Genomic DNA, 72,089 nt, shown 5'->3' with positions numbered 1-72,089 from the left:
TTCTTGTAGGTTGTCCAATTTATTGGCATATGGTGTTTCATAATTTCTCTTATGATTGTTTGTATTTTTGTGGTCTTCATCGTTATTTCTTCTCTCTCATTCGTGATTTTATTTCCTTGTGTCCTTTTTTTTTTTAATCTGGCTAAAAAATTTTCTAATTTTATTGATGTTTTCAGCTCCTGGTTTAATTGATCTATCCTATTGTTTTGGGGTTTTGTTGTTTTTTTGTTTCTATTTTATTTATTTCTGCTCTAATCTTTATTATTTCTTTTCTTTTGCTGGTTTTAGGTTTTGTTTCTTATTTTTTCTAGCTTTAGGTGCAATGTTAGATTGTTTGTTTAAGATTTTTCTTGCTTCTTGAGGTAGGCCTGTATTGCAATAAACTATCCTCTTAGAAACAATTTTGCTGTATCCCACAAGTTTTGGGCCACTGTGTTTTCATTTCATATTTTTCCATATACTTTTTGTTTCTTATTTTATTTCCTGTTTGACCTATTCATTGTTATAGCATGTTATTTAACCTCCATGTATTTGTGCTCTTCCAGCATTTTTCTCGTGGTTGAATTCTAATTTCATAGAGTTTTGGTCAAAAAATATGTACGGTATGGTGCCCCTGGATGGTTCAGTGGGTTAAGCGTCCGACTTCAGCTCAGGTCATGATCTTGCAGACTGTGGGTTCCAGCCCCACATCAGGCTCTGTGCTGTCAGCTCAGAGCTTGGGGCCTGCTTTGGAATCAGCATCTTCCTCTCTCTCTGCCCCCCCCCCACTTATGCTCTGTCTCAAAAATGAATAAAGGTTAAGAAAATTAAGAAAAGATAATATGTATGGTATGACTTTGATATTCTTCAATTTGTTGATGCCTGATTTGTGACGTAATATGTGATCTATTCTGGAGAATGTTCCATGTGCGCTTGAAAAGAATGTGTATTCTGTTGTTTTAGGATTGAATGTTATGAATATATCTGTTTAGTCCATGTATTCTAGTGTGTCATTCAAAGCCATTGTTTCCTTGATGATTTTCTGTTTAGACAATCTATCCATTAACGCAAGTAGAGTGTACCATACTATTACTGTATTATTACTAATCATTTATGTTTGTCATTAACTGTTATGTGTTTAGGTGCTTCTATTTTGGATGCATACATGTTTACAATTGTTCTATATTAAGTGTCCCCTTTATAATTATATAGTACCCTTATTTGCATCTTGTGACACCCTTTATTTCAAGTCTATTTTGTCTGACATAAGTATTGCTACTCCAGCCTTCTTTTGATATCCATTTAAATAATAGATGATTCTCCACCCCCTCACTTGCAATTTATAGGCATCTTTAGGCCTAAAATGGTGTCTTGTAGGCAGCATAGAAATAGGTCTTATTTTCTTACTCATTTTGCCACCCTATATCTTTTGATTAGAGCGTTTAGTCCATTTCAAAGTAATTATTGATAGATATGTATTTAGTGTCATTTATTACTTCTTTTGTGGTTGTTTCTGAAGACTTTTTCTGATCCTTTCCTGTCTTTCTTTCATGTTTTGCTAATTTTCTTTAGTGACTATATTTGGACTTCTATCTCTTTATTCTTTACATATTTATTAGTGGTTTTTGATACATGGCTCTATTAAGTTTGTATATATCCTCTTCTGCATATATCAGTCTGTATTAAGTTGATGGTCTTTCTTTCTTCTTTCTTTCTTTCTTTCTTTCTTTCTTTCTTTCTTTCTTTCTTTCTTTCTTTCTCTTTATGGTTAAGTTTGAACCATTCTTTTTTCCTCTCCTCCCCACATTTAAGGTTTATGTTATATTTTATATTCTTTTTGTTGAAATTCTGACAGATTTTGTTACATAAATATGCATTTTTACTACTTTTGTGTTTCCTACCTTTATACTGTCACTTTTGGTCTCTCCTTTCCACTCAAAGAGTTCCCTTTAATATTCTTGCAGAACTGGTTAGTGGTTACAAACTCCTTTAGTTTTATTTTCTGGGAAACTCTCTAACTCTTCTTCTATTCTGAATGATAGTCTTACTGGATAGTTTATTTTTGGCTGCAGATTTTTCCCATTCAGCACTTTGACTATATCATGCCACTTCCTTCTGGCTTGCCAAATTTCTGTTGAAAAATCTCTTGCTAACCTTATGGATTTTCCCTGGAGGTTAAGGACTTCTTTTGTTTTGCTGCTTTTAAGATTGTTTTTATCACTATATTTTTCTAATTAAATAACAATATGTCTTTTTAGCAGTCTGTTTTTATTGATTCTGTTGGGGGTGCCTCCTGGATCTGGATATCTGTTTCCTTCCCCCTATTAGGAAAGTTTTCAGCAGTTATTATTTCTTTGATTTTTTTTCTGCTCCTCTTTCTTTCTCTTCCTCTTCTGGTACTCCTATAATATGAGTTTTATTACATTTGATTGAGTGACTGTGTTCCCTAAATCTATTCTCATTTGACATAAATCTTTTTCTTTCTTTCTTTTCTTTTTTTTTTTTTTTTTTTTACAGCTTGATTGATTTCCTTCATTTCTCTGCCTTCCAGGTCATTATTTCATTCTTCTGCATCTTCTATTCTACTGTTAATTCCATCAAGTGTGTTTCCCATTTCATTTATTGGATCTTTTATCTTTTATTCCTTAATGATCTCACTCATGTCCCCCACTCTTTTCTAAGTCCAGCAAGTATCTTTATGATCATTGCTTTAAATTATTTATCAGGAATGCTACTTATATATGTTTTCCTTAGATCTCTGGCTGTGGCCTTGTTCTGCTCTTCCTTTAGAATCATTTTCTCTATTTCCTCATCTTGTCTGCCTCTCTGTGTCTATTTCTGTTAAGAAAGTTAACACTCTTCTGCTCTTGAAAGTAGTGACTTTATGAAGAAGAGGTCCTGGAGTGCCCTGCAGTGCAGAACCTGGCATTTCAGGAGAATATCCTATGTGTGTTGCTTATGCCCTGCTGTTGTGTCTGAGTCACTTTTCCTTTTGGTGCAGTCATCTACATTGACACTCTGCTGTAATGGGCTGTTTTTGCTTTCTGTGGTGTTAGTGGGAACCAGGAAGGCCATCTCTAGGGGTGAGGGGTCTTCACGCAGTCTGGCCAGGAGCTTGAGGCTGGGTGCAGCATGCAATAGAGGCTGGAGACATGCAGCTGGGCATGGCGTGCAGGTTTGTTCCAGGGTGGCTATAGCTGTGCACTTGGCAGCTGGGTGCAGCGTGCAACTGTAGCCAGGGTGTACAACATGACAAGGTGCATGATGGTGCACTGGGTGCAACATGCAATAGCACCTGGAGGCACATGGCTCAGAACCTTTCATTGGCAGCTGGGGGCATGCTGCTGGGTGAAACACATGAGGGTAGGTGGGGGTCACAGCTAAGAGTGGCAAGGCAGACATCCATGGTGCTTGGTGACAGCTGTGTACCCAGTGGCTAAGTAGGGTGGCTGCTGGGCCTCAAGACAATTTGCCCTGAGCCCAAAGCCAAGGACAGCAGGCTTAGAGTTGGTGAGTCCTCACAAGAACTCATGGGAATGGTGCACTGCTAGGGGGTTAGTTAGCAAGTGTCTCTGCAGCCCCACCTCCAGCGTATCTTTGTGCTTATGGTGGTGGGGCCAGAGGAAAATGACACCTGCCAGCTACCTTGTTTTGGAGGACCTCCCCCAACATGCTCAGAAGAAAATATGAACAGATCTGTCTCTTGTTTGCCCCCGGTCTTATGCAAACTGCTGTTTTTATGTTGCCTCTCAATTCCAGCTGCTGTCTCTTTAAAGGCAGGGTCTGGCTATCACTGGCCCTCCTAGCTCACTCAGTACTGAGTCACTTACCTCCAAAGCTCCAGGTTCCAAACCCCACTGGTTTTACAAACTCACAGAATTCAGGGTACTTGGATGGCTCAGTCAGTTAAGCATCCAACTCTTGAATTCGTCTCAAGTCATGATCTCACAGGGTTTGTGGGCTCTCAGCTGACAGTGTGGAGTCTGCTTGGGATTCTCTCTCTCTCTCTCTCTCTCTCTCTCTCTCTCTCTCTCCCTCCCTCCCTCCTCATTCTCTCTCTCAAAATAAATAAATAAGATTTTAAACACACACGTACACACAAACTCAAGGAATTTTGCCTCCCTGGGTTTTCAAGCCAATAGGGGTGGGGATTAGTCTTTCCCCTCCTGAGTTCCCTGGAGCCAGGGTCTGTTTCTCTACCCTCTCGGTGTCCACATCTCCCTCCCTCCTGCAGGCAGCTTCCCTCTGCCTTTCTGACCTTCTTCACTTTTCAGATGCAGCTTCTGGTCTATATTTGGTTGTGGAGTTTGTTCTGCCAGTCTTCAAATTCCTCACCAGTTTATTGATCAATGTGGATGGATGATTTCTAGTTGTAAATGTGGGACAGGTGAGCTTAACATCCTCCTACTCTGCCATCTCCCCAAGCTCCTCCCAAGATAAATCTGTATCTTCTAAATGGTATGTTTAGTTTAGAGTTTTATTATGATGCTCTGTCTTAATGTAAATATACTTTATAATACCTTATTAAGTCAATAATAAATATTAGTATAAAATAGATTTTTATATACTTTGGGGTAAAATGCCCATGAAATTGCTTATGCAAAGGCAATGGTTAATTCTCAGATTCTTGAAATATAGAACATCAAACTATGATATCTAATAAAGTAATGTTTATACTAAATTTCTAAAGCAGTATTTAAATGTCTGGCAGTATGGAGATTACAAAATCAAGTCTAGATTAGAGAAATACTCCAAAGTGATATATATCATATCTCTGCCTGGAATTTTTGCAGGGATGTGACTAAAAACAATGTTAGAGGTTTGAGATCACTTATTCCTATTTTCCCTGTAACAGTTAAGAGATATTGAACCTAATATTTACATACCTCCTCCCTAAAGCAGAACGATTAAACTAACTCTCAAAGGAAATTTAATGTTATAAGGAAAAGAGTAATTTTCTTTTTCCTTTTGTTATTTTGTCAGAAAATCATGACTAGCTTCTGGGCATGACAAAAGTTATGTGAGTATCATTATATAATACCTGTGATCGGTGCAGAATGGAAGAGGTTTAAGAGCCATAACTGAGTATATAACTGAAAAGTTTCTCTACAATGTTAAATGCACTGCTCAATCCCCTAAAGTAAAGTAAATGGCCTGCAGCGAGGTCTGAAGAAAGCTCTCCGATGCTATGATATAGCTGCATGAAAGCTGGCACAGAGGTATTCAGTTCTGACCTGCCTAGCTTCAAAATATTAAGCCTACAGTTGCTTGCAGCTTTTATTTCTGAGGTATTTTTTACCTTATTGTGCTGAACAGGTTGTACTTCTCAGCTGATTGACATTCTGGAAAATATTGATCCGACAGTTCAGTGAACTTACATTCTATTAAGCAAGTGTTCATCACATAACATTAGGGCTCACCTCAGTCCAAATTTCAAAGACCCTGCATTTTTTTAATGCAAAAGCTATATTTATCTTAAAAATGAAATCCTTCTCATAATTCAAATTCAGAATTCCAACATAGTCTGATAATTTTTGCTTTTTAGAATTAATTTGGAGTAATATCTGAGACACCACAAATAGCAAGAAACAAAAATCCCAAAGAAGCCAGTCTGGGATAAACATGTTTTTGTAATTACTGAGCAATGCCAAAATTTCCTGAAAAAGAGCTTCTTCCAATGGGTATTTTCTTCTATGGGAGTGAGATATTATTGTATAAGGCAGTTTCCCATGCACCTTCCCCCATTCCAATTCTACAGTTCTAGACGAAGCTATTTTCTCTCAAGGCCCAGAACGATACTGCTGCCTAGCTTGGACTTTCCATAACTCTCCAGAAGAGGATCTGCTGTTCCATTAATCATGTCCTTGCATTTTCTTTGTTTTCTCTTCTCCTGCATTCCAATGAAAAGATTTATTGGATAATTAAAGGATTCTGAATCCTTTTCTTTTTTTAATGTTTATTTATTTGGGGGAGGAGAGAGAGAGAGCGAGCATCGCAAGCAGGGGAGGGGCAGAGAGAGAGGGAGACACAGAATCTGAGAATCTGAAGCAGGCTCTAGGCTCTGAGCTGCCAGCACAGAGCCCAACACAGGGCTTGAGCTCACGGACAGGGAGATCGTGACCAAAGCCAAAGTTGGATGCTCAACTGACTGAGCCACCCAGTTGCTCTTGAATCCTTGCCTTTCTAAAAAATATATATTTATTCTACCATTTATTAATTGATAGATTATCTGGTTTAGAATTATGGCTGAAAATCATATTTGAGTTGTAGTTCTGAGTTACTTAGCACTTCATGAGGGCAAAGGAGCTTCTTGTTGATGTCCTCCTCTATGAGTTCTTCTTGTGTTTTTGTTTTGTTTTTTTCACTTTTTTTTAAACATTTATTTTGAGAGACAGAGAGAGACAGAGCAAAGCAAGGAAGGGGCAGAGAGAGGAGACAACAGAATCCAAACCAGTCTCCCAGATTTTGAGCAAGCTGTCAGCACAGAGCCCATGCAGGGATCAAACCTAAGAACCATAGATCATGACCTAAGCCGAAGTGGACACTCAACCAAATGAGCCATCCAAGCGACCCTCCTCTGTGAGTTCTTAAAACTGCCATGTCCTTTGTATACAATTAGGATATTTAAAAACCACTTTTGGTTTTCCAGAGCTTCTCTAGAAATGTTTTTGTGCCTCTCTCCATTATGGGCTTCCCATCATTTTTTTTTTCTTTTCATTTTATGGAGTCTTGTTATGAGAAAAAGGAGATTGTTACATGTTTTCATTCATCATCTTTAGTCTGAGTTATATACTGTGCTTTCGAAAGTGTTTAGAGAACCATTCTTTCTTAGATAAAGTCGTTTATTATTGGTAAAATAAATGTGATTAATAATCATTGCCCGTATTTACTTACATTATAGGACCAATAATGAAGTGAAATTCCAAAATTCCAAGATTTTATGTTTGCATATTCCACATTTATAATAAAAGTAGACCACCATTAAGTAAACTGACATCAGAACACTGACACAAAATGGGATGGTACTTCTTCCTACATCTGTCTACATCTACCAGTTTTGGCAAACTGGACCTCAAAAGAGGGACTAGACCTCAAAAAGAAGAAGAAGGAGAAGAAGGAGAAGAAGGAAGGAGAAGAGAAGAGGAAGGAGAAGAAGGAGAAGAAGAAGAAGAAGAAGAAAAGAAAGAAGAGAAGAAGAAAAAGAGAAGAGGAGAAGGAGAAGAAAGACCAGGAAAAACCATGGATGCATGCAGATTTATCATCATGGGTATTGCTTTCAAATAATCTTGTCCTGAATATTGAAATTCCTTTCTTCTACCTCTGGGGTCTTTAAATAGTAATGACTTACTCCTACAAGTAGAGTCCCTTAAGTATTCTCTTTCTCCAATACCAAATCTCCATATTCTCTTTTCTGCATATAATTTCTGTAGACACTGGAGTAGAATAGTATCATGTGATAGACTCTCTCCCCAGCAAATGCCCCAGTCCATGAGTACATACTGCTTGTGGAAATGATGCTTTCTTTGTCAGATTTATTGATGCTATGTTCCCTCATACACCATCAGCCCAATATAAGACCTAGGAATATTGTGTTTGTAAGCAAGATATGGTCCATATACGGTATTTTAGAGATGAAGCTGAGAGCTCAGCTATCTTGAGAATGGGCTGATTCCTGTGGATATGATGTACCAGCAAAAATCCATTATAAAAAGCACTTATAAAGCATAGGTGCCTACATCTTATTGATATATAATTTTGTTATAACAACTGAACTTAAAAAAAAAAAAGAATAGCATGGGGCATCTGGGTGGTTCAGTTCGTTAAGCATCCAACTCTTGGTTTCAGATCAGGTCATGATCTCAGTGTTCGTGAGAGTTCCACACTGGGTTCCCTGCTGACAGTGGAGAGTCTGCTTGGGATTCTCGCTCTCTCTCTTTTTCTCTGCCCACCCCCTTCCTCTCTCAAAATAAGTGAACTTAAAAAAAAAGAGAGAGAGAGGAGAGAGAGAGAGAAATAGCATATCGGAGGGAAAATGTTTGGTGACAGATACACCTAGATTCAGATATTAGGTCTCCCTCACAGAGTGCTCCTGTTACTTATTTCTATAAAACAAGTTATCTTAAAACTTTGTGACTCAAAACAAAATATATATTATTACTTATTAAGTTTCCATGGGTTGATTGGTCTCAGTCAGGAAGATCTTGCTTGGAGTGTCTCATGCAGGTGTAGCCAGATAGTAGCTGAGGGTAGAGGCATCTGAAGGCACAACTGAGCTGGACACCAAGATGGCGTATTCACATGGCCAGCCCTTGACACTGGCTATTTACTCTGAGGTCAGCTAAGGCAGTTGACTAGAACACCTATGCATGATCTATCCACGTGGCTTCCTGCACATGGTAACTGGGTTCGCAGGGGGAAAATCTAAAGAGTGATCATTGTAAGGAAACTAAGAAATACAAAGCTTCTTATGACCTAGCCTCAGAAGTTACTCAGGATTGCCTCTTCCATATTCTATTGGGGGTATTCCCAATATTCATATTCAAAATTCAAATGCCATATTCAGAAGGGAGTACAATCCCATATTCAAAGGAAGGGGACTAACACAGGGCACAAATACCAAGAGTTAAGGTACACTGAGAAAGAGGGAGATTTGGGGACTGGGTCCTAAAAAGAGTTTAAAATGAACTGGACTAAAAGTTTGTATCCCACCAAAATTCATATTTATTCATCTGTATGTTAAAGTCCTATCTCCAATGTGATGGTTTTGGTGGTAGGCCTTTGGGGAGATAATTAGAGTTACATCAGGTCATGAAGCCCTCATGATGAGATTAATGCCCTTATGAAAAGAGGAAGAAACAGGAGAGCTCTTTTTCTCTGTCATGTCATGGATGATACAGCAAGAGGGTGGCCATCTGTGAGCCAGGAAGAACCTCTCATTGGAAACCAAATCCATTTACCAATGGACTTCCAGCCTCCAGAAATGTGAGAGTAAATTTCTATTGTTTGGACCACTGAGTCTATATTTTGGTATAGAAGCCTGAGCAGACTAACTTTGGGATAATTAAAGTAACTCATGTTACAACTCTTTTGAAATATCTTTCAGTAAGTGCTGGAAAGTATCTATTTGATTTATTTTAAATGTTTAAAATTATTTAGGCAAATACATATGTACAAATAGACACAATTTAAATATTACAGAATAGCAATAGTTACCCATAAGATCCCTGTCCAATTTCAGTCCCTTATTCAGAGACAGCATTGTTGGGTTGTTTCTGTTTTTAGCTTAATTTTTTTTACATTTTAATTATTATATTATTTTAATTTCTACATTGATGACATGAAAAACTTAAAAATTAAATATGTATTTTTTTCCTTTCTTTGTCTATGATAAGAAAGCAATTGATATTTTCCTTTGTCTTATTTCTTAATAGAAGCTATTAGTATCTGTACTTTTCTAACAAATTTTAAAATGATAAAATTCCATGGGGATAAGCCTAGTGTTTATTTTCATTATTTTTATAATTGTATTCAACATAGAGAAAACTTTAGCTCTGGTAAAGTTCCTTCTAGTTCTCCTTTAATTATTTACCTGATAATTTTTTCTATTTTATCAATTGGATTGATCCCTTATTTAAATATTTTCTTTTCTTTTTCTCCATGATATATTCTCATTTTATTAATGACATTCTATCAAAGTAATGTATTTTTATTGTAGCAATGATTTTTTATAATTTCTTTTTAAGTATTTATGTATTTTGAGAGAGAGAGAAAGTGTGTGTGTATGTGTGTGTGTGTGAGAGAGAGAGAGAGAGAGAGAGAAAGGGGGATGAACAGAGAGAGAGAGAGAGAGAGAGGGAGAGAGAGAGAGGGAGAATCCCAAACAGGCAACAAGCTGTCAGCACGAACCCTGAGATCATGACCTGAGACTGAATCAAGAGTTGGATACTTAACCAACTGAGCCGCCCAGGTGCTTCTGATTTTTATAATTTTTAAAAAATGTTTATTTCTTTTGAGAAAGATAGTGAAGGAGGGGCAGAGAGAGGGAGAGCAAGAATCCCAACCAGGCTCTCTACTGTCATCACAGATCCTGACGCGGGGCTCAAAATCATGAACCACGAGATCATGACCTGAGCCAAATTAAGAGTGGGACACATAACCAATTGAGCCACCCAGGTGCCCCTTTATAATTTCTAAAAGCTCTTTTTCTGTTGCACTTTATTGTAATTTTTCACTTTTTTTAAAAGGCTGCGATCCCTTTTTTGAATATGCATATAAAATTTTGGATGATTTTTGTTTTTAGTTTCCTTCTGTTCCCAATGTTTCCTTAGTGTCAGTTCTATGCAAAATCACTTAAGTATGTATTCTGTTTGATGTTTTTTGTTTGTTCTTATGTGTGCCAATGTTTTATCTGCTTATTTTATACTGATATACCTAGTGTGGATTTTCCTCTCATATCATGTAGGTAGATGTGTTTCCAAAACATCTCTTTCTATGTGGAAAGTCTTTGTGGGTAGGAGCGTTATATAGTGGGTGGGATATGTACTGTCAGGCTTCACGTCATGATGTGTAATAATGGACCCTGAAGGGGACAAGCTGTGAGACCCTCGTCAACTTCCAAATTAGGACTGTTCTTTCCACAAAGAACTTTTCACTTTCCCCACATGTATTTTGTTTTATTCTGCTTTGATAAAAGCCACTTGCTTTGTGTTTTTGCTTTGTTTTTCAGTCTGGGAATAAATACTGGGCAATGTGTATCCTATAAACCAGGGTTGGGGATCTAAGTCATCAATAAATTTCCCTTTCTTCTGTCCTGATTTTCTCCCACTCTCAGGGTTGTGTGTGTGTGTGTGTGTGTGTGTGTGTATATTTTTTTAAGGGCTTTGAAAGAAGACCTAGCCTGTATATTTTCAGCCAATAGTGTACTTGCAACTCTCAGGGTTTCGGCCTTGCAGTCTACCTTCTTTGCATGTGCTTCATAATTTATTAATTATCTTTCATTAAAATATCCTTAACAAAAATCCAACACAAACTTTGGATAGCAATTTATAGTAAAAAAAAAAATCATTAAACTTTTTTTTTTTGGCTGAAAGTTTCTTACATATATAACAGAGTATCAAAACAATAACAAATAAGCAATATATTTCCTAGATGGTATCAAATTATTAATTCTATAAATGAGATCAAATTATAATTCTCAATATGTAACCAACACATTATAAAATTAATACAAATAATTTTATGTCTGTTAGTTTTGTTCAGAGCAGTATATGAACGCTTCCTATGATTATTTTTATTTGCTCTTTCTTTAAAAACGTGTAAGTATGTACGGAGCACCTGGGTGGCTCAGTTGGTTGAGTGTCCGACTACGGCTCAGGTCATGATCTCGCTGTCAGTGAGTTCAAGCCCCATGTGCAGCTCTGTGCTGACAGCTCACAGTCTGGATCCTGCTCCCAATTCTGTCTCCTTCTCCGCCCCTCCACCACTCACACTGTATTCTCTCTGTCTCTCAAAATGAATAAACATTAAAATTTTTTTAAATAAAAAACAATGTAAAAGTAGTGTTGAAATATCATGACTCATCAAAACCTGAAATGGGGATACATGAAATCTATTTTATAGGTATTAAATAATTTTGTCACCAATAAAACTGTTTGTAATATTGTACAGGAGGAATCTGTAGGATGTACCGTGTGTTCTAATTACAATGGCAGATCTCAAAGGGCTAAAGCACTAGAAACTGTATGTACCAGCCTGCAATCAGGTAAATTAATCTTCAGAGGAGTCATGTACCACAGTCTCAAGTAATCAGTAATAATTGTATCATATTACTGAAGCACATTCAACTCTGTGTTTTTTTCCCTCCCTGCTGAATTGGCCTAAAACAATTGAAATTTGTTAAGCCGTGTCAGAAATTCAAGTTCATAATCAATGGGAATCCAAGAAATCCAAGTACATAGGTAACCTTACTTTTACAAACTTCCATTTTTTATTATTGCTTTAGCTTTATCTATTTTTATTAAATTAATTTGCTAATATATTTTTATTTAACTTCATACAAAATTGAAAGTGGTCAAACAAAAATATTCTTTATAACAAATAGAAACACTTTGTTAAAAGGATTTACTTATGTTTACCTTTTAACTTTATAAAAGTGTATACATTTTAAGCAGTCTACCACGTTGTTGTGCACTCCTAACATTTTCAGAAAGCATATATAAGCTATTTATAAAAAGAAAATTGTACTGTTGGAAGTATACTAAAAGCACGAGTTAATGAATTTAACTATAGTTTTAGTTGTTGAAAATAATAATGTCCTTTTCAAAGCCATTGAACAATTTTATTTAAATCTATATGTACTTAGTTTCCCAGTTGTGTTTAATTAGCTTAATCACCTTTTGAAATGTAACAAGCTATAAAAAGAATGATCTATTGACAGAATGTCGAATGGCAATTGTTAGCTGCCAGATTTGATCCCCAAATGATCACTGGATGTATGGAAAGTGAAATGTATCAAAATCACAGCATTTATAAACAGGCTTTATAGCTTAGGAGGTTAGTGCATGAATTTCAAATGGTTTCCTTTTTGTATTGGAAGGTGTAATGCCAGATGAGTTTAATAGCACATGTATTGCATACAAAAGCTTTTCATAAAGACAGAAATTTCATTTACAATACTCTTACTTTGGTTATTTGAAATATGCTTTTTCCTAGACAGATCTTAATCTTTGGCAATATAAAAAGTGCATGAAGTGAATATGAACTTTAATCCTGCTTACAGGAAAGTTAAATTAATACCCTAATGACACATCTTCTGCCCAGTCATAATTATTTCTAAGCCATAATAATAAATATACTGTCTTGACTAAATCTGTGATAGATTTACAAACAAGATTTCAGTTCAATTTCACATCCTAAAACATTAGTAAGCTAGTTTTATTGCACCTTTGTATCAAAACGATTATTTTTATTTTATTTTTTAAAGTTTATTTATTTATTTATTATTATTTGTTTATTTGTTTGTTATTTATTGAGAGAGAGAGCATGGGGGAAGAGCACGGAGAGAGGAAAGAAAAGAGAGAGGGGGAGAGAGAGAATCCTAAGCAGACTCTGCACTGACAGCAGTGTGGGGCCCAGGTCAGGGCTCCAACTCAGGACCTGTGACATCATGACCTGAGCTGAAACCAGGAGTAAGAGGCTTAACAGACTCAGCCACCCAGGCACTTTAAAACACAGTTAATTTTAAATTTATCTTTATTTTGTTTAATTTAAGAAACCATCAATTATCACATTATCAGTCAGGGGATGGTGTGGAGAAATGAGATACAAAAAAATGTTATAATGATGCCAATAAAAAACAATTTGACTATCTAAATAGTTGACTTTTTAAGTTTTTTGACTTTTAAAATTATGAGAAATGCAATATCTTTCATCAAGAAGGCTATTTAAAAGAAATATGAGATAAAATGTTTTATTTATCATGGAATAAGGGAAACAACTATGTTTATATCTTATAAATCAAATGATTACCATCCAGCACTTCCTATTTGCATCTCAATTTGCAAGTCACAGTGTAGAATAGAAACCAATGATTTATTTCAGTTATATTGAAAATATTTTTATAATATCTCACTAAGACCCAGAATTTAAACACTTAGCATGTAGATAGATTTATTACATCTTAAAAAGATTGTATATAAAAAGCTAAATATACATACTACTATACCAATACAAAACCTATCAGAATGACATTTGTGGTTAGTCTGTAATATGGATATAGCTTGATAGTCTGAAATCCAAAGATGACTGGAGACATCGATAAAGCATCAGAAAAAAAAAAAAAAAGAAGTCCTTTTGAAAGTTTTTGAATTTGTTGTTTGAAACTATCTGGATTATTGGGCTGGGAAAACTTATTTTAAAGGTTGCAAACAAAAAAAAAAATTCTTAACATCACTTCCATTTAAAAATAAAAACTGCATATCAAATTGTAGCATAAGAATATTCCCATTCCGATCTTCCATTATTCTCATTAGCATTACCCTAACCCTCCTTCTTTATTTTTGCAATATATTCTCTTACAGGGTATTCTAATATGTAAAACTTTTCCCTCATGTGTTAGCTAAAAACTCATCTTAGAGATCATCTAGTTGAGAGACTGCAAATATGTATTATTTAATGTGCTAACTCTAGTCATAGCTGCCTGAGGTAGGTCTGAGTGGAGAGGAATTCAGTGGGAGAGCTGGCTCAAGTTCCACAGAAAATGGTGCTAATATGACGGGATATCTATGTTAGAGAATGGGGATAAGCATACATGCTTATTATAGTTTTGTTTCATCTTTTTTCCCCCAATTACATATATTATTTCTTGTTTATTGATTTCCCATCCCCAGGTCTCAACATCATTCTCTTCAAACAAACAAACAAACAAACAAAGAATTTTAGCACAATATTAGTTTAAATCAATTTCAGTGTTTAAATTATTGTGATTGTGTCAAGATTGTTCTTAGCTGTGTTTTCTGGAGTTCATAATTGCCTAACATTTTTTTCTTGATGCATACTCTACTAGAGCAGATATCATAGTCTATTTTGTTCACTGATTTTCCTAAAGTAACTAATACAACATGTGAAACATTAGAAGCTCAATGAACATTTGTCAAATTAAACTTACCTATTTTCTAAACTCTGAACTATAAAATCCCACTCTCTATGATCAGTCATATCAGCTAACTCTTTGGTTCCATTTTTACTGCTGGAGACACATCTCCTAAACCCCTTTATTTTGCTGCTCCTATCTGGACAAGTTTTCTTATGGCCTATTGCATAGCTGTGATCCTGGAATATCTACTTATTTCATCCTGGGAATTTTGGACCTTTTCCTGTAAAACATCTCTTAAATCTTGGATTACATGGTGTTCTCTTTCTTTCCTAATTTGTTTTTGTGAAGAATATTCTCCTGTGAAAAAAATATGCAGATGGAAGAATTTTTGCAACACTATATATTTGAAACTAGCTATGTGATAAAGTGGCCAGATATTAAAATATAGATTAGAAAATATTCTCCTAAATTTTATGACCTTTAAGATTTCAAGTAATACTTTGTAAATTCTGATGTGGTATATATGTGACATATTTATATTACTTTCTGATATAGAGACATTTTATATGGAATATCTATTCTACATTTCTGACAAATTGATATTATTTCTTGAGTAAATCCCTAGTTTTTGTTTTATGTTTTGTTTTGTTTTGTTTTTCTGGAACAGTTTTACTCATTTAGACATAGCATCTACTCATTTAATCTTATAAATTTCTTATCTTTATCTATTTTTTTAATACTACTTTGTTAAAATTTGCTTTATTTTTTCCAAAGCTATAGTTAGTATTTTTTTTCTCTTTTGTAAAGAAGATTTTATTTAAAGTCCAGTTAGTCAACACAGTGTTAATAGTTTCAAGTGTACAATATAGTGATTCAACACTTACATACAATACCCTGTGCTCATCACAACAAGTGCACTCTTTAATTCCCATCACCTATTTAATCCACACACATACACCCACCTCCCTTCTGGTAACCATCAATTTATTCTCTATACTTAAAAGTCTGTTTCTTGGTATCCTTCTCTCTTTTTCCCTTTGTTCATTTGTTTTGTTTCTTAAATTCCACATATGAGTGAAATTATATGGTATCTGTCTGACTGAATTATTTGTTAAAATTATACCTTCTAGGTCTCTTTAATTCCCGTCACCTATTTAATCCACACACATACCACCCACCTCCCTTCTGGTAACCGTCAATTTATTCTCTATACTTAAAAGTCTGTTTCTTGGTATCCTTCTCTCTTTTTCCCTTTGTTCATTTTTTTTGTTTCTTAAATTCCACATATGAGTGAAATTATATGGTATATTGTTGCAAATGGCAAGACCTCAGTATTTTTTATGGCTGAACAATATTTTCCATTTTTTGTATATACCATATCTTTATCCATTCATCAGTTGATGGACACTTGGGCTATTTCCATAATTTGGCTATTGTAGATATAACTTCTATAAACATTAGAGTGCATGTATCCCTTTAAATTAGTATTTTTGTGGGGTTCCTGGGTTGCTCAGTCTGTTAAGCAGCCAACTCTTCATTTTGGTTCATGTCATGATCTCATGGTTTATGAGATCAAGCCTCTCCTTGGGTTCTGTGCTGACAGCACGGAGCCTGCTTGAGATTCTCTCTCTTTCTCTCTCTCTCTCTCTCAAAACAATAAAAAAAACTTTAAAAAAGGTATTTTTAATTTTTTTGTTTTGAGAGACAGAGACAGAGACAGAGAGAAAGACAGAGTGCCATCAGGTGAGTGGCAGAAAGAAAGGAAGATACTGAATCTGAAACAGGCTTCAGGCTCTAAGCTGTCAGCACAGAACCCAAAGAGGGGCTCAAACCCACAGGCTATAAAATCATTACCTAAGCTGAAGTGAGACACTTAACCAACTGAGCCACCCAGGCACCCCCCCTAAAATAGTATTTTTATATTCTTTGGGTAAATACCTAGTAGTGCAATTGCTAGATCATAGGTTATTTCTATGTTTGATTTTTTAGTTTATTTATTTTGAGAGAGAGAGAAAGACAGTGTATAAGAACCAGGGAGTGGCAGAAAGAGAGAGAGACAAAGACAGGGACAAAGACTGAGAGAATCCCAAGCAAGCTCTGCTCTGTCCATGCAGAGCCCACTCAGGGTTTGAACTCACAAACCATGAGATCATGACCTGAGCTGAAATCAGAGTCAGACATACCAACTGAGCCACCCAGGTGCCCCTAAGGTATTTCTATTTTTAAATATTTGAGGAAACTCCATACTGTTTTCCAGTGACTAAACCAGTTTGCATTCCTATCAACAGTGCAAAAGGATTCCTTTTTCTCCTCATCTTCACCAATACCTATTCTTGTATTTTTGAGTTTGGCCATTCTGACAGGTGTGAAGTGATTTCTCATTGTAGTTTGATTTATATTTTTCTGATGATCAGTGATGGTGAGCATCTTTTCATATGTCTGTTAGCCATCTGTATGTATTCTTTGGAAAAATGTCTGTACATACCTTCTGTCCATTTTTTGATTGATTTGTTTGGGAGGTGTTAAGTTGTAGACGTTCTTTATATATTTTGTATACTAATCCTTGATCAGATATGGTATTTGCAAATATATTCTCCTATTTCATGGGTTGCCTTTTAGTTTTGTTGATTATTTGCCACTCTGTGCAGAAGCTTTTTATTTTGATGAAGTCTCAATAGTTCATATTTGCTTTTATTTTCCTTACTTCAGGAGACATATATCCTAAGACTTCGCTTTTTGCCAATGTCAAAGAGGTTACTGCCTGTGTTCTCCTCTAGGATTTAAAATTTTTGACATTCATTTTTATTTTTTAGAGATAACCTATGAGCTGGGAGGGGCAGGGAGAGAGGGAGGCTGAAGCAGGCTTCAGGCTCAGAGCTGTCAGCACAGAACCCAACATAGGTCTTCAACCCATAAACAGTGAGATCAAGACCTGAGCATTAGTCAGACACTTAACTGACTGAGCCACCCAGGCACTCCTCCTCTAGGATTTTAATAGCTTCCTCCTGTCTGACATTTAGATCTTTCATCAATTTTTAATATATCTCTGTTGTATGGTATCAGAAAATCATCCAGTTCCCTTCTTTTGCATGTTGTTATCCAATTTTCCCAACACCATTTGTTAAAGATACTGTATTTTTTTCCATTGAATATTCTTTCCTACTTTGTTGAAGATTAATTGACCATATAGATGAGGGTTCATTTCTGGGTTCTCTATTCTGTTCCATTGGTTTATGTGTCTGTTTTTGTACCAGTGCCATACTGTCCTGATCACAACAGCTTTGTAATATAACTTGAAGACTGGGATTGTGATGCCTTTAGCTTTGCTTTTCTTTCTTTTCTTTTTTTTTTTTTTAATTACTTTAGCTACTCAGGATCTTTGTGGTTCCATGAAAATTTTAGGATTGTTTGTTCTAGCTCTGTGAAAAATTCCGGTGGTATTTCAATAGGGATTTCATTAAATTTGTAGATTGCTTTGGGAATGTAGATATTTTAACCATACTTCCTCTTCCAATCCATAAGCATGGAATATCTTTCCATTTCTTTGGTATCTCTTCAATTTCATTCATGAGTCTTTTATAGTTTTCAGAGTATAGATTTCTTTTCTTTTTTTTTTTTTTTTTCTTTTCTTTCTTCTTTTTTCCTCTTTGATTAAGTTTATTCCTAGCTATCTTATGGTTTTGGTGCAATTGTAAATGTGATTGATTCCTTGATTTCTCTTGCTGCTGCTTCATTATTCGTGTATAGAAATGCAACAGATTTCTGTACATTAATTTTGTCTCCTGCAACATTACTGAATTCATGTATCAGTTCTAGAAACTTTTCAGAAGAGTCTTTTGGGTTTTCTATATAGAGTATCATGTCATCTTCAAACTGTGGAAGTTGGAGTTTTTTCTTGCTGATTTAGAAATCTTTTATTTCTTTTTCTTGTCTGATTGTTGTGGCTAGGATTTCCAGTGATATGATGAAATAATAGTGGTGAGAGTGGACATCTCTTGTTTGTGACCATAGGGGACATCCTCATTGAAGATGATATTAGTGGTGAGATTTTTGTATATGGTCTTTATTATGTTTTGTAATGATCTATATTAGAGGTATGCTCTCTCTAAGCCTAATTTGTTGAGGGTTTTTATGAATGGATGTTGTACTTTGTTAAATGCTTGTTCTGTATCTGTTGAAAGGATCATATACTTCTTATGCTTTTCTTTTATTTATGTGTTGTATCATGTTGGTTGATTTGTGAGTATTGAGCCACACTTGCAGTCCAGAAATAAACCCACTTTACATTGTGAATCATTCTTTTAATGTACTATTGGATTCAGTTTGCTAGTAGTTTCTTGAGAATTTTTGCATCTATGTCCATTAGGGATATTGGCCTATAGTTTCTTTTTCAGTGGAGTCTTTATCTGGTTTGGTATCAGGGTAATCCTGGCCTCATAGAATGAATTTGGAATCTTCCTTCTTCCTCCATTTTTTGCAATAGTTTGAGTAGAATAGGTATTAACTCTTCTTTAAATGTTTGGTAGAATTTACCTGTGAAGCCATTTTGCCCTGGACTTTTGTTTATTGGGAGCTATTTTATTATTGAATCTATTTCTCTGCTGGTTATTGGTCTGTTCAATTTCTCTATTTCTGTTCCAGGTTTGGTAGTTTATATGTTTTTTAGGAGCTTACCCATTTCTTCCAGGTTGTCTAATTTGTTGGCATATAATTTTCATAATAATCTCTTATAATCATTTATACTTCCTTGTTGTTGGTTACTAATTCTCCTTTTTCATTTGTGATTTTATTTATTTGTGTCCTTTCTCTTTTCTTTTTGATAATTCTGGCTAGGGGGTTTATCAATTTTATTATTTTTTTTTGAGAAACCGATTCCTGATTTCATTGATCTGCTCTATTATTTGTGAATTTTCCATATCATTTATTTCTGCTCTAATCTTTATTATTTCCTTCCTTTGCCTTGCGTTAGGCTTCATTTGTTGTTCTTTTCCTAGCTTTTTAGGTTTAAGGGTTAGGTGGTTTATTTGAGATTTTTCTTGCTTTTATAAGTTAGGCATGTATTGTTATAAACCTCCCTCTTACAACTTCATTTGCTGCATCCCAAAGGTTTTGGACCATTGTGTTTTCATTTTCACTGGCTTCTGTGTATTTTCTTTTTAATGTCTTCTTTTATTTCCTGGTTGATCCATTCATTGTTTAGTAGCATGCTGTTTAACCTCCATGTTTTTATTCTCTTTCCACATTTTTTTCTTGTGGTTGACTCCAAGTTTCATAGTGTTGTGATAAGAAAATATGCATGGTGTGATCTCAGTCTTTGTACTTGTTGAGATCTGATTTGTGACCTAGTATGCAATCTATTTTGGAGAATGTCTCATGTGCACTTGAAAAGAATGTGTATTCTCCTGTTTTAGGATGAAATATTGTGAATATTATTCATCCTAGTTAAATCATTCTAGTGCAGTGTGTTACTCAAAGCCATTGTTTCCTTGTTGATTTTCTGTTTAAATGATGTCCATTGCTGTAAGTGAGGTGTTAAAGTCCCCTACTATTATTGTATTATCTATTACTTTATTTATGTTTATTATTGTTTTATACGTTTGGGTGTTTCCCAATTAATATTCCTATTAAAATTTACACTTGTTAGATCCTCTTCTTGAATTGTCCCCTTTATTATGATATAGTGTCCTTTTTCACTTCTTGATACAGTCTTAGTTTTACTTATTTTTTTAAGTTCTGTTTTGTTTTATTTGAGAGAGAGAGAGAGAGAGAGAGAGAGAGAGAGAGACTGCGAGTGGGGGAGGGCCTGACAGAGAGGGAGACAGTGAGAATCCCAAGCAGATTCTGCCCTGAAATATGGAGCCCAACATGGATCTTGAAACCAGAAACTGCAAGATCATGATCTGAGCTGAAATCAAGAGTCAGATGTTTAACCTGCTGAGCCACCCAGGTGTTCCTAGTCTTTGTTTTAAGGTCTAGTCTAAATATTGGTACTCTGGATTTCTTTTGACATCCATTTGCAAAATAAATATTTCTCTATGCCCTCACTTCCAATATGCAGCTGTCTTCAGGCCTAACATGAACCTCTATAGACAGCATATAGATGAGTTTTATTTTCTTATCCATTCTGACACTCTATATCTTTTGACTAGAGTGCTTAGTCCATTTACAGTCAAAGCAAATATGTAGAGATATGTATATATTGCCATTTTATTACTTGTTTCGGTGTTTCTGAAGATTTCTCTGTTCCTTTCTTGTCTTTGTCACTTTCAGTCTTTCCTTTCCACTCAAATAATACCTTTTAATATTTCTTGCAGGGCTGGTTCAATGGTCACAAACTCCTTTAGTTTTTGTTTTCTGGGAAACTCTTTATCCCTCTTTCTATTCTGAATGATAGCCCTGCTGGATAGAGCATTCTTGGCTACAGATTTTTCCCATTCAGCACTTTAAATATATCATGCTCCTTCCTTCTGGCTTGCTAAGTTTCTGTGGAGAGAACTGCTGCAGCCTTATGGGTCTTCCCTTGTAAAGTCAGGACTTCTTTTGTCCTGCTGCTTTTAAGACATTTAATCAATATATTTTGAAAATTAAATTACAATATGTCTTGGTGTCAGCCTGCTTTTTTTCTTCTTTTTTGTTTGTCTGTTTTAAATGGGAGTTTTCTGTGGGAGTTTAAATGGGAGTTTCCTAGATTTGGATGTCTGTTCCCTTCCCCAAATTCAACAAGTTTTCAGCTATTAATTATTAAAATAAATTTTCTGCCCCCTTTTCTCTCTCTTCTTTTGGGACTCCTATAATATGAATGTTATTACGTTCAATGAATTCACTAAATTCCCTAAGTCGATTCTCACGTTCAGTAATTCTTTCTCTCTTGTTTAGCTTCATTATTTTCCATTATTTCACCTTCTCTATCACTTATTCATTCCTCTTCGCCATGCTCGTGTTCATTGTGTCAAAACTGTTTCCAATTGCAGTTATTGGATTTTTAATTTCTGATTCTTTTTTAACTCTTTTATCTTTGTGGTAAGGGTCTCCCTGAAATCTTCCATTCTTTTCTCAAGCTCAGCTAGTATCCTTATGATTGTTGTTTTAAATGCTCCATCAGGTATTAAAGAAGACCCTCAATGTGTTGAGCACTATTATATGTAAGTGATGAATCACTAAATTCTACTCCTGAAGGCAATATATATTATCTATATACATGGTAATTATATGTTAACTAATAGAATTTAAAAGAAAATATGAAAAAAGAAGAAAAAATAAGATGACCAAAACACCCCCAAATTCTCCATCATGTAACATATCTGTTTTGCTTAGATTGGGCCATGATCTTATCTTGTTCTTTCATTTGGGATGAATTCTTCCATGTTTGCGTTTTGTCTATGTCTCTACCTTGTTTATTGTATTAGAAAAGTCTGTTGCCTGCTTCTGACAGTAATGGCTATATGAAGAAGAGGTTATGTTGTGTCCAGTGCCTGCCACTTCAGGGAGTGTCCTGATGTGGGTTGTGTGTGCTGTGCTATTGTGTTTTGGCTGCTCTATCCTTTAGGCCAGTTATCTGCAGAGGCACTCCTTGCCTGCAGTGGTCAGTGCTTGAACCTTGGCCAGAATGTGGCAAGTTTAACTAGGTGTGTTCTTGTCTGCTTGTGAAATGAAACCTGATATTACTTCCAGTGGAACCGAAACACTGCAGTACTCTGTTCCAGAGATATGGTGTGGCCAGGGGTTTCTGCTGGACTTTTGGTGAATGGGCCCTCTGTGCTGGGACTTAGGCAAACTTCACTGAGAATGGTAGCCCCTCCAGAAAACACAGGTGTGGGACTTGGTGTTAGGCAGAGTATGGGGCACTGAGCTGCTTTAAGCAGATGGTTCTGCATTTAGGATGAGGGACAGGGGAGGGAAATGGCACCAGCCAGCTCCTTTGTCCCCAAAGAGACATCTCCATGAAAGATGACTCTCAGGGATGTGCTCCAAGAAAAGCAAATAAATCCCCATTTTATACCCCAAGCATTCTTCAGATCTCTGTTTCCATGCCATCAGCCTCCTGGTTGTTTGCCTGCCTTCTCTGTAGGACAACACAAAAATCAACCCCTCTTTTTTTCCCTGACAATAACTTTGGGTAAATATTCTCCTTCTTTGTTCCCCTGTATGCTCCTTCCTCTCTCTCTCTCCTTTCTCTACAACCGTGACATTTCCCTTGTGATCTGTTTCTCCCCCAAACCACATCTCTGCACTTCCTACCATCTTTGATGTGGCCTCTTCTCTCCATTTATTTGTACAGTTTGTTCTGTCACTCTTCAAGTTGATTTCTGTGGTTTTTAGGATGATTTGATAATTATCTAGTCATGTTCATGGGAGGAGATGAGCCTACGGTCCTCCTATTCTGCCACCATCTTCCTCTACCTCTCTCTGCAATTTTTATGCTATTTTATTTTTCTTTTCAAAGTTAAGATTATTTGAGTATCACTTTTTTAATATTTATTTATTTTTGAGAGAAAGAAGGAGAGAGACACAGAGCACAAGCAGGAGAGGGACAGAGAGATACAGAGACACAGAATCCGAAGCAGGCTCCAGGCTCTGAGCTGTCAGCACAGAGCCCAATATGGGGCTCATACCCATGAACAGTGAGATCATGACCTGAGCCCAAGTCGGACACTTAACCGACTGAGTTACCCAGGCGCCCCTGAGTATCACTTGGTAAAAATATTTTCATACCATCTAATTTACTTTACCATCAATTCTTTATTTGCTCTGTGCAAGTGAATATATTTGTAGTTTTTATGTTATTAAAGTTGTATTCTGGTCTATTATCATAATTTTTTATTATTTTAAATTTAGTTTCGCTTGGATTCTTACATTTTTTACTTAAAAGCATTCCAGGGTCATTGATTTTTTAATTTTTAATGAGGTGAAAAAAATGCTCATCAGAAGCATGGTGTGCATTGGCACAACTTCCCAACAAAATGTAGCCTAGGCAAAGGAAAAGTGTATACTTAGAGGCACAGAGTCTTGTGAGAGCACAGCAGTTTGGGAAACTTAATGTATGTAAGTATGACTAACCTGGGCATCTGAAGAAAAAAAAAGTAGTCTGTGCAAATGAAAGCATTGAACTATTAAATATATATTTATACTTGTAAATATAAATGTTATAAATATATATTAATACATATATATTTGTATTTAAATATTTATATAGATAGTATATACAAGAGTAACCCATTGTAGAATAGCACAGTATAATTAATTTGTTAGCCAGAGTCATTATCAGGAAATGTATTTAGTTTTGGCTGTGTGCAATGTGACATATCCATTAATCTGTGAATCTGTGTAATTAATTTATTGGTTTGGGGCAACTTTCATTCTCCTTCCAATTCTGATTTCATTGATGAAATGTTAACAACCACAGGAACAAGGCCTAGTTGGTAGATGCATTTGAAATTTCAGAAAGTTCTGCATCTTCCTATTAATTTGATGGCCCCAATAAATCTGGTGGAAATTCTTTTTTCTTATCCACATCATAGAATATTTCACATGATGTTCTAAATGTAAATACACTGAATTTCATTTTGGCAATGAATTCTAGGTTACAATGTATCACAGAACCATGGAATTCAATGATACTATAAACTTATCATCATCTAGCACAACTACCCAACTCATGCTAAATCATCTCCATGGCATCTCTGCCAGTGGCTTTCTTTACTGTGCTTGAATATTCCAAGTGATATTCAATGAGATACTCTCAAATATTTCTATGCTTTAGATTGCTGTAATAATTCTTATACCATTACTGTGGTCGCAGTTCTGGTTTTAATGGCCTGGGAGGTTGTGATTAAGTGAAAACTATCATGAAGTGTTAAAGAAATGGAAATAATGGATTTCCAGTGCCTAGCCCAGTGTGTGGCTCTTTGGCAATCAGAATGTGTTAGTGATTCTTTGCCCCTCAAATAATTGAAAGTAGAAATTAAATAATCTTTCTTTCAAATTCAGGTTTATCTTCTCAGTGTGAACCAACCTGCATTCTTGTAATTATATTTCAGATGAGAGGTCTTTTAAGTTGGCTACAATTTGTGGTTGTTCCAACTATTTTGTTTGTTCATTTGTTTTGTTATGGAACCTGGTCTGAATCACCCGGTGGAAGAACCAAGTGGCACTTGGGGATCTTGAAAGGCAGGAGGTTTATTTTACACCAGTGGGCTCAGAGGAGATCACTCTCCAGAGGTTTGAGTCCTGAGCATAAGCAGAGGTAACAATTTATAGTCTCTTACTTCCACATTCCGCATTAGTAGTAATTTGGCATGTACAGCAAGCAGGGTGGGAAGAAGAACCCGGAAGGGGAGTCTAATCAGGGACTGGAATTTCCCTATCAGTCCTGTCGGCCATCTTATAACAGATTTTCCCTGTTAGTTTAACATTCCTAGAATATGAAGAAATCATTGACACTTTGAAAGTGGAAACACAGACAGCAATGAGGAGGCTGTTGACGTGAAAGAAGAGATGATAGAAATTAGACTAGCATAACAGCTGAGAAGATTGAAAGAAACAGACAGAGTTCAGGTGGGTTTTGGTGGTAAAGTCCATATAGTACATTCTAATGGATTAGGGTATAGTTGGGAGAGCAAAAATGAATCAAGGTTGATTTATTGATATTTGGTTCAAACAGCAGAGGCGATTATGGTGCCATTTACTGTGATGGGGAAGACTAGTGGAGAAACAGATTTTGTTCTAAACTTAAGTTTGAAATGACAAGAGAATTTAATTAGGATGTTGGCTGAAATGGTTAACAGAAAACTTAAACTCACTTTAAAATCATGACTGCTAATCTCCAAAGGGCTACTAGTCATTTGGACAATATTACCACTGTTTGCTTACAAATTCAGTCTCCTATTCTGATTGGTGGCTCCTAAAATTAATGAGCACACAAATCACTTGGAGATCTTATTAAAATGCAGTTTCTGAAAATCTTGTGAGATACCTGAGAATCTGCATTTCTAGCAAGCTCTAGGTGACATTAATGTTATTGACCATCAGATTCACTCTGAGTAGCGAGGTCTGATCTAGACAATACTCTCCCAGTTCTGTTTAATCTTAATTTCCCAATGCTCCCTCCTCACTCAGCTGAGATGATATTTAAAGAGAAAAAAGAATTTAAATTGGACAAGAGTTTTTGCATTCTTTAGCCATTAAATCTATCAATCCACTCATCCAGGAAGACTTTACTCTTTCAAAAGTGGGCTTCTGTATAAGGCCAATCCCTCTGCTTTATTGGATTACATCCCCTTCACTTTCTCAAAGGCATCAATTCCATAATTGCTACCTACTTTCCAAGCATCATTACATTTTCAGTTTTTACTGAATTGGTCTCTTCAGTATACTTACATGCTGAGATGTACTCTTGTTTTAAGATTAAAAAAAGAAAAAAGTGTTAAGGTGACTGAGTTGAGCCTCTGACTTTTGGTTTCAACTCATGTCGTGATCTTACAGTTTATGAGACTGAGTCCCACATCAGGCTCTGCTCTGACAGAACAGAGCCTGCTTGGGTTTCTCTCTCCCTCTCTCTCTTCCCCTCTGCCACTCATGCTCATTCTCTCTCAAAATAAATAAACTAAAAAATAATTTTAAACAAAGCATATCGATATTTCCTTCACTACTTTATTTCTTTGAAGTAAATTTTCCAAACAATCGTATACTTTTTTTCTCCAATTGTTTTCTTTCCATTTTGTGGTGATGGTTCTAGTTAAACAGTTATTGTTAAGACCAATCATTTTTCTTTACATTGCTAAATCTAATGGTAAATTCTCAGTTCTCATTTTTATCTCATCTATCAAGATTATTTGCATAGTTCTTGAAACACTTAGATCTCAGTTATAGAAACTCTTCTCTCCTATATCTATATGTCAGCTCTCTAGCTCTCTAGGTAACCTTATACTTTTTTCTTGGTTTTACATAGTACATGTGCTCCTGATTCCCAAAAATACATTTTTAGCACAGATATTTCTACTGACCTACAGTCAGATATGTAAGGTGATTATGCAATTTATTGTCCAAATAAGGACCCTTTTGAATCTGAGTGCAATTAATCTGTGACAACACATGTAAACCAATACTGATGCTGGCTAAAAAATTTTTTATGATTACCAGTTTTATATCTAATTGTTCACTCATCATATACATTTGAATTTTATGACAGAGTTTTCAATAAATACCCATTTTCCCTTCTTTTGTAGTAGAACCCTGGATCTTCAGCTGAGCACATAACTTTCTAGAATAAGAACTCTTTTCCAAACCTCTGTTTCCACTGGATGTAACAAGGTGACTAAGTTCTGGGCAATGAAATGTAGAGTAAATTGGTATGTGCAACGTTTAGGAAGTGGCTTAAATATATGGGATGTGCCCTCCTTATATCATTTTCTTGTTATTCTGCCTGGATTATGAATTCAGTAGTCATTTAGAACCCTTAGGTAGAAGCCACATATTGAGAATAGCAGTACAAAAGGATAGAAGTAGTTTGGATATTGATACTTCATAAACCATCAAACTAGCCCCCTAAACTGCTTTTGTTTATGTAAAAGATAAACACCCATATTGTTCTAGCTTTCATTAATTTATTTTTTTATTACAAATGAATCTAATTCTTATTAATAGAGGCTTTTAACAGTTATTACTTTATTCATTTATTTATTTGACAAATATTTGTTAATTGGCTGGCACTCTTCTGGGCATTTGGGATACACTACTGAACACAAAAGGGATCTCAGAGCTTTAATTCTAATAAGTAGATTCTTATAAATATAATAAAAGATTAATATGCTAAAATAATATAATAAATTATATAATATGTTAAGTCATAAAGGCTAAGGCAAAAATTAAAAATAGGTAATGGTGAAAAGGTTTAAGATTCTGGTCATAGGGAGAGGTTTAATAGTCTAAATGAGGTTACACTCCTCCTAAGGCAGGTAACAGTGAGTAAAGAGTTAAACAGGTGAGCAGTTTAACCTATAAATATATCTGGAGAAAGGTCCTTCCAGGCAAAGGAGATAGTCATACAGAGACCATTGGTTAGGAGTATGCCTGTTTTTTTCTTTTTTCTTTTTTTTTTTTAAGTTTATTTATTTATTTATTTATTTTGAGAGAGAGAGAGAGAGAGAGCGAGCGAGCAAGCACACAGGTGACAGCAAGAGCAAGGCAGGGTCAGAGACAGAAGGATAGAGAATCCCAAGCAGGCTCCTCACCACCAGTGCAGAGCCCTATGTGGGGCTCAAACTCACAAACCCTGAAATCATGACCTGAGCCCAAATCAAGAATCACATGCTTAACTGACTGAACCACCCAGGTGGCCCTCTCAAAGTCTTTTAAAATTACATACAATTACAGTTCATTAATACTTAACTTTAAATATAGTGTCTATTAATTATCCTTTGCTAAGTAGTTATTAAGTGTGTACTATGTACCATTTTAATTCAAATATTTAAACAGGAGCACTGGCTTATCTTGTCTCTCTTTAGAAATAAAGGAAGGGGCGCCTGGGTGGCTCAGTCGGTTAAGCATCCGACTTCGGCTCAGGTCATGATCTCGCGGTCCGTGAGTTCGAGCCCTGCGTTGGGCTCTGTGCTGACAGCTCAGAGCCTGGAGCCTGTTTCGGATTCTGTGTCTCCCTCTCTCTCTGCCCCTCCCCCGTTCATGCTCTGTCTCTCTGTCCTCAAAAATAAATAAACGTTAAAAAAAATTGAAACAATAAATAAAGGGAAATATCCATAAGTCATTTTAAAAAATGTGGTTTTTTTTTGATGTTTATTTATTTTTGAAGAAGTGAGAAACAGAGCGCGAGAGGGGAGGGGCAGAGAGAGAGGGAGACACGGAATCCAAAGCAGGCGCCAGGCTCTGAACTGTCAGCACAGAGCCCTATTCGGGGCTTGAACCCGTAATCCACAAGATCATTACCTGAGCCCAAGTCAGAGGCTTAGGCGGCTGAGCCACCCAGGCGCCCCCATAAGTACTTTTGATATTATGACTATATAAATACTACTTCACCAAAGAGGCACAAAGAATTTGAGCACAATTTTGCGATTATGAGGTGTCACAGCCTCTAAAAAAAAATGTGTTATACTCTGCCTGATATGTGCTATGACTTTAAATAAATGTTAATGTATTTAAAACCACAAATTAATAATCGTAAGTTTAGAAAAACCATGATTTCCTGTCAAATAGATGCCAGTCATTGCTAGTTTTATTTTAAAGATTTCATCACTTTTACTTGCAACGTTTTCTAGTTTATACCACAATAGAAGAGGTATGTTTTAAGGGAACTTATGTAATTTTTTTTTCTGTTGTAAGTGATGCAGATTAAAATAGTTTCAATGGCAGGGCCAGATTGATTCCAGTGACACTGTATACAGAAAACATTATGGTATGTTCCCTCAACCCTGTATAACTAAACATAGAAACAATAGAAAATTATAAATAAACGTAAGAGACTCAAATAATTCTAACTTTTCATCTGATGAGTAAAATTATTTTCTTTAAACATCAGTTTCTTAGTCTATCAAGTGGGTAACCCAGCACAGAAACGTATCAGATAACTATTTCTGGAGTTATTCCACCTCTCTTGAAATCTATGTAATTTACAGACAACTTAAAATTTTTATATAAGTGAAATAAGTCAGAGAAAGACAAATACCATGTGATTTCACATATATGTGAAATGTAAAAACAAAACAAAACAAATAAACAAAGAATAAAAAACAGACTCTTAAATACAGAAAACTGGTAGTTGTCAGAGGGGAGTTGGGTTGGGGGATGAGTAACATAAATGAAGGAGATTGAGAAGTACAAAATTCCAGTTATGTAATAAGTCATGAAGATGAAAAGTACAGCATAGGGAATATAGTCAATAATATTGTAATAAAGTTGTATGGTGACAGATGGTGACTACACTTACCATGGTGAGCACTGAGTAATGTATAGAATTATCAAATCATTATGTTATACACCTGAAACTAATATAACATTGTATGTCAACTGTACTTTAATAATAAATTAAAAAAATAAAGCATGTATTAAGACATCGAAAAAAAAAAGTGTCAGCATGTAGAGGAATGATTCAATTAGTTTGAAATTAAGGTAAATAAGGTTCAGCGGTTTTAAAAAGAGAGAAAAACATATTAAGTATTAGGAGGTACCCTTTATTAAACTCCATGTTAGCACAATTCTAGAATTCATGCAAATAAATCCTTGTTGATAATTCTTACTCTTTTGTAGATCACTGTACACTTTCAAATAATTTTCATCCAGTTTTAAAAGGATATAGATATTTCTAATTCATTTAATTCACAATGAAGAATAATCTCAGGAAATACTTAAATAATCTTATACTATCTCAGAGACACAGGTACAGAAAGAAAGAATTTTTCTCTACAGATCTATTTCTTAGCTTACAGAGGAAAACTTGCCATCATTAGGAATTGTGTCCTACTTGAAAATCGAAAAGGTAAAATAGGTTGATGCATAATATTGCAGTTACCTGAATTCTGTTTTGTGTCTCAAGAGTGACATAAATGTCACATACATTCATACAAAGCACATCTTTACAGCTTATTCTTCCCTTGTGGAAAATACATTAATAGTTATTCCTTTCATTTTTTACTGTTTATTAAGATAAATAGTTACAACTTTTTATTTTCCTGTCTTCTGTGAACCCAGGAGTGTAGTTTAGGTTGGAGTGCAATTTATGAATTTAAAAATGAAATAAAAATAAGTACCTATAATGGTATTAAAATCTTTATAACATTTTATATAAATTTTGTTTAAGGGAATAAACTAATACATGTAAACAAGTCATCAACAATTTGGAGATTCTGGGAAATAATTTAGTATAAGCACTAACTCTTTGTTATATAACACATACATATACACAACAAACACAAATTCCATTTAAAAAATTTTTAATGTCTATTTTTGAAAGAGAGAGAGAGAGAGATGGAGTGCAAGTGAGGGAGGGGTAGAGACAGAGGGAGACACAGAATCTGAAGCAGGCTCCAGGTTCTGAGCTGTCAGCAGAGAGTCCCATGTGAAGCTTGAACCCATGAACCACGAGATCATGACCGGAGCCAAAGTTGGATGCTTAACTGAATGAGCCACCCAGGCACCCCACGAATTCCATTTTTATTATCATTACTTTAGTTTAATTTATAATTAATTTTTTTTTTATTTTTTAAGTTTATTTATTTATTTTGAGAGAGACAAAGACAGTAAATTGGGGGAGGGGCAGAGAGAGAGGAAGACAGAGAATCCCAACCAGGTTCTGCAATGTCAGCACTGAGCCCATCATGGGGCTCAAACTCATGCACTGTGAGATCACAGCCTCAGCTGAAACCAAAAGTCAGTCACTTAACTGACTGAGCCACCCTGATGCCCCTGAAATTTTTACTTTTACTTAATAAAATATATTAACAACTAACAGATGAAAATGATTTAAAAACACTATATAAATATATTTCCTTATGTCATAAAGGATAACATTTATTTTTGTTCTCAGTAACCTATAGTTTAGAAACTAATCTCCCTGTTTTTGATTATTGATGCCACCCTTATTTATATTTCCAAAATAAATAAATTGAAATAACAAAATTACCTTGTTTTTCTTGCTTTTATATGTAATTTGCTATGAAAAAATATTCACACTTTGAAAATATGTAATTAAGGGATACAATTAATATAAACTATTTGACTGTAATTTATAGATATGCATATGTATCCATCTGTAAAAATATGGAAATTATACATCAAAAAATGATAAAATGTGTATACATAAACAATAAATAAACATAGATAAGAAAAAGAAAGGGAGAGAGGGAGGAAGGAAGAAGGAAGGAAATAAGGAAGGAAAGGGAAAATATACAAAGCTATGAATTATCCCAAAGGGAAAATATGTTTAACTCAGACTCAACTTTACTAAACTTTCTCTGATCTGGAAATTGCCCAGAACTTTAACTGTTCATATGATTAAAACATTCAAATAGGAGGTTCAAACCATATTTACAAAACTTTTTAAAAGCTAGTAATTGATATATTACACATTACATTTATAAGCCAAAGCAGCATAGCATTGTTTATTTAGAAATCATTCATTGCATTTTGGAAACTGAAAAACTTAAAAGATTGCAACACTTGGGCATCTTTTAGTAAATTTATGGCCCTGTTTCTTAATTTAAATTAGAAACAGTTCCAATTTGAACATATGGTGTAAAGTTTCTAATGCAAGATTATTTGTGAATCACCCCAATAATTTAAAGTTTATTTGTATTCTATTCTCCCTTGACTTCATTGTTAATAACTGTTGATTAATTTAAACATTATTTAATACTAGGCACCTAAAAGGAAAATAAGAGCTGTGTTTTAGGTATGCTAACATAAAGAAACAGAAATTATCACATCCACTCTATTCCTCATCCCTTTAGTCAATATACACTTTCTCTCAAGAGTGTCCATGATGATCATCATGTCTCCTCCGTCACTTGGGCTCAGCTCCTAGCATCTTCATCTTCCCCCTCCCAAGTAGACTTAGAGTGGGCTTGAATCTAATACAAATACTAATAGACTTCAGTTTTGGTGCTCACCTTAGAAACCCTTGTGTGTGATAAGAGATTGTAACAGTAAAATCCTCTCTGCTCATACACTTTTCTCTTCCCTTCCCTTCCCTTTCCTTCCCTTCCCTTCCTTTCCTTTCCCTCCCCTTCCTCCCCCCTCCCTTTTCATCTCACTTCTGTTCATCAAAGAAAAAGAAAAAAAAATAGCTCGCTGATTGTTCTCATCCACAACTATTTTATCAGAGACGGAGAAAAGTGAGTCTAAATAATCTTGACACATTAACTTATTTAGGTAGATAAATTCAATAAATCACAACATGTTTCTGGCTTCGTAACTAATACCAGTCTAAAGTAATATTTGGATTCATTTTGAAGTAAAACATACTTCATTTGAAGTAAAACATTTGAAGTAAAAATAACTTTTCAGCGTTATTTATTTTCTGAAAAGTTATTTTCTTTTCCTTCATTTTCCAAAATGTTGATAAAAACATTAAATACTACTGATATAGGCATTTTGGTATAGTAAGAAAAAATTATTTTATTTTTTTATAACATGTAATTAAAACAACTAAAGAGTATGAGTGAGAGGTTGACTGCTCTATAATTAAGCATGTAAGTCATAAATTCATAGGAGAGATATATTTGACTCTTATAGTAAACTAGGAAATGGCAGGAAGACCACTTAGGTTTGAGGCTAATAATAATTTTACTAAAGTGCACAAAGCATTTGAGGTCATTATGAAAATAATTATTTTTAGAAAGTTTTATAAACTATTCAACAAATACAAGAAATAATGATATTTATTTGATAATCATGGTTAGAATTTAAGTGGTTTCAAACTATGGTCATAAGCTATTAAAAGTGCCTTAGCCTCTAACCAAATAATTAGAAATGAATTTTAGCCAATCTATCAAAGAATTTCAGTCCTAAATATAAAACTTAAAAGTATACTACCAAACTAAAAGTCCACTAATGTGGGAGTTTTTAGAATTCCCTTTCACATATTTCCCTTTCACATAATATACATATGAATGTTACAGATCTGGCACAAAATATTTATTAATTTTACACAGTTCCAAAAACAAAATACAAGTCAAATCGTCTACTTCTTTGCACAGGTGACTGGATGATATTCATCTCTGTGCACATTCTTGCCAAACAATAGTCCCAGCATCTCATATTTCATACCTTTCAGCCAGCCCTGTATGCGGCCTCATTTGTACCTATCCTCCCTTACATCTCTCCACAAAAAGCCTCCCTGCCAGCTGTACCTGGCTAAACAGCTTTGTCTGTCATGAAATATTCTGAAATCAAAATAAAGCTCCACTATGTTTCCTTAACACATACGTGGTATCCTTGTTACAGAAAATCCACCTTTCAACTAGTATGACTATAGCCTCTCTCTCTCTATTTAGCTCTTTTTAGGCCAAGATCACCCATATATGATATGTTCACATCTATTCACCTATTTCTCTTATCATTTGATGTGTGGTAAGGGTGCTAAATACATTTTTATTGAATTCAGCTAAATTGGTGTAAAATAGAGCTCAGTTCTGATACACGCTTACTAGTTGGGAGGCATTAGTTAAATTAGCTACCTTTCTGAGTGTTAGTTTTCTCATCCATCAGAAAAAGTTAATAACGCCTATTTGGAAGTTCTATAGGAATTTCAAAATAAGAGTAAAAATGGTTATCAAACTGCATTACATATAGTAGTGGAGAACTATTCAAGAAATGTTTGTTCCCTTAATCTAAAAGAGTTCTTAAAAGTTATGCCCACATTTGGCTACAACATTCTTTTTGCATTAGATAGCATCAGTTTATTAATTGCCTGGAGGTGGTTATATTTTCGTATAGTTTCATTGGAGATACTGATTGTTTTTGTTTGTTTGCTTGCTTTTTTTATTTTGAGAGAGAGAGAGAGACAGAGAGGGCGGGAGAGAGAGCACAGGTGAGAGCAGGAGCCATGAGGGGCAGAGAGAGAAGGATAGAGAGAGAATCTCAAGCAGGCTGCACACTGTCAGTGTGGATCCCAGTGTGGGGCTCAAACCCACGAACAGTGGAGTCATGACTTGAGCCAAAACCAAGAGTTGGATGCTTAACCCATTGAGCCACCCAGGCACCCCTGAGATATGGTTTTTTATACAGCTTTTACTAATATAATTCCCACTTTATGAGAAATTCACTTAAGTAGCCTTTATCAAAATATAGTATAATAGCATTTCAAATATTGTTCTAATTTATGTTTCTTTAAAATTAAGTTTTCTCATGTTTATGTATATATATATATATATATAAATATTTGAGATTGAGATATAATTGAGATTTGAGATATAATTATTTGAGATTGCTATTTTGTATTGGTTCTCTCATAAAAGCTGATTATATATGAATTATTAATGATGTGCATTAACACTGTGACATATATGACAAAAATGTTTCTACTTTTTTAATTATGTTTTGTGCTGTACATAAATTAAAAATTGTATATTGCCAAATATATGGATTTTATTTATGATTACTTATTTTGACTTCATATATAGTATTTGCTGATATATTTTACATATATATTAAAGTATGTAATGATACACTTAAAATAATTTTCCAATTTTTCTACATAAATTTCTATACATTATATTTTTTACATTATTAGGATCATAACTCTTCATGTTATTTTGTATTTTTTTCATGTATATAGTGAACAATTTTCAAATATCAAAGTAGTATGCACATTTTAATGTGTTATACTGAGTAAGCAAATCCACAAAATTCTTTCATAATTCAACATGGGATATTTTATTCAAAAACTTTACTTAATTTTGAAATCTAGATGCCACATATATATTACTAATATGGGGGCATCTGGGTGGCTCAGTCGGTTTTGTCCGACTTCAGCTCAGGTCATGGTATCACAGTTTGTGGGTTTGAGCCCTGCGTGGGGTTCTGTGCTGACAGTTCAGAGCCTGGAGCCTGCTTTGGATTCTGTGTCTCCTTCTGTCCCTGTCCCTCCCCCACTTGTGCTCTATCTCTGTCTCTCAAAAATAAATGTAAAAAAAATAAAAAAAGCAATATTACTAATATGCATTAAATATAATAAACATCCCTCATTCTTGAATATATCCTAAATTAATGGAGTAAGATTTTTAAATCACTTTGCAAGTCACCCTAACATTTAATAATATGACTAATTATTAAATAGTGCATTATTTTTCTGTGTTACTTCTTAGTTTCTTTACATCAGCCATGAATAATAAAACTAAATCAGAATTCTAGGAAAAAGCAGGACACAGCATGAAGCCACTAAGGGAGAAAAAAGAGTAAAGCACATTTTATTTCCAGGAAAGAAGCCAATAATTGTTACTCAGAACACATAAGGAGAGCATGATTTTAAACATTTAGAGGAAATCATGAAAGCTTGAAGGTCTTTCCTCCAGGGGCACCTTGGAGGATTTCTTGTTTCTAAAATAGGAAACATTTATCAAGTTTTGAGTACAGGAGCAGTTTCATGCTACAATGTCAGCATAACTAGAGCAAATGAACTGTTTAGCTTCAGTGGTCACTGTACTACTTCTGACAACATGATTTGCTTTAAAAAATATAATATTTGAATTATATATATACAATTATTAAATACATGCAAGTTACCATCTGGTACACTGATGAAAAATAAGAGGAAATATCTCCCTTACTACAAAAATATTGACCTTTCAGAATAATGGGTAAATTATAACTATAAATGGTATGCTTTAATTAAATTTCCTGATTAAATTTTATGATTATTTTCTAAAGGAATCAAATTTACATTCAGTGTTTTTTCTATTGTTAAGTTATCATACTTAAAAGGACACTAGAAAGCATTTTTCTCCAATAGGACTGGCCGTTTTAGACACTTACTTGTTTTTTAGAATTGAAAAGGTTATACATTTTTCTCTGGCAGGACCTGCCATACTCACCCTGAAGAGAGCAGAATGTGATAGCAAAATTGATGGAGGTCTTTTTTTTAAATAAGTAGGTAAATAACTAAATAAATAAACAAGCAGACTTCACTCATATGAGGACTTTAAGAGACAAAACAGACGAACATAAGGGAAGGGAAACAAAAATAATATAAAAACAAGGAGGGGACAAAACGTAAGAGACTCTTAAATATGGAGAACAAACAGAGGGTTACTGGAGGGGTTGTGGGGTGTGGGATGGGCTAAATTGGTAATGGGCATTAGGTATCTACTCCTGAAATCATTGTCGCACTATATGCTAACTAATTTGGATGTAAGTGAAAAAATAAAATTTTAAAAATCAATCAATAAAAAAAAATAAACTAGCAGAGCAGCTAATTCTGAAATTGGGCCTTTTAATGGTGGAGGTAATTTTGCTTCATTTTAGAGAAAATATCAAACTACCATATAACGTATCTTCCATTTTCAGATAGGAAAAAGCCGTGTTATACGGGATTTGCTTGTTTGCATGTTTCATTGTTTGCTGTGTGTTTATTATTTTAACATGTAATGAAGGGTCTTCTGGAAGAAGCAGAGCAAAAACTCAGTGACAATAATGTAAAAGATTTTGTCCTATCAATTTAAAGCAGATCATCAATGATGATTAAGCTTCTTGGCATTATAATATCCTATCAGTCTATAACCATATTCTTTCCCTTCTGGAGCCTATACTTGTTTTCACTTAATGTGGGATACAAATGTTTTGTAATTTCAGTTTTGTAATAAAGAACTGCCAAAATGTCACAGTATTAATTTGGGATAAACTAGAATCAATATATACTTACCTTAGATATAATAACTGATTTGTCTCTTAAATTTCTAGATGGCCCTGTTCATTTTCCCAGTTCAGTTCATCAAAAAGTGAGCTCCCCCTTTGAGTCAAAATTTGTAATAGGATATGGAAATACGGAAAATGTTAAACAGTTGAAACAATGGCAATGTTATTCTTTAATAAAAATAGGAACTCAAAAGAATTTATGAGAGAGCAAATGTATGATACTTTGGCCAGGGAGGGAGTCATGAGAAAGGTTTCCTAAAGAAAGTACTCTTCAAGTAATTATTCTTTTTCTTAAAGCAGACATTCAAGGCTTCTTTCCCTCACTCACATGTCCACATAGCTACATTTAATTTCAGATAACAAAAACAGAAGTTCTTTATAGTGCTTTATCACAGCTGAATTGAATTATCTTAGATAAGACTTTTCAAACCCAGAGAAGTATGCCATTTGCTCACAGCAAGGGGAAAAATACACACACACACACATACATATATATATATATATATATATATATATATATATATATATGTAGTTTCTTCTTAAGCTGCTTTTTCTGATGACTATCTTGCAGTTAATAAAAATTCCATAGTAGGAATTTTCCTAATTTCCTATTTGAAACACAGACAAAATCCAAACAAAACAAAGAAATGGAAACATTTCTAAAAGCTTATTTATATGGAAATCTGAATTTCAGGTGTATGCTAATTGGTACACAGGTACAAACAGCATAATAGTACCAATTTTAGAATGATGTTTCAAATCTCCTCAAATAGTAACATTCTTGTTTATGTGTGGTGACAGGCTTTGACCCTTTGTGTTCTGAACAACAAATTTAGAATTAACAAACAGGGGCGCCTGGGTGGCGCAGTCGGTTAAGCGTCCGACTTCAGCCAGGTCACGATCTCGCGGTCCGTGAGTTCGAGCCCCGCGTCAGGCTCTGGGCTGATGGCTCGGAGCCTGTTTCCGATTCTGTGTCTCCCTCTCCCTCTGCCCCTCCCCCGTTCATGCTCTGTCTCTCTCTCTGTCCCAAAAATAAATAAACGTTGAAAAAAAAAATTTAAAAAAAAAAAAAAAAAAAAGAATTAACAAACAAAATATACAGTTAAGTCGTATTAAAAGGGTGAGGTGATATACTAATGGCATGTAAAATTTTAATCATATGCAGATAGAATAAGTTGTTTCAATAGAAGAAAAAATAAGTTATACATTGCAATAAAAGGCAAAAAGAAAGGAGCCAAAGAATTGTCCAAGAAAGGGAGGGAAAAATCTAAAACCTATAAAAGCAGAAAGGGAAACAAAAAAGAATGTTGTTTCTCAGTGCTCTATTTCTAGAGCTTAGCATTATATCCACACATAGGAGAAACTTGGTAAATAATTATTGACTATTTACAGGCATTACAGAACTTGTTACTTTTATTAATTTTTTTTAATTAGAAACATGGTTATTCTTGAAGTATTGTTGACACAATGTTACATTAGTTTAAGATGTACAACTTAGTGATCTCACAACTCTATATATTATGCTGATTACAAGTGTAACTAGTAAGTTTTATTATGTAATTCCACTATAACACCTTGTACCAATCGCATGATGGAAATAATTTGTTTTGTATGTTTCCTCCATTACTCTCTAATTTTTATCCTAGAGTGCATGACCTAGGTCATAATTATTTTTTATCTCCATTACCTATTGAGTCCTTGTGCCTAACAGACATGTTAAGTAAACTGAACTGACATAGATATAGATACAATCTTGTCAATAAGTACCGTCATTATCAATCACAAAAGTTTTGGGAAACTACTTGACTTGCCACGGCTAACTACATGGGCAAACATTGAAGTGTATTATATAGTCTCTGATCTAGAGGTACTTATAAAGTCAGTTGGGAAGCCAGGATGAAATGGCCCATGGTTTTCTGAGGCATGCTTTTCTACAAAACAAAACCTACTCACTGTTGTTTGCAAATCAAGCCAACCTCAATTATATCAGTAATTACAATTAAATCGATCTCATATATATAAACAAACATTAACACTCATCTTTAAAAATTTAGGAAAGTCATTCATCATTCATTTATTCATTCATTCAATAATCTTGCATGTTCTTCCAGGAAAAAAGAAAAAAAAAATACCAAGCCGAAGAGAGCATGCAGCAAATGAATCAGCATATAGCAAAAGAGAAGTGGAAGGGAAATGAAAAATAAAGAAAACAGTAAAGATTGCAGATAAAAAGTAAACAAATGTAAGACTAAATATATCTACTTTATTTTCACATGTACACATTCGTGACCTATTCATGGCCCACAAATTTAAACCAAAGTTACCTAACTGCTGAGGAGAAAGAAAAAAAAATATGTTATATAATTTACTATCCCCAAGATTAAAAACATAGAAAATCACCAAGTTCCCAGGAAAATTACATCTCTTCAACTATTCTTGAATAATGTTACAGAAAGCTCTGTATTAATATGAAAAGTATCTTTGATGATATTCTCACAATAGGCATAACTATTAAGTGGAGTGATTTCTTATAGTAGTCATCAATACAATATGGCCTAAATATATCACTTTATCCAGCCCTGGTTAGATCAAAGAATATTTTTTTTTAAATATTTGAAAAGTTGGCTGGACTTCTTTTCCTTTCAGTTATATTCACTTATAGATTTATCTATATTGAATTTTGGATGGATAGTTGAGAGATACTTAACTGAGGAAGGCCAATGTCTACAATGCCAGTAGAATTTCCATGACTATAATTTGAATTCCTATGTTTTGAGGAGATAATTTACCTGGGATTGAGTTTCACTAATCCTAGTGACAGGAAGTGACTGGAATTTGGCTTCTGGAGTGAGTCAAAAAGACTTCACGTCATGAACATGGCACTTTTTTAAAAACACAAATTTATTAGAAACTATTTCAGTGAAGAGTTAGGTGAGCAATAGGAACTCCACAGTTATGGGTGGTCAATATACTTTTAATATGAAAAATAAAATCCAGACAGAAAAAGACATTCACCATGGCCAAAACACATTCTCTGTAATGGAGCACCCAGCATTGTGCAATAATGTGTCTTGGTGTACCATTTATAATTTTGTTGAAAATCACTCCAATAACTAAGTAACTTGCTTTAATAATGTAAAGAATTGGAGAACACTGGTTCTGTCAGCTCATTCATCTTGTCTTTCTTCCTTTTAGATTACTCTTGAGTGTTCCCTCCTTTTCTCCCTTCCTTTCCTCTCCAATACTTTACTTTGGAATATCATTTGAATGTTTTGTTTGTTTTGTTTAAAATGCCTGGTACTAAGTGACAAAAAAAAAGCTTAATTGCTTGTGTAGGCAATCTTGTTTGAGATGATAAACTTATATAATTTACAAATACCAAGAAGAATGTCTATTTGTTCTCTATCTCAAGCAGATATGTATCAGTGTATACAAAATATTTATCAGATAATTAAGAAAATCAAAACAATGTACCCAGAGTAGGCCTATAACATTATATTCTTTTAAATAACATCTTTAACACTATTTTTAAATAATACTTACAAACTTCAGAGCCCCCTCCTCACCACCACCATACACACGCACACACACATAATCACAAAGAGCAGGAAAGTAATTTGAGTCAGATTAGACCCAAATTCTGGTTCAACTGTTTAGTGTATCTATAATTTTTGACAAATTATTTATTTCCTCCAACATTTGTCTCTTCATTGATAAAATAATAGTATATTTCTTGCAGAATTTGTTTTATTTAGTGATATGATCCACATAAAATGCTTAGTTTAATGCCTGGCATATAGCATATCCTTTAGAAATGTCAGTTATTAATAATAATATTACTGTTGCTAAAAATTAAAACTATACATAAAAGCACCACTGTTATAGTGTGCTATATGTCCTTCTACTCTTATTCTATCAACACCAACATATTAAGTAACAATACCTCCTGAATATACACATTTGCAATGCGCATTTTTACTTAGCAATTACTGTGAATATTTTTGTGTGGCAATTATTTTGAATATGTGGTTGCCTAGGTCATTAAAATGCAATGCTAATATGACATGTAATGGCATGATAGCTTTCTATTATAATGATTCCTAATGATTTTCACATTTTTTTCAAAATTACCTATCTTAAGCATAATGCTGCTATGAACATACTTAAGCATTCATCTTTTTATTAGCATCTTTTTTTTTCCTTAAAATCCATCGTTAGAACTGGAACTGCTCAGCGAAAAGTTGAATACATATGTAAAACTCCAAATATATAGAATCTTTGCCTTCCAGAAAGATTTTTAAAACATGCTCTTATCAAGATCGCTTGACTTGAGTGTAAAGGAAATTCTCTCAGTTTTTCCCCATTGAGGATGATATTACCTATGGGTTTTTCATATATGGTCTTTATTATGTTGAACTGTGTTCCCTCTAAACCTATTTTGTGAGGGTTTTATCATGAATGGATGTTGTACTTTGTCAAATGCTTTTTCTGTGTCTACTGAGAGGATCATATGCTGCTTATCCTTTCTTTTATTAAAGTGGAGTATATCATGTTGATTGATTTGTGAATATTGAAGCACCATTGAAACCCAGTAATAACAACTACTTGATCATGGTCAATGACTTTCTTTAATTTATTATTGAACCCTGTTTGCTAATATTTTCATGAGAATTTTTGCATCCTTATTCATCAGGGATATTGGCCTTTAGTTCTTTTTTTTGTGGAGTCTATCTTATTTTGGTTTCATGGTAATGCTGGCCTCCTAGAATGAATTTGTAAGTTTTTCTTCCTTTTCTATTTTTTGGACACCTTATGCCTTTTGACTGGAGCATTTATTCCATTTATATTTAAAGCTATTATTTAAAAATATTTTTTTAATGTTTATTTATTCTTGAGTGAGAGAGACAGAGGGAGAGATACAGAGCATGAGTGGGGGAGAGGCAGAGGAAGAAAGGGACAAAGAATCCAAAGCAGGCTTCAGGTTGTGAGCTGTCAGCACAGGTCCTGATGCGTGGCTCAAACCCACAAGCCCCGAGATCATGACCTGAGTCAAAGTTGGACGCCCAACCAACTGAGCCACCCAGGTGCCCCTGAAAGCTATTATATTATCAATAGATATGTATTTAGTGCTATTTTATACTTGTTTTGTCGTTATTTTTGGAGATTTTCACTGTTCCTTTCTTATATGTGTCACTTTCAGTCTTTCCTTTCCAGTTTATTATTGCAAAGAATCTTAATATTTCTTGCAAGGCTGATTCATGTGGTCACAAACTCCTTTAGTTTTTGTTTTTATATTTTTGTTTTGTTTTTGTTTTTCTTTTTTGTTGGCATGGGAAACTATCTCTCTCTCTCCTCCATATATATATATCTATATATGTATATCTATATATCTACATATATACTATATATATCTATATATCTATATCTATATATCTACATAATATATCTATATATATATCTACATATATTATATATATACATATATTATATATATATCTACATATACATATAGTATATGTATATATATATATATATATATATATATATATTCTGAATGATAGCTTTCCTGATAGAGTATTCTTGGCTGCAGATCTTCCCCATTCAGGACTTTGAATATATCATGCCACTCCCTTCCAGCTTGTTGAGTTTCTGTTGACAAATCTCCAGCTAGCTTTTGGGTCTTCCCTTGTAAATTCAGGGCTTCTTTGTCTTGCTGCTTTGAGATTTTTTTTCATCACTATATTTCACAAATTTACTTATAATATGCCTTGATGTTGGCCTTCTTTTATTCATTTTGATGGGAGTTCTCTGTGCCTCCTGGATCTGGATGTCTTTGCCTTCCCCAGATTAGGTAAGTTTTCATCTATTATTTCTTCAAATAAAATTTCTGCACCTTTTCTCTCTTTTCTTCTTCTGGGTCTCCTTTATTATGAATGCTATTACTTTTGATGGAATCACTGATCTCCCTAATTCCATCTCATTTTCCATAATTCCTTTTTCTCTTTTCTTCAGCTTTATTATTTTCTATTACTTTGTATTCTAGGTCACTAATTCATTCCTTTTCTCCTTCCAGCCTGCTGTTCATTACATCAAGCCTGTTTCCAATCTTCTTCTTCTTCTTCTTCTTCTTCTTCTTCTTCTTCTTTCTTCTTCTTCTTCTTCTTCTTCTTCACTCTTCATCACTGATTGATTCTTTTCAACTCTTTTATCTCTGTGGTAAGGGTCTCACTGAGGTCTTCTATTCTTTTCTCAAGCTCAGTGAATATCCTTATGATTGTTTCTTTAAATTCTCGATCAGACATGTTACTTATGTCTGCTTCACTTAGATCTCTTGTTGTGGTCTTATCTTATTCTTTTGTTTGGGATAAATTCTTCTATCTTCATATTTTGTCTATGTCTTGGTCTTCTTCTTCTTTAATGTGGCTTCTTCTCTCCCCTTGGTTGTGGAATTTGTTCTGTCAGTCTTCAGGTCAATTTCTGTGGTTTTTAGGATGAATTGAAGCTATCTAGTCGTGTCCATGGGATGAGGCAAGCCTAATAGCCTCCTACTCTGCCACCATCTTCCTTTCTCTCCTGCCAGATTCTTTCACACACCTGTGCCCAGAAACATCTCCCATTCCTGAGTCTTACATACTGCCTCACAAACTCCTGTATGGTTGTTATGTAAGGAATATTTATGAATGAACTTGGTTTGAGAACACATTATGGATTTCTTAAATGAAAATTCCATAGTAACACATACAGTGAAAGCATTATGATTTGGAACTGTACCTGAGTTGGCAAGAGAAAGAGTTTTTGAATAAGAATTCTAACAATCTTGTTACCATGCTAACATTTTTTTGTCATTTTTATCACTATTGTCTCATAAAGAATGTTTCTTTGAAATTTTATAATTGATTAAAAATGTATTCTATCTAGATACAAGTGTACAATCTGCCCCTCAAATGAACTTTATGCAATTGTCAGATGAGTGACCCTTACAATGAGCAAACTGATTAAATAAGAATATTACAAAGAAATAATTGTAAATGTCAAAATGTGTTGATTCAAAAACAATTTGTTATTTTTTTTTAATTTTTTGAGTTTAGAAAACTTGCCAAATGCAGAAAAGTAATGTGGTCAATAAAAACTACCCTTAACCCTAACTCCTAGATAAGACTTTTGTTGAATGTATGATATTTCATTGTAGGTTTATACTGTAGTATATTTTGCCATTGTTCTATCCCTCTTCATTTGGCTTATTTCTAATTTTATTAATTATAAGTAACAATGTAAGAAAATTATTGTACAAAAATATTTGATCACATAACTGATTATAAACTCTATATCATTTTAAAGTTTACTTATTTATTTTGAAAAAGAGAGAAAGAGAGAGAGAGTCAGCATGATGGGGAAAGGGCAGAGAGAGCGGGAGAGAGAAAATCCCAAGCAGGCTCCATGCTGTGGGTGCAGAGCCTGACACAGGGCTCAAACTCATGGTCTGTGAGATCATGACCTGAGCCAAAACCAACAGTTAGATACTTGACCAACAGAACCACCCAGGTTCCCCATATATCTATATTAAAAATAAAATACATTTTCCCATAGAAGTACATGACTTTATAAAAACTGAAACTAATGAAACTTAAACAGTGTAAATATTAATTTCCCATAATATTCTAAGAAGTGAAATTAAATTAAGATTTAGACAGGTTTAATTACCAATCAAAAAAGTTTAAAATTATTTTCTAGTTTTATTGTCTGAGATGTGAGTGATAATATGTTTGTGAAAATATGATTTCATTAATGATCAATAGCTTAAAAGGTTTAGTACCTAATTCAAGCTAATGGAACATTTTCTGATATAGTCATAATGTCTCCCACATATTAGGTAACTTCCACTTTTCCATAGAAATTGCTTTTAAAATTGTTGAGGGATGACTCTGTAAACCAACTGTGGCTTTTCATATATAGTAAGATACTTGTTCACATCTAATAACCACTCATCTCTTTTCATAGACCTCATGTACAGATTCATCAAAGTTTATAACAACAAGGATGTGACTAAAAGCCACAAAGAGACACATTAGAGACTTTAGAAAAAGAGTATAAAAGACTGAATAGTCCTACTTTAATATTTTAATTCATGTACTATTGGAGGCATTTTATTCCTGAGGAGAATAATGTTTAAATAGCTCTTTTCCCAGATGCACACAAAAATTGGTGTGGTAAGTGGAAATCTTAGGTAACAATATAAAATTGACATATAATGTAATTATCATTTTCCATTACTATTTCAAACGTCCATTCTTTTACATGATGAAACACTTCGTATAAAACAATTGGGGGAGATTTCCTTCATGGTGTTTGCCTAGGATTGTCTTTAAATTTCATAGGATTTTGAATCGAAGTTTGGGTGACAAAAAAAAAAATTGGAGAAATATCCATTAAGCATTTGCAAAGGAGAATGGGCAATAGGGAGGAATAGTAGAGTAGGCATTTTCTGATCCTGCAGTATACTGCTGTCTGTATTCTCCTTCCTGTATCCAAAAGATAGATTTAGATTTCTAAAGATAGATTCTCTAAGTGTCTAGAGGAGTCAGTATGATGTAGGGACTTGTTGGAAATTAAAATTAAGAATGAGAAAATTTGTTTTGATTAGAAGTTAAAATTGTCAGACACTACCTATTGAATCAGAGTAAGGGTGCAGATCCCAGAACCATGTTGCTTAATAATTTCACCAGGCGATTCTGATGCAGCTAAAGTTGAGGAATCACTGTATTATGTGCCTCCCTTTCTTTTCTAGATATGTAGCTATTCTTTCTTTTTATTCTGTCTGGGAATAAAGGGAAAAAAGTCATAAATATTTTTATTTATGCATCATTATTAAAAGAAAATTTATTTAACAGATATGATTATGATTTTACAGAGATAGAATTCTAATTCAATTTATGCCACAATTTAAAATTAGGTGTCTTCATTTTCTGTCACTTTATTTTTTTATTTAAAAAATTTTTTAAGTTTTTATTTATTTGAGATAAAGAGAAAGAACGAGTGGGGAGGGGCAGAGAACGAGGAGGACAGAGGGTCGGAAACAGACTCTGCGCTGACGGCAGAAAGCTTGATGTGGGGCTTGAACTCACGAACCATGAGATTATGCCCTGAGCTGTAGACTAAGCCACCCAGGTGCTCCGTCACATTTTTAAATCGTTTTTTCTCTTCACATGCCAGCTTTTCCTCTGATCTCTGGCTTATAATCACATTCCTTGGAACTTTGTTCTGCATATTCCCTAAATTTTAGCAGCACTTAAAGTCTATAGAAGGAGATGTTTTTTCCTAATCCCAACCTAATGGGATTATAAACTAGTGACCTAGTACCATCAGTTTCTCACCAGGAAAGTGATGTCATGATAGCATAAACAGCTAGCATTTTCTTAATATTGAAGGATCACTATCATAAGTATTATTTATTATTGCATCTATAGTGTTAATTTTCCTGATCTAACACAAAAATATACCAGAATGCTTAACTTCTTTGATTTACTGTTTTCTTTCATTATTATTCTCTTTTGATTATTTACCTGTACATATCCATGTGTGACATTACATACACATACCAATTCTAAGTTACTAAGAAGAAGGTAAGCCAAAACAAAACGTGTTATCCTTTTATGTAATAAAAGTAAACTCTCAACAGGGTCCAGACTGACTGAGCCACAAGTAAATTGACAGATGTTTAATGTATGCCCACTATAACAATTTTAAACAGAATAGGCTCACTGAGACAGTGTTCTGAAAGGTGTAGCTAACCTTGCTTTGCTAACTCTGGACACTGATACTCTATTTGAAAGAAACAGACAGTATCAAAGAAATGCAAGAAAGTAGTCATGATGCTAGGTAGACACTTTGAATTGTGACCTACTAGGAGTACCATAAACCCTTAATTTGTTAAATGAATAAATGAAAGATTGAAACTTTATGAAGAAAAGATACTTTGTGAACTGACAGAACTGAGCCCCTTACATGAGAACTGAATAAAATTCATTATATTTAACTGAAGCATAAACACATATAATCCAGAATAATAATCATTAAAATTATGATATTGATTCCAAATTCTGCCTCACAAAGAAAAAAATCCCTGTCTTATATGGCTAAAGGGATAAGTTCTGTTTGTGTCTAGATTTCTTTCATAATACCAACTGGCCCTTAACACAGGGACTGTGTTAATGTAAGTGTTTTGATATTTGTCACTACTGAAAAACAGTATATTGTATAGTATCTTTATATTGTGTAGCATATTGTACAATATTTTATATTGTAAAATACATTTGTATTATGCAATGTAAAAATAATGTGAAATTTTTAAGTTAAAATAGTCAAATTAGTAATTACTCTAAATCTTTCCTACAACAAGTCAGTGTGCAAATACACACAATTTCAGATTTGATGGATGCTTTTATATGTCTTTTATCTATTTTTTTAATCAAAACCTATGGGTAGTGGAATGTTCTGTTTGCTTCAATCTTTAATATTTATTTTAAGATTACTCTCCATCTTTACTAATGTGTATGCTCACAGAGTATCTTTGTGTGTGTACTTGTAGTGATTCATTTCCTTGGATGTGTGCTCCCTCCAATATATTCTACAAAACCTTGGCCAATATTCATAGATTTGCCAGCAAAAGATTTGGAATTCTTTATTCAGACTACTGCTTCCGTTGACTTTGTTATTTTCCTTTGATGCATTCTTTCTAATGCTTTGATGGTGAGAACTATGTTCTCTCTTGGGAGAGGAAAGTAACTTAATGATTAGGAACTAATCTGAAAATTACTTCTTCTTAGCCTGATATACAAGCAATAAAATCAGAAAATATCAACTCTAAGTAGAAAAGGAGTTGTCCTGAGGAACATTTTCACACCCAATTAAATGTAGGTCATGTAGTCATACAATTATGTGTGTGTGTGTGTGTGTGTATAGATAGACAGATGATAGATTTTTTTTCAAATCTGGCTTGTCGGGTTTTTAAAAAATTGTTTTCCATATTTTTCTTTTCTCTTAATCATTCTGTCAGAGCATGTGGTCCTTTTATAAACTCCACGAAAAGAAATCATGATTGAAAAAGTTTAGGTAACGTTGTTTATTTTATCATGTCTTGAAGGATCACAATTCATAATCATATAATAAAAGTTCCAAGAAAGTCTGCAGTAAACTTTGCATTCTAAAGTTTTTCAAAAACTTTTAATATTTTTTCTTATTGATTGGGATAATTTTCAAATCCTCCAAATTTAGTGTCCTAGATAGTTGAGGAATAATAACAACAACGATACACACAAATATTATAATTTATTTTCTCATTCAAATCAGAAAACATTGAAAATTGTATTAAGTAATAAGCAATAAAATTGTATTAATAAAAATTGCAACATCTTACTAAACTACATAAATTGTAGTTATAACAACATATGCAGTTAGATCTAAAGGCAGCCAAAATAAAATGTATGCAATATTTCTTCACAATGGATAACAAAACATGACAGTAGGATTTGCCAAGATTTTTACTTTTAGATACTATGTAACAAGTGACAACAGCATCATTTAGAGAGTGAGATATGATATTGCTTTGAAATAAAACATTGGCCCATAAATGTAGTGTCAATTTGTATTTTTAAAATTTGGTAAAATTATGGGTCTATGGAGAGGAGTGTAGAGATGGAACATATTTCAAAGGAAATAATTTTTTAAATTCTTTCGAGAGCTTCCTAATAAATCACCTTAAAGTCTGCATCTAATAAAAACTATTAATTGTTTCTGCCTTATGTTAGTAATTCATTGTCTGGCTCCTCCCACTGGAATGTAAACTCCATCAGGGCAGATTATTTTTTTCTGTTTTATTTAAAGCAATATTCTTAGTGCCTACACTACTGCTGGTAGATAATTGGCTTACAGTAAATACTTATTGAATCAATGGATTATTGCTATGAATTAACAATAATTCACTGTTTATAGTCATAAACTTTTTTGACCTTTATGTCTAGCCTTTCCTAGTCTTCCTTTTGCAAATTGAATCCTTTGTAGATTTAGAGTTGTACCCAGTGAACTACAGATCTAAGGCAGTATTTCTGAAACTATGGTCTGAAATCATCTGCATGAAATCACCAGGATGGTTTGTTTTAAAATACCTACTCTATACATACTAAATCAGACTCTTTGGTGCTCAAGCCCAAGAATATGATAAAAAGTACCCCCAAGTGATTCTTAAGCACATGAAAACCTGAGAAGCACAGCTTCTGGCTACCCACAGGACTTAAATTCCACTCAAGTGCCTCTGTCATTCCCTTAAAGTAAAGTGGGTTCCCTTGTACTTAACACAGGCTTTTTGAGTAATGAGAGAACAGTGTCAGGCACTTAAATCACACTCAGTAATATTGAATGAGTGATTAATTGTGAATTTGAAATCAGACTCCTGGGTAACTTTCATTAAAATAGTCTCTGAACAAAAATATATGTACAAAATTAGTGGTAAAAAACAGTATTATTTTTCCTATAATTTCAATACAGAGAGGCCTATGTAAAAATTGACATCACTGTCAAACTATATACATTCAAGTTCTTATTGTTTCACAAAGATGCTTAAGTTAAAAGTGTGTAGGTATAATTTTACTATTGGTCTATGTTTGAATGTGTCTACGAGCAAATGACTATAGTAGGAAAGTAGTTGAGACTTGTTTCCTGAGATACATACTTACATTATACACTTAGGTCCCTTTGTACACTTCTATAATTTTAATTTTCTCTGCATAAACATTTATATGTGATATGGACAGTGGAAGCCAGAAAACAGCTTTGCAGCACCCTGACTGTATCCCACTGAAGGGCATTAGTTGAGGGTCAAGTTTTTGTCATCTAAAGCCAAGATTATCACCCTCAGGACTATTGACACTTGGAGCCAGGTAATCCTTTTTTAGAGGGGGTGTGGGTGACTGTCTTGTGCATTGAAGGATATTTAGCAGCATCCCCAACATGTACTCATCAGATGCCAGTAGCAACCGTCCCAAGTTGTGACATTTAAAAATGTCTTCAGATATTACCCAGTGTCCTCTGGAGGGCAAAATCACCACAGTTGAAATCTGCTGATCTAAAGGGATCTAAACGGAACTGTGTATTCCCAAGATATCACCTTGATTGACATTAAACCAATTGATGATAGCTTAGGTTACCTTATAAACCTGATTAGTTGAGCCCAAATTATTTGTGCATGAAGTTCCAACAACTGGGTTAAGTATTAATTTACTTGATTCCACCTATTAAGATAGATGAGACTAGGACCATATTTTCACATCACAAATTTAACTGGAAAGGTGGTTCTTATCCTATGAATACATTTTGTACTGCTGGCTAAAGCAGACAATGCTAGAAGAACAAGAGTTGCTCATCATCATTATAAATGTTAAAGTGATCTGAATATACTACCGACACATCATTTCATTTAATTATATAATAACTGGCAATGGCAGTGAGGCAGTGGCTGTAAGCCAGCCACATAATGACTGTGTGATCAAGATGGCCTCAATACCAGAGGTTTACAAATTAATGGTAGAAGGGCACTTTTTATATTGTCATGGGGCAGGGGCCACCATTAAACAGAATTGCAGTGCAACTAAAACCAGTCAGAAGTTCCTGGGATGCTGCCATAATATAAAAATTGAAGCAATGATTGTCCCTATAAATACTTCCAAAGGCTATATGCAGGATGATTATAGTAGTATATTTCAGCATCTGCCAAACAGTAAACTCAAGTGTAAAATCACTATATTTAAAAACTATCTTTATGATGGGCACCGGGTGTTGTATGTAAGGGTTGAATCACTAACATGTACACCTGAAACTAATACTATACTGTATGTTAACTAACTGGAATTTAAATAAAAAGTTAAAGAAGTATATCTTTATGAAATGAGGCTTAGCATAGAAATGTTAGGAAAGACATGCCACTCCAATCTGATATTTTATAAACTGACTGGTTCTTCTCTGAGATTAAACAATATTCAGATAATGAAGTTAAGTATCACAGCCACATAAGCAATATTTCACAAAAGCAAAGATAATAGCTAATCATAGGCTATACATTCTCTTTATGTATATGAAACAAAATTTTATAAGGCAAAAGTTTAGAATTAAAGCCAAACTATGAACAGCACAGTATGAATACACATTCTTTTGATTTGCATCATAAATATCGGCTGGAAAAGTTTTTAAATGGTAACTTCATTGAGGATTAATCTTGAGAGAAATCTATATCTGTCCTGAAAAGTGAAGTGAAAAGTGAAGATAAAAGACCTTAATAGTATAGTCAAATATTTATATGAATTTTTTATGTGCCTGCCCATTCTCTATAACATAGAAAATATTTCAGAACTTATTTGATAATTACATGGAGTTCTTAACATTTATTATCACATAGGTGTTACATGTAGGGGAAACAACAACAACAAAAGCAAGATTTAGACAGAAAACTGAGATGTATTTTGACACCATTCATATATTTAGTGATTTAATTTGAATCAGTTTTCTTGTTTCAATTCTTCATTTGTAAAATTGTTTTTGAGAAGGAGTGAATAGCACAATGCATGTAAAGAATCTGCTCTAAAATCTGATGTATCATAAACACAATATGCTAATTCCTTCCCTTCAAATAAGAGGATGCAGTCTTACTATGCCCTTCTACATTTCACTGATCTAAAAACTGATGTTACAAGATCTTGCAGAGAGGTCTAAGTGTCCAGTACTGTATGTGACATGTAGGCATTCAATAGCTCTGATCAGAAATAAATATATTTGGCAAAAAAGAGATAAAATTTAATAACCAGAAGGAGTGCTCACAGATTTAATACACATAATAATAGCAGTAACTCACTGAACACAAACTATATGCCAGAAATTTTCTAAGTCCTTCAAAAAGACTGTGCAATTCAAAGGTCAAAATATTCTCTGAGGTAGAGATTATTAAATATCCTTTTTACAGATGAAGAAACTGAAGCAAAACTTGCCCAATACCTTACACCTAACATATGGGAACCTGGAATTTAAACCTAGGTAGGAGAGTTCACACTCTTATCTACTATGGTACACTCCTCTCTGTTCAAGTTTTTAGAGATAAACATTGCAAACATATTCGGTATTGATAATATCTCCCCAAATACCAAGTCAAAAATATGAGCCTTTTTTTCACTCACTGCCACTAGATTTAGACAGATAATAAAGAAACAGCATCCTGAGGAGAGTTGTTTTTGAATTTATCATATGATAGAGCAAAACTTGATTTTTATTCTCTACTATCGGAGAATTTGGAGCTAGACCCCACTGGGATTGAGAGCTGATTCTCAGCAAATGCATCAGAAGCATTTTTATGGTACCCAATTGAGTAGACATACTGGCATCATCTTGGCATAAATATAGTGATTAGGTGATGAAACTCTGAGAAGTGATGTCTCCTCTGTTGCAATGATCAATTAACATACTTCTATTGCCTTCAAGGCAGACCTTTGCACTTAGCAGAGATCATTTTGGAACAAGATCCTTCCTTTAACATCAGGATTGTGTAGTCACCACTTGATATTATAAATTCATTGGATGTTGATTAATGTCCAATCCCCAATACAATACCAAGAAATACATAAAGGGTATTAAATCTTAAAAATTCTTTTGAGTAATAAATTCTTAATTCATTTATATATTTAAAATAGCATTGGAGAAAGTCACTTGATATATGTTTGACAAATTGTTTATTCCACAAAAAACCAGATGTAACTATATTAAAAATCTAAGGAAGTGTAAAATTTTTGCTTTTTTTTGTAAGTTGACATTTTTTAAAATTCTGATGCATTTGTGTAAGATCATTGCTGTTTTATCTTTTAATTAAAACAGTTATTTATGGAAGATAGTGTGTTAGAGTAGCAAGTACCATAACAGAGTCAGTTATCTTGAATTCTAATCATAGCTCAGATACTGAATAGTTAATGGTATTATTTAGGACACATTACTTATTGTCTCTGGGGTGCCACTAACTGGAAGACATAAATAAAGCTCCATATTCATTGCAGCACTCCACAATTACTAAGATGTGGATACAACCTAAGTGTCCATTGATGGATTAATGGATATAGAAAATAAAACACATTTTATTTTGAAGGGAAACTATTAAGCCATAAAAAAGAAAGAAATTTAGCCAACATTGGTGAAAACTGAAGGCATTATGTTAAGTGAAATAAGTCAGAAAGAAGACAAATACTATACAATCTCATTTTTTATGTGGAATCTAAAAACAAAACAAAACAAAACAACCCCAAAAAGCAAACAAACAAAAAACAAGCCCGTAGATACAGAACACAGATTGATGGCTGCCAGAAGTTGGGGATGGAGAAAGGGAAAAATGGGTGAAGGAGGTGACAAGATGAAAACTTCTAAATATAAGATAAAGGAAGTAAAGGGGATGTAATGGTCAGTGTGGTGACTATACTTAGTAATACCCTGTTGTATATTAGGAACTTGATAAAAGAACACATTGTAAAAGTACACATCATAAGAAAAAAATTCTGTAACTATGTTTGGTGATGGATATTAACTAGATATACTGTGATGATCACTTCACAATATACATAAATATTGAATCATTTTGTTATGTGTCAATTATACCTCAGTAAAAAATGAAAAAAAAATATTGAATTTGGTTCTCTGTCCTACATACACATCTATTAGAAAATTGCTACATTTAGGGCTATAGCTAACCCAATTTCAAGTAAAAAAAGAATTAGTGTCTTCTTTATTTTATAAGAATATATTAACATTTAACTTAATAATTCAATTTGAAAAGTTAACCAAATTTTAAAAATATGCTTATAGCATTTATTTTCATAAAATGCAGAAATGGTGGTTGGGAAGCTTTCTTCTATTCATGGTTTAATGCATAAATCTGTATCTTGTCATGAAGAATAAGGATACATATGTAAAGGTTTAATATGAACCTACTCTTTTTTTTTTAATTTTTTTTCAACGTTTATTTATTTTTCTTGGGACAGAGAGAGACAGAGCATGAACGGGGGAGGGCCAGAGAGAGAGAGGGAGACACAGAATCGGAAACAGGCTCCAGGCTCTGAGCCATCAGCCCAGAGCCCGACGCGGGGCTCGAACTCACAGACTGCGAGATCGTGACCTGGCTGAAGTCGGACGCTTAACCGACTGCGCCACCCAGGCGCCCCAATATGAACCTACTCTTAACAAAACCAAATAACTTTCCAGATCCAAATTAATGCAGAATTATTTATAAAAATTAGTTTATATTTCTCTTTCAAATGGAATTTTCTTTGGAGACATCAGTCCTCATCTTCTTTAAAGATATTTCCCTTGATTTCTGAGACCTATTTCTCTCTTGATTCTCCATTTTATCTCCACTCTTTATTCTTGTTCCTATTCTTCCACTGATAATTTAATGATACTTATTTTCAGGAGACCATTTATGTATCTTTTGTTTTGTCACATCTGTCCTTCTTGTCAATTGATAATCCTCCCAGGCTGCAATTATAACTCATTTATCCAAGCCAGATATCATTTTTGAGTTTCACTCCTCAATTTTCAGTTACTTAGTAATGATCTCCAACAGAGTATTTTAAAAAATTGCATATCTAAAGTTAGTTTTCAAATGCTTTTCCTTTTTTCTGTACTTTCTTTCTGAAGTCTTATTTCATCAATCCCAAGTCTTTCTTTTGTAAATGATTATGTGCTCAATGCAAATTGGCTTTGGGAGGGTGAAAGATTCTATTGTCTCTTGAAGACAGTGTACAAATTCACACTCCCATCAGCAGTGTATGAACATTCCTCTAGACCTATCATTTCACAAGGACTTGATATTAAATATTTTAGCTTATTTTTCTAATTGAGAGAGTGAGAATTGTGATTTAAGCTTTAAACCTCTGATTACAGGGGCGCCTGGGTGGCGCAGTCGGTTAAGCGTCCGACTTCAGCCAGGTCACGATCTCGCGGTCCGTGAGTTCGAGCCCCGCGTCGGGCTCTGGGCTGATGGCTCAGAGCCTGGAGCCTGTTTCCAATTCTGTGTCTCCCTCTCTCTCTGCCCCTCCCCCGTTCATGCTCTGTCTCTCTCTGTCCCAAGAAAAATAAATAAACGTTGAAAAAAAAAAAAAAACCTCTGATTACTAATAAATTTAGTTTTTATTTCATAGGATTTTGACTATTCACATTTTTTTTCAGTGAAGTACTAGTCAATCTTTTTAGCACATTTTCTAATGAAATGATACCTTTTTATATAATCAAGGAGTATATCATTTAAAGATCTGTGTACTGTAAATAATTTCTCTGAATTATAACATAGTAGTATCAATCAATATTTTCATTTATGATTTACACATTTTGCATCTTGCTGCTTAATACTTTTCTATCCTGATAAAATAAAAATTCTCTTTTAAATTTTCTTGTTTGACTTCACATTTTACTGGAGTTCTGTTTATGAGTTCCCTTATATATTCCTTTAGTGTATTTCTCCATCCCTGTGTCAATACCATGTAGACTAAATGACTCTTAAAAAAAAATGTTTTTGGCTCTTTGAACTTCCATGTGCTTTCAATAATATTACCTTGTCAAATTCCTCGTGTTAAGATTTTTTTCATTTAATTTTATTAAATCAAGGGGTCAATTTGAGATTGTCACTTCAAGATTATTGAATTTTCCTGTTCCTGAATGTGACCTTTCTTTCCATTTATTTTGATTGCATATTCTCTAATGGATATATTCCTGATTTCCTTATATTTTATAAATATAATTGGTAGTTTCATTTCAATTTTTCACATTCATTTATCTGGTGTTTATAAATATAATTGATTTTATGTATTTAGTTTGCATGCAGCAACTTTGCTAAGTCATTAAATTTAATTCATCCGTAGATGCTACAATGTCACCTATATGAAAATTTATTAACACAACATATTATACGTATGTATATGTGTGCAATATTTATAGACTATATACATTCATATATATGTATAGACACTGATCTCATATACTGTGAAATTATTTTTAAAGAGTAACTTGTTATATCATAAGTTCAAAATAATATCTATGATTTTTCTCAACTTTTCTTCACTTGTTGGTGACATATTTCTAGTTTCAAGAACAGTGACTAATATTAATATTTGAATAATGCTATATGAGATCATAGGAGGAGAGGATTTTGATGTGCTGGGTTAGTTGAAGATGACTTAATGGAGGATTTTATACTATAGAGGTGAGTTTGAAAAGAATGGATAAAATATTCAAGAGAAGTAAAAACATAGAAACATATTCTTCCATACACACTTACACACACACACATTAATGCATGAATATTCAGTGACATATCATTTTGATGTAATGGAGTGAATTCTGTGAACTTAAGTATAAAGTCTTGCCCAAATATATAATGGGAACCCAACTGAGAATTATTTATTATGAGAAATATAATTTCTTCCTTTTGTTTTAATGAATTTGGAAAAATAGTGAGAAAGTAGTTTTTCAATGATAAAATTTATCTTTGCATCAACTGAAGCTATTCCTTTGATAGATTCTAGTAATTTTATTTTCTGCTATTTCTTTTTTTTAAGTTTATTTATTTATTACGAGAGAGAGTGCCCATGAGTGGAGGAAGGGCAGAGAGAGAGAGGGAAACAGAGAATTCCAAACAGGCTTTGTGCTATCAGCACAGAGCCCATTGTAGGGCTTGAACCCATGAAACTGTGAGATCATGACCTCAGCCAAACCCAAGAGGTGGATGCTTAAACGACTAAGCCACCAATGCACCCCAATTTTCTGTTATTTCTAAGGCAGTAGTAGAAGTAATAATAAAAACTATATTGTTCCAGATTCTTTATTACTAGAGTCAAGTTGTTAAGGTGATGCCTCAAATAGACAACATTATTATTCCTATTTTATTAATCTTAGTTTCCTGAAAACAACACTGAAAATATCATCTCAGAGTATCCCTTATTTTAATATGTATAAGGAACAGATTAAAGGAGTAGATTTCTACAGAAGTGTATGCTTTAGTTTAACTATAAATTTGCTCAATGAATATTATTGACCTGATAAATATTTTTCATCTTACCCTAGTATTAAAAGATAGTAAAATCTGGTAAATAAAAGATGAGCCTAGAAAATAATTATATAAAAAGGATGCACAGGCCTAATATTTTTGTTAGAGAGAAATAAATCATTCAATTTGGCCCTGAATTCTATTTTTGAAAATGTCCAATTTTGAGTAAGCTGATGTTTTCTTAATGAGGTTTTTCTTGTGTAAAATTATGTGAAAAAATTTAGATACTGAACCAACAAATATATATATGAAGGGAGTAAGGGCAATATTGGTTAAGAAATTGTTTCTATAATATATATTATTTTTATCGAAGTTCATAGGGAGAGTCATTCATGCATCACTTGGGTAGAATTGAACATTGAACATTTTTTAAGTGAATATTGCAGTAAATATTAATTCTAGAAGTAAGTCAAATGACTTGAGGGGAATTATTTTTTTTAAATACAGCCATAAAATAAAAACATTGATGAAGAGTAATTCAGCACATATGATTGTATTTTAAGTGAACTAAATAAAATTAAATTAATTTTTTAAATGACAATTACTGTGGGTATTTGGAATTCATGTTCATAATGCACAAATTGAAGAAAGTTTTTACTAAAGATAAATTCTGTTTAAAGATTTTAAAAGGCTAGTAATATTTGACTGTGTTCAGCAAATAAATTACATAAGTACAATAGAGGCATGTATATGAGAAGAAAAGTTTATGTGAATTTAAAGTAACTAGCTTTTTGGCATATGAATTTAAAAACTGCAAATAAATATTAAGAAAATCAATTAACAAGCCTTAGCAAAAATGTATTTCCTTTTGTTAGTCCATAAATGATGCAGTGCTAGGTACCAATCCAAAGTCTACATAATAAATATGCATTCAAGAGATATACATTTGTGTAAAATAAGAAAGTGGTCACTCTCATTTTTATTTGTGTGTGATTTCTGGTGGTGGCTCTGTAACTTTTCTGGGGTGGTTAAGAAAATCACTGGTATACTTAAACAACAGTTGTTCCTAAAGTTTAAAAAATCTCATGGTTGACACCCAGAAATTTTAAGTGAAAATCTATGTAGGATTTTTGGAGTGAAAAACAATTATAAGTAGCCTAAAAATACCTGTACACATGAATAACAGGCAGTATTTTTTTTCTTTTACAAATTCTTTGAAAAACATTTACAATTAGTAAATATACTCAGCATTTCCTTAATTTATTCTAAACAAACACACAAACAAAAAAATGTAATGAAGATCTAGGTTTACTAAGTTTTTAACCAATCTGTACATTGAGAGACAAATTATTTCTAGCTTATGTGTGTTTGTTACACATATCTATATATTTAGACTATAATGTGTACAAACGTCAAACATTTAGATTTTTATAAATAAAAGCTTTCTCTGGTCTTGCAGTACAACTTCTTAGAGAAATGAGTGTTCTTTAGAAATTTAAAGGTCCCTACAGCTATGTTTGCTAGAACTACCAAAAGTCATCTATGAAGCTATTAAGAGTGAAGAGCTATTATACTTGAGTTCAGCACTGTTTCAGAGATTAAATTTTATTTACACACATATACACACACACACATATGGTTATGTTTCATTTGACCACAGATAGCTACTAGACTGTAAAGTCTTTGAGTGATTTTAATTGCAATTATTTCATAAGGTTCAGGGGATAATAGAAGGTGTCATTATAATAAAATGCTACATAATATGACATTAAATTTTTTAACGTTTATTTATTATTGAGAGACAGAGAAAGACAGAGCATGAGCAGGAGAAAGGCTGAGAGATGGGGAGACACAGAATCTGAAGCAGGCTCCAGGCTCTGAGCTGTCAGCACAGAGCCCGATGCGGGGCTCGAACTCACAAACAGCGAGATCATGACCTTAGCAAAAGTTGGGTGCTTAACCAACTGAGCCACCCAGGCGCCCCAACGTAAGATGATACTTTTTAAAAAATATAATGTATGCATAGCCAATGAAGAGGTATTATATAATATTTAAAAAATGTTTTTATACCCACTTTTCCTATAAGCAAGTATTTATTTCAGGGGTTTCTGTTAAACTAGGCATAAAACAACTGTAATTACAATATAAGGTTTACATAAATAATATAAATATAAAACATAAATGAATATAACTGATTTCAAAAACTATATAAAAACTCATTTTAGAGTTACCTTCTATGTGTTTGTATGACTTTATAACACATAAGCTACACATGGATTTTCCTTCAAAATGTTTAGGAAATACATAAAGCCACTAAAACTCTGATGCTTGTGAAGAAAAAAAAAATAGTACTTAGGGGACCCTGAGTACCTCAGTCGTTGAGCAACTGTCTCTTGGTTTTGGCACATGTTATGATCTCAGGGTTCATGGGTTGGAGCCCCATATCCAGCTATGTGCTGATAGTGTGGAGTCTGCCTGGGATACTCTCTCTGCCCCTCCTCCGCTTACTCTCTCTCTCTCTGTCTCTTTCTCTCTCTCTTTCTCAAAATAAATAAATAAACTTAAAAAAAGAAAATATAGTGCATGTTTTATGCACGATTAAAAAAAAAAACTTTTAGAAAGTAGATATTTTAAGTATGTTAGGTGAAAAGGACAATGACATTATGATAGTGATAAGCAGGATACTGAATTAAAAAATTGATGAATACTTATTGCCTACTAGGCAATCTGATGCTTTACTCATATCTAATTTACTGTCCATAGCAACAACCAAACAAATATCATTTGAAAGAGAGTATTATCTCTCTTAAGTTTGTGAGGAGGTTCACTTTAACAATTTTTAATGTTTATTTTTGACAGTGAGAGAGAGACAGAGGCAGAGAGAGAGAGAGAGAGAGAGAAAGAGAGATAGGATTTGAAGCAGGCTCCAGGCTCTGAGCTGTCAGCACAGAGCCCGACATGGGGCTCAATCCCACGAACTGTGAGATCGTGACCTGAGTTGAAGTTGGTCACTTAACCGACTGCGCCACCCAGGCACCCCTGAAGAAGCTTGCTTTAAAACATCAAACTAGGGGCGCCTGGGTGGCGCAGTCGGTTAAGCGTCCGACTTCAGCCAGGTCACGATCTCGCGGTCCGTGAGTTCGAGCCCCGCGTCAGGCTCTGGGCTGATGACTCAGAGCCTGGAGCCTGTTTCCGATTCTGTGTCTCCCTCTCTCTCTGCCCCTCCCCCGTTCATGCTCTGTCTCTCTCTGTCCCAAAAATAAATAAACGTTGAAAAAAAAAAATTTAAAACATCAAACTATTTCCCCAAAGTCACTCAGATACTAAATGGTAGAGCCAGATTCAAATCCTGGTCTGAATTACTCTCAGAGACTGGTACTCATGTAGGAGCAAAATGTGAGAGAATTTGACAAATTTATTTCTATTTTCTACTAGCTTTTGAAATAATAATTCTATTGTTTTCAGAGCACTTTCAAAAATATTTACTCAGAGGAGTAAGTCACATTTGTTAAGGAAGACAGAAAAACCAGGTATAATTCCATTTTACATATGAAGTGACCTAGCATAGATTAAGAGCTTTGCTCTGTTTTACAACCTAACTGTAGACGAGTGGAGAATAAAAACATGCCCACAAAGTGCTTTCAAAAATAATGCTTTTTTTTTTTACTAGTTTGCCAAATTACCAATTCCTAAATACACATGTTAAAAAGAGCTATATTTTCAAGATGGGAGCCGTTTACAGGGATTGATGCAGCAATTTAAAAGACATTATGGATTTTCATTAATTTTTTAATGAGCTAAAGTTGTAATTCCTTTATACATTCATATTAAAGTGGTTATAATTTTCAGATTCTGTCTTGGTTACATTTATATATCAGGTGAGTAATTGAATACATTTACTCATCTGATTGTAAGGGACGTTACATGAAGACTGTCTTCTAATTATCATCTTTTTTTTAATTTATTTTTTTATTTTTTTAAAAAAATTTTTTTTCAACGTTTTTTATTTACTTTTGGGACAGAGAGAGACAGAGCATGAACGGGGGAGGGGCAGAGAGAGAGAGACACAGAATCGGAAACAGGCTCCAGGCTCTGAGCCATCAGCCCAGGGCCCGACGTGGGGCTCGAACTCACAGACCGCAAGATCGTGACCTGGCTGAAGTCGGACGCTTAACCGACTGCGCCACCCAGGCGCCCCTTATCATCTTAATTATACATACCTTCATGAGGATTGTACACATCAGTAACCTAAGGAGCAGAGTTTTAAAAAATGTTGTGAAATAATGGGAAACATAACTGTTTTGGAAAAATAAGAACAAAAGGATTTGAAAATCATAATCATAGTTCCCTGTAGTGCTATAATGTTTACGAAGTAATCATCAGACACATGACCTCATTTTTTAATCAAGCATTTGAAAGAAGTATCATTCCTGTTTTACACATGGGAAATTTGAGAGTTTGACTCACTGAAGCCCCCACGTAGGTGGAATAGAAACTTACCAAGATTAAATCCCATGTTCTTTTTGCTATACCATAATGTCTTTCACCTCCTGAATGTCTAAATCTGAAATTCTCACTACATGTTCAAACCAAAATCATGGGAATGCAATTTTAAACTTCTTGTATTTATTTATTATGTTCATGTGAATCAAATAACCCATTTTATCCTTATCACTTTGCTATTGGATATGGATTACTTATTATCTATTGTGCTTATTGCATTATATTGCAGATCACTTATTCGTTTTTGTTTATGTGTATTTTATATATAATCTACTTAATTACACAAGGAATTTGTAAATTAATTTAAAAAATCCCATCTCTAAACATCCAGAAAATAATTCAGCTTGAGAGAGTTTAAGTACACATAATAACCTTATTTATTGCAAGGGTAATGCATTGTCAAATAGGATATCAAAATTTGTATCCAGGCTTTGTTGTTTATTTGTTTTTGCTAGTTTGAATTACAAAAAAAAAAGACAAGATAATTGGGATGTAAATTTAAATTTTACTGTCTATATAGTCACCAGATAAAGTTATGATTTGGAAAAGCGAAGACACACTCAAATATGAAATGTTTTTTCTAGACACCAAGAGCATGCTCTCAGCTAGATTTCACATTTTCAAATAAGCCGTATCCAAACAGATACTATTTTTTTTCCAAAAAACTAATATCAGGAATTAAATACTGATGACTAGTAAATAATAATATGGTAATAACAATATAAAAGGTTAAGGAAAAGCATAGAATTATAATTTTTAATTTATGATATAACCATTCCCTTTTAAATAATTTAACATAATAAATAGTATGAGTGAAAATATATATTACATATAGTCCATGCATATACTCTTGCATGTGTATACACCATATGTATACATTAAGTTACTATGTTTGAGTTATTGAATTTGCTATGCTAATAAAAATTATATATCCATACATACATTTTCATGAATACAATAAATATAATTACATATCCATGCATTTTTGTGTGCATGCCCCTTCTTTTGCATGTTAATAGTCTATATATTTCCTCTGTGTGTGTGCTTCTAAAATCCTATACACATATATGTTGGTACATTTATACATAAATACTAATATTAACATATATGTTAGGTTTTGGAACATCTTTTTTTTTTTTTCTTAAACAATGAAAACTACACCTTTTTTGTGTTTTGATTATTCAGTGATACTTATCTGCTATGGCGAGCTGGTGTGGCTCTAATTCACTCCTTACTGGTATATGGCACAGATAAGTCACATATAGAAACACTGATGATCATTCTTCAATTGGACATATTTTCAGTCTGAACTCTTGTGCTTTTATTTCCATGGTTCAGATTCCAAGGATTAGAACTGTTGAGTCTCAGTTGAAGTGCATATATATGTGTCTCTGTGTGTTTGTGTGCATTATGTACATTCTAAAATTTAAAAGAGGTTTCCAAAATTGCTTTTGAATTACTGTAACATTTCACATATCTAATAACATTGAATGAGAGAACCCCATACTCTCTATTTCAGAAAATGATGCATGTTATAGTTTTTATTTATTTCTTCCAGACCAATGTGGTATAAAATAATATATCTCTTTATTATAATTTCCATTTTCTAGACTACTAGTGAATTTGAACATCCTTTCATATATTTTTTTTCACTTTGGGTATTTTGCTCTGTAAACTGTTTACTCACAACCTTTGATCATTTTTCATTAACTTTTTTTCTGTTTTCTTTCCAATGTATAAGTCTCTTTTGTACAATATAAATATTAATCCTTTGGTACATAAAATGAAAATATTTTCTAGATATATTATTTTCCTATTTATTGTTGGCATTTTTCATAATACAAATGATAAATTTGTATATAAAACTGTGGGTTTTTTTGTAGCATCTGGTGTTCCTTTACTGAAAATATAGAATCTAGACTTTCTTGACACTTTATTAATTTACTTTTCACAAGAATTCAATTTGCCTATATATGTGTGTGCATGTGTCTTTGTGTGAAAGCTTGAAATATACATATATTAATTTTCAAGGGATCCACATTTATTTATGTTCCAGGTATTTTTAACTTATACCTTGTTTTTTTAAACTTCAATTAAATTTTTATAGTACTCTTCACATATGTCCAATGAATTTTTTTAATGTTTATTTATTTTTGAGAAAGAGAGAACACAAGCCAGGGAGCACAGGGAAGGGGACGTAGGATCTGAAGCAGGCTCAGTGTCGAGACTGGAGTCCAATGTGGGGCTCGATGTCACAAGCCATGAGATCATGACCTGAACAGAAGTGGACACCTAACTGACTGAGCCACCCAGCCACCTCTCCTGGGTGACTTTTTGTTAAAGCTTAGAGCTTTGTGTTTATGGAGAATATATAATATTTTTATATTATTATTCCTAAGTATTACAAATATATACATAAAGGATAAAATCAACATCATAAAAGGGATATATATAAAGGATAAAAATAAAAATATAAATATAAATATAAAAGGATAAAATCAACATTGTATTTTTTTATGTAAAATGCCTCTTGGATTTTTTGTCTCTAATTTCATAATAAAATGTAAATGTAAATTGTTTTATCTCCTCCTTTAAGTGTTTCTGAATATAACTATGCTTTGTGTCAAAACTGGACCCAAGTGATTATTTAAAACAATAGATACACAGCTAAAACTAAACATTAAAAATATTACTCTAATGGGACCTGGGTGGCTTAGTCAGTTAAATGAACGACTCTTGATTTCGGCTCAGGTCATGATCTTGCAGTTTGTGGGAGCCTGCACAGAGCTCTGCACTACCAGGGTGGACTCTGCTTGGGCTTCTCTCTTTCATCACTTTGCCCCTCCCTGCCTTCTCTCTCAAAAAAAATAAACAAACTTTAAAAAAAATACTCCACATGTATAGTTTTCTTATCTTTAGGGAATTGGTATGTAGAAAGGAGTATGCTAATACTGGATGATCATGAAGTTTCTATTTACATATTCACAAATACTAACTATATGTCCCTGAGCAATCTTAGCCAAGTTCATTGTCTGAAAAATAAGAATAAAGTCAATTTTATGATATTTTATGAATATCAATGAGACCTGTGATGGCACTTGGGAAACTACAAATGGTATGCAAAAGTATAAAATCACTGACTAGAAATTCCAAACTCTTGAAAAGTAGGCAGTACTCTTAATTGAATTATGCAGACAATCAGAATTACTCAACCTGAATTTGTCTTTAAAGGCCAAACTTAAAGAGTTCATAAAAATAGCATCTCTTTTTTTTTAACTGTCAAAACTTCTATTTATCCTAAAATCCATTATATTCAATCAATAAACACATGTAGCTAGTAAAAAAGTGCATAATAAAAGTTCTGTAATATTTTCAAGTAAACTAATAATGCAAAGAAATGAATTTATAGAAACCTATATATATCACATGTTTCATGAATGTTGGGTAAAATGATAAGTAATAATAAAGTCAAATTGAGTCTTAAAGTTGATTCACAATAAGCAATAGAGATTTTAAATTATAATCTGGAGCATTCAATAGACAATATCTTTATAATGGCAACAAATAGAAATATCATTTCAATAACCTCTGTTCATTGTGTCTAAAGTGTTGAAACATTGATTCTTGAATATTTATAATTGGGTGCACCTGGCTGGCTCAGTCCATAGAACATGTGACTCCTGATCTTGAGGTTGTGAATTCAAACCACAAATTAGGGGTAGAAATTGCATTAAGAAACTCTTTAAAAAAATGTTTATAAATGAAGTTATACCTGATATTTACATATTAGCATTTTTATATTTAATGTGTCTCATTTACCTAGATATTACCCAAAACTGTCAGTAACCTCCAAAATACCATAGTAGTAAATATAATAATAAACCATTAACATTTTTAAGATAAAGGTAAATTCTGTTGTCAAAACTTCTTTAAAACATTCCAGTAAGCCATTTTATATAAATTGGGAAATTGATATTTTAAATGACTTTGCCTTGGAATTGAGAAGTCAGGCTCTGATACATACAAGTGTGTCAGTTCTCAATGTAATTTTCATAACAAACATCTACATAACTACCTTCTTTGAAGGTGGACATGGGAGAGGAAAATAACTCTCTCTTTACCTTTTTAGGTTCTTGGCTGGGATGCCCTTGTAATAAAAAGACATATTAACAGAAGAAAAACTAACAGAAGTTTAATAATATTCATGCCTCCATGTATCCTGGAGATATCCAGGAAAACTGAGTAACTCCCCCAAAATGGCCCAAGCTATTACCTTAAATATCATCTCCAGCTAACGACAAAAGATGGTATTGGTTTAGGGAGAAGAAAGATAGTTATGGAAGGTTATCAGGCAAAACACAATAAACAAGGGTATGGTTTTGCAGATTTCTTAGTTGCCTTTCAAAGAGTATCTAGAGATTTAGTCATCCCCCTCTTCCTGGTACAGACATGGAGACCTCCTTATAAATGGAGATTTCTCTTATAAATGTAAATGTCTCTGTCAGAAGGGTGACATCTACTTTCAGAGATTTTCCTTTGTCTGCCATCTGTTACAAATAATCAGCTCAAGACAATCTTTATGTCAAAGAGACATATTTTGGGGTGATATATTCTGCTCCCCTTCATAGGTAAGATGGCTTGTATGTTTGAATTTGACATGACTCTGTACTAGCTACATCTGGAATGGCCTCTCTGAAGTCTATAATTTTATCGTGGCACATTATTTGTAGCAGAAATTGCTCAATGTAATCTGTCTGAGGTAGGACTCCAAACCTATAAATCCTTATAGTATAGAACCTCCCTATGACAATTTATAAGAATGCACACTTGATGAGAAACACCCTCCCTCCCTCCCCCCATTGATTCCATGGGCATTCCATCTACACAAAGCTTCTCCTGGTATACCCTCTTTGGTACTCCTTTTAGTCCAAAATCTCCTGATTTGTTTTCTAAAACTAAGACTTATTTTCCAATGTGAACTATACACTTAACACACACTGATGATCACATGGTCCCCAAGATTCATCAAGACATTTCCAATTGTCAACATTTTCTCTTACGCAGGAAGTAAATTGTGATATTTGAAAGCATGGTCAATGGAAACAGAGCTCCTTGACATGACTTTTGCCTCTGGCAGATGTTACTTCTACAGTTTTAAGAAGGGTGCTTTATCTCCAAGGCTGACCCCCCCCCCTCTTTAAAATAGATAAAACAGAATCTGCTGAGAAGGATTTTGCAGTTAATAAATAAAAAAACCTACCTAAAACCTATAAGGTAAAACTTGGAATAAACTTAAAAACTTAATTTACTACTTTGATAATAATAATAATAATAATAATAACAACAACAACAACAACAAATAGGGTTATCATCTTCTATGAATATTTCTTCCCATCATTTCTTCTCCAAATTTTACTTCATCAGAACACAGCTTAAGTTTAGCATCATCCATAAAGCTTCTTCCAATGTTTTAGCATAATAAAGCTCCCTATCTTCTGGGGAAGAAATGAACTTATTCCTTATAACTCTCCTCTTTGTTTTTTTCTTCTTTTCTTTTTTTAGCTTTTCAGTCTAATTTTTTAAATCTTGCACATGTATGTGAATGACAGTACCATAAATTAATATCAAGTGAAATTTATACCAATTATTTGAAATTCTGTTAAGAGACAACCATGTTTTATTCTAGCTTATTTTTTAGAGCCCCTCTTTAATTAAAAAATGTTGAATTGATTTCTATTGCTTAAATTATTTATGCATGTGTTCATACAGATTTGAGGTAGTTGAGGATAACAGTAGTGGCTTATACTTGTTTTCTTGCTCCTGCAACAACTAGCACAGAACTATTTTACCAATGCTTCTGAATCAACACTTCTGAAAGTCAGATGTATTATGAAAGGAAAGAAGGATGGATGGATTCATGTATTATATCTCTTTTTTTTCTCCCCACCCCAGAATGGATTCTAGTGGATACTCTGAGTTTGATTATATAAAATACACAAAACTATGGGGCTCCTGGGTGGCTCGTCAGTGAAGCCTCAGGCTCTTGATTTCGGCTCAGATCATGATCCCTCAATTTGTTGGACTGAGCCCCACATCGGACTCTGTGCTGACAGGGCAGGATCTGCTTGGGGTTCTCTCTCTCCCCCTCTGCCCCTCTCTCTCTCAAAATAAATAAATAAAAACTTAAGAAAATTAAAATACACAAGACCATGTGATCCCTAACTAATATTAAATCAGTAAAAGGTCCTAGAATCTTAAAGAGCCCTGTGGAAATGTATGTAAATAATTTAGATTTCTGAAAACTGGGAAATAATTTTGGGTACAGGCAGATATATCAGGTGGCTTTATGAATCTTCTTTTTGATTTCCCATGTAAGATTTCTCCATGTAATGGCATCACTAATGAGCATAAATGCTGATGTTACCTTACTTCTCAGTTTCTTACCTTTATCATGAGGAACAGAGGTGTATCTTTTTGAAAAGCTACATGATGTCTAATGATCAGTAATTATGTATGGAAATTAAACTTTACTGTGCAAATCTCATTTACAATCAAAAATAAAGTTTATCAATCTTACACTAATATACCTAATATTTTATCTAAATATGTTGCCTGTGCTATACCTTGGTATATTCTGAAGATATTAGTTTATCTAATTAATTTTTGTAGGAAATTAATTATGATAAGGACATGTATACATTATACACTCAGACATCTAAGAAAATTGTACAAGTATGAGGATGATTTAAAGATTTTGCTTTAAGGGAAAAAGGAGAAAAGAAAAAAAATATTTTATGTCACTTATGAACTTTAGTTTTTATCTAAAGCAATAATTCCCTACACCTTTGAGGTAAACAGAATAAACTAAATCACTGAATCAATGTATATTTATCCCTTATTTAATATTCTTTTTATGCCTCTGATTGTCTTTTGCTGGTAAATTCATATTGAGCCTTCTCCTTGATAATGCAGGGATTGTAAGACAAAAATCAGTCATATATTTAAATAAAAATACTCTAACTACAATCTCCAATTTTCAAATAGCATAACTGTTGCTTATATGATATCTATTTCTCCAACAATGGACAATGAAGAACAATGATTATTACAAATTTCACATAAGAAGACATTATTTAAATATCCCTCCTTACCTTCCAAAGTATAAGATAGAATCTATGGGCTGAATCATTTATATGCAAAATTTGTTTGGATGTTGTTCAACTTTTTAAATATCTTGTTTTACATTTAAGTATCTTCTCATTTAATTCAAATTCATTAAGTGTAACTTTAAGATAAAACCATCTGTAGTATGTCATCTATAAACAGAACTACTATGAGAAACATAGAGTTAGACAAGTTTGGCCACCAGTGAATGCATGATTTTGTGAGGTGCTATATTTTTAGGGCAATGATGAGTATTCACTGGGTACTGGAGCCAAGGAAATTCCAAAAACAAAAGCAGAGACAAAGGAAAACAATGCTTAGCTTACTTCAGTGATACAGCTTAAAGATGATGGATTTTATTTAATGATACCATACAGTTTGGGGAATCCTACCTTATAAAGTACTTAAGAGTTTAGAAGTTCTAAAGGAATTTATGCCTAAAGCTACAGCTTTAGAAACCTTCTCTATTTTTTTTTCAAATTTCGTAAACTGCTTCATAAGCTAATAAATTATTTTTATGTCGATAGAATGTAACATATTGTCCATAGCAAATTTCTATAATAAATGTGTTAAATAACAAAAATCCAACCAAATGAATTTTAAAGATCCAATTGGTTTTATTACATGATTTACAAATTGGGCAGCACCTCATTCAGCACACAAAGGGGTTGTCTGAGGATTTATACAAAATGGAAGGTTTTATAGGAGGGTGGGGCAAAAAAGTCATTAACAAAAGAATAGGATTGTTCCAGGCAAGGTTTGGGGGGTGGGGGCGGGAGGAAGAAGCAAAATGTCTTATCATGCAGATTACCTCATCTTCCTTTGGGGGGCTGGAGCCATGTGGCTAACTCATTGGCAATGATCAAAAAAATCCTGACTGATCTCTTAAGACTACATGCCTGGGGGAAATGAAACTGCAATTAGATTAGGTATTAAGTCCCAGTTTGAGAATTTGGCCTAAGTGACTCTATTTTGGGTCTCTGGATTTCTCTTTCAGCAAATTTCCATTCTTGTTCATTTTCCTGGAAAATGAATATTAATATATATTCTTTGCAAATGTCAAATTTTAATATGAAGTGTAGATAATATTATTAGTCGAAAAATTTATCATCAGTTAATTTTATGCTCCTATAAAGCCTTAATTTTGGTAAGGGCTAAGGAAACTTTATTAATGTTAATACTAAAATAGACAAAAGAAGCAAAATCCCCTGAATGAATGCATTTAATGACCTTAAATGAATTAAACACTTAAAACTCAGAGTAATCTCACTGAATTAAAATGATACACTGACTTTGCATTTTCAAAGAGATTAAAAACAAATAAAAATATTAATTTGAAGAGTACTTGGTAGAGCAGGGTGTATAGAGAAAACTACTTAGTAATTTGGAGTTAGAATAATATTGGAGAAAAATGTTTTTCTTTCATGCAACTCTATAAAAACAGGAAAAAGATGGTGTATTTGTAGAACTGAGTCCAAATATGATTTTTTACTGAATTATTTATTTTAATGGGTTTTTAGCAAGGAGGAGCATAGATTTTTCATTGTTATCATTGCTTTTGCTACTGGCAACAGAATAATAGTATTGAAAATTCATTTAGGACTGTGGCCCTATTATTTGGCACTCTACTTGGCTTAGTGCAAAGGGACACTAAAACTATGAAAGACAACATGTCAGAAAATTGGAATGATTCAATCTCCAAGCCAAATGATTAGAGGTCTTAAAGTTTGCAGAAAAAAGTTTGGAATATTTGGTATCTTGCTTAAAGGGCTCTCCCTTCCTAATGTTAAAAACACCTGCTTATGGTACCTGAGTGGTTCAGTTGGTAGAGTGTGCAACTCTTGATTTTGGTTCAGGTCATGATCCCAGGGTCATGGGTTCGAGCCCCACATTGTGTTCCTTGCTTAGTGTGGAGCCTCCTTAAGACTCTCTCTCCCTCTCCCTCTGCCCCTCCCCAGCTCACAGCTACTTTACTTAGTATTGTAATTTTTGTAATTTTTAGTAATTTAGGTGGAATTTTGCTATCTTACTTCACTTTCACCCCACTTGCATTGGATTTCAAGTATTTTTTTTCTTGCAAAACAAATCATCTATTAGTAGAACAATGGTACTTTCTGCTTTTTCCCTCTGTAAGACAATTTACTACTTTATTGAATACAGTAGGCTTCAAAATAATAGTAAAATCTCATTTATTCAGTAAGCAGCTATTGAGTGTCTACTATATACTAAGCTCTAAGTTTGACATAAGTGATAGAAAATGAATACAAGGCTACTGCTGAATACTATATATTCCTGAATTTGAATTTCAGGGATGGAAACAAATGCATAAACAGATCATGACAATATAGCATAATGTATTTTGTGATAGAAATATGCAATACACAAGGAGAACAGAGGATTAATTTCTAACTTTGGACAGAGGAATGTGGAAGTAGGTGAAGTATGGAAATAAGTTCAGAAAAGAGATAATGTTTGAGCCTTCTCTTGATGAATGAATAATACTTTGCCAGACAAATGTGATGAGACTAGGCATTCCAGCAGAGAAGCAGAGGAATATAGGCAACCGCAAATCTGAACAAAACCAAGAGCCACACAGTATTTTCATGGAACTGAAGTTGATTCCAGCGTGGAACATGTAGGACAAGGGACAAAGGCAGATTAAAAAGGGATCTGTCTTTAATATTAAGGAGCAACAGAGCTGCATCCTATAAATAAAGGAAAATAATAGAAGGCTTAAAAGGGGAGTGGGGGTTATTGGAATAGATTTGGCTTCTAGAATATCTCATGTGGCAGTATTATAGAATGGAGAGGATGTGACACTGATAACAAGAGGCCAATAAACAGGATTGAAATGCCTGAAATAAGACATTGGCTACTGACAATAGAATTCCCACTGGTAAGTTTATTCACAGATAAACCAAATTTCCAACTAGTTTTAATAATACAACAAATAACTACTTGATTTTTTTTAGTTTTTAAAGATAAAGCAGAAATAAATGATGAAAATATTCTTAGAAACACGTAGAATAGGAAATAGAAAACGTCATCCTCTATTTTTCATTTTGTGCTTTAATGTAAAATTCATTCTGTCTAAACACTTATATTTTTGGTTTCTAAGTTACAATCCATGAGCATTTTAAAAATATAACAAACACTGATCCTTCTCTCATGAAACTAGAGAATGGAATTTAATTAAACCCCTTCCTTCATTCAGTATAGAAGCCCTGTCATTTTAATTGATATTTAGCCAAAGCAATATTGATCTGATAAAAACAAATCTTTTTCACTCCAACAATTAAAACATTTAAATAGGCTCCATCTTCTTTTTGATGAAAAGACCTAAAACCACTATCAACTGCCCATAAAATCAATGGAAAACATTAATAAAAGAACTAGCATCCATTTCATTGGATCTCATTTGTTTAGCATTCTAATGTA

At 33.6% G+C, this 72,089-nt stretch overlaps 2 long non-coding RNA genes across 2 annotated transcripts; one reads left to right on the top strand and one right to left on the bottom strand.

Annotated features, from left to right (window-relative positions):
- The first annotated feature begins 6,528 nt into the window (after positions 1 to 6,528).
- Positions 6,529 to 7,247, top strand: LOC116738350. The gene is made up of 2 exons (XR_004344209.1): positions 6,529 to 6,558; positions 6,881 to 7,247. It is a non-coding gene; the product is annotated as an uncharacterized LOC116738350 (long non-coding RNA).
- A 12,375-nt stretch (positions 7,248 to 19,622) lies between these two features.
- On the bottom strand, positions 19,623 to 35,494 carry LOC115525520. The gene is made up of 3 exons (XR_003972386.1): positions 35,482 to 35,494; positions 29,589 to 29,592; positions 19,623 to 19,706 (listed from the first exon to the last, which is right to left on the bottom strand). It is a non-coding gene; the product is annotated as an uncharacterized LOC115525520 (long non-coding RNA).
- Positions 35,495 to 72,089: the final 36,595 nt, after the last annotated feature.

Source organism: Lynx canadensis, chromosome D1, assembly GCF_007474595.2.
Source record: "Lynx canadensis isolate LIC74 chromosome D1, mLynCan4.pri.v2, whole genome shotgun sequence".
NCBI classification, from domain to species: Eukaryota; Metazoa; Chordata; class Mammalia; order Carnivora; family Felidae; genus Lynx; species Lynx canadensis.
Note: the sequence above shows the minus strand (reverse complement) of the source record. Positions and strands in the feature narration are given on the sequence as shown.